This window comes from Neolamprologus brichardi, chromosome 10, assembly GCF_056152115.1.
Source record: "Neolamprologus brichardi isolate AB-2024 chromosome 10, ASM5615211v1, whole genome shotgun sequence".
Taxonomy (NCBI): domain Eukaryota; kingdom Metazoa; phylum Chordata; class Actinopteri; order Cichliformes; family Cichlidae; genus Neolamprologus; species Neolamprologus brichardi.
Window position 1 is genome coordinate 3,320,428 of NC_142113.1, and position 68,545 is coordinate 3,388,972.

Here is a 68,545-nt window from a genome sequence, read left to right on the forward strand (position 1 = left end):
TTAGCTAGTAAAACAGCTCTACAGCCAGTGAGTGTCTCAGTGACACCGAGTGCAAACATGTGATGGCATATTTGAGCCAATCGAGGTCAAAAAGGTCAACTCTTTAAAATAAATGTGCAAGTGCACGCTCACACACACACACACACACTTGTTTCCCTAGCCGCTTACCCTAACCATCAAAAATGAATGCCTAACCCTAACCCTAACCTAAATGTAACCCTGACACTAAAACCACATTTTGAGCCTCAAAAATGCCTCCAAAGCCGTGGGGACGCCATAAGTGACTGTTGGTCCCCACAAGTATAGTAGCATGCCAATTTTCTGTCCTCACAAAGATGTCTAAACATGTATACACACACACCAAATAAAATTAGAACGGACCACACTGCTTTGTCAGCTTGAATGAACTTTGTGACACCACGTGTGTGAAGTGATGACCTAATCAAACTTTGTTATCAGCTATATCAGTAAAGAAGGTCTTGTGATTTTGTTTTACTTTTCATTCATTGCCAAGAATTTAAAAGGAACCCCGGCTATTCAAACATGTTTGCGCTAAAATATGCACGGTGCTTTCAGTAATATATATGTGGTATTAAAATACGCCAAATTTTTTCCTTTTAAGCACTTTTTTGTTTTTACTTCTCAATGCACTCTGGGTAGTGACGTCATACGGTTGCACCGCATCTGTCATGATCCTTTTGACCCAGCGTTTTGTGTTTTCTATTATTGTGATTTTGGTTTTGTTCTTCCTCTGTTTAGTGTTTATTCGGTTCTGCCCATGTATTCCTGTGTTAAGTCCGCGTTTCTCAGTCTGTGTCCTTGCATGTGTAAGTTCCTGTTTTATTGTGAAAGTCTGTGTCTTATGTCAGTGTGTTCTGTTTACGTTTTCCCTGCCTCGTCAGCTGTGATGTCTTCCAGGTGTGTTCCCCTCTTGTTTCCCATCGCCTGATTCCTGCCGTGTGTATCTATAGTGTGTGTTACCTCGTCCTCGTGCTGGTTCGTCTGTGTTGTTTCCCCTCGGTCTCCCTGCGTCTCTCCGTATGTATTTCCCCGTACCTCCCTGCATCTTTGTTTCTGGTTTGTTTTGTTAGTTTTACCCAGTTTAGGTTTTCCAGTTTCATGTTCACCCACCATTGCTGTTTGTACCCACTCCTGTAAATAAATACTCACCTGCACCAGAGCTGCCGTCTTTTAGGTCCTTTCTACAAACTCCACACGTCTGCCACACCGGACGTGACAGCATCGAGTCCACAGTTGGCTTCTGTTGAACCGTTCCAGTTTGAACCAGAGCAAATCTGAGGGAACGGATGAAAATAGTCAACCAGTACTTAGTTTAGATAAAGATGAAAACAATCCATCACACGAGGACGCGAGAGTGACGGAAAACTACTGGTGTCTACGCAGCCACTGAGAGCATTTATTGTAAAGAGCTCAATTTTATAGCAGCAGCTATCCATGGTATCCCATAACTGCATGATAAAAACATTAATAGAATTCTAATTTTTATTATACAGTGAAATTACAATATTGTTATTTTTACAGATTCTCCATGCAACACCAAAACTTTGAAGTCGTATGTCTTAATCCAGATGTTCTTCGGGCGGCCCTTGTTAGCCTCCATGACCGGCATAGTGCTGGTCTACCAAGTTGTAACCAGGTCACTAATAGTCAAGTTAATTAATACCGTTGCTACACTATAAAAAACAAAACAGGTTAGCTGAACGAAAGCACCTATACTGCTGACAACAAATACATGTCGTCGTCCCAGAATGCATTGTGTGCAAATTAGTTTTAAACAACAAAGATTTATTGAATAACCAAAAAATTGAAGTTATTCTCAAGTATGTTTTTATGTAGTGGAGATAATTTGTTACATATTTAGTGTAACTTGTCATAATAGTAATAGGGTTCCTTTTAAAAAAAATTGGATGAGGTAATTGGCGTCTCTGGGGTTTTTTAAAATTAGTTTTTCATCAATAATTTCACTTTCTGCTTTGTGCTTGTGTTGATTCAACTATTTAAAGTGAAGTGATGTGGTTCACAGAAACCAAAACGACAGTGGCATAGTAACTCACCATTAATCACACTCCGCAGGTTAGTGTAGTGTGTAAAGTACAGAAGGAAAGTGACTCAGCGGTTGGCTGTATTCCACGAACCAAATCCCAATGAGGAGTCAAGCAGGCTCACAAACAGTCATATTCAGGGCAAATTAATCAACAGCATGTGAAGGTATTTAAGTTTAGGAGTAGTATGATCACATGGACAGTAGTACCCATGAATAAAAATGGCATATTTGAACATGTCAGGGTGACACAGCGTATTACTGATATTAAAATAATGGTGATAGGAGGCCCTAATTACACCTTTGTAATGTGGGAGGCAGACAGCACAATCTCTGCCTCCAGGATCATGACCATTTAATCATTTATCACCATGTAACAGGATATAAGTGGTATGCAACATGTTTGCCAGAGCGATAGCTTTTAAATTTTTCCACATTTAAGGAAGATTTTTCTTTTGTGTCATTTTGTGCATACAAAATGTATCACTATGAAGAATGTTAGGTTAGCCACTAAATTCATAAAAGTGACTTTGACCTTGATCTTGAGCACATTTTGGATGAAGGCTCATTAGGTGATCAGTGTTTTTAAGACTGGTTAAATTCTGAGTAATGATTCTGGTGAACCAGGCTGGACGAACCAACACCTTACAACAGCATGAGCTCATTGGTCCTTTCATTAGGAGGTAAAAACAATTTTACAAAATAAGTTACATTTGTATCAGTGCTCCCTCAGAGTGCTTGTGATGCACTAGTAAGCATAAAATACAATTAATTCTTATTCTTAATGTGGATCAAAGAGTCTACAGCTGTGTACTCAGACATTTTTAAAGCTAGATGTCAAGCAAAGTGCTTACAATACCGCTAACATGCTAATGCTTAGCATCTTTATTCAGTGTGATTTGCTTCTATGTAAATGCAAACATATATTTATTTATTTGACTAATTATATGAAACATGTCTGCTTAAAATGATAGCTCAGTTCACGCAGTGGTTGCTGAGACATTTTTAGGCTGATTGCACATTTTGACAGATAAAGAAATCAGAAGATCAAAGTAAAAATGCATCACAGGAATATTTTAATGTCTCAACAACTGCAGGTCTTTAAATCAGGAAGTGCCTTTTATGACAGGAGGCGTAATTTTTTTGTTCTAGTCCTAATGGCAATGCTATTAAACTTCAAATACCCTTTTGCCATTGTTGTCATATACTTTCTAAATATTACTCCCCTGTTCGGTTTTAAAGAGATCTACAATGTGACATGCTCTGTGCTGTTAGGAGTAACTGTTAATACAAATACAACCGACTGTCATCGGTATCTTCCTAAGGAAAACGGTAAATAGAGATTATCTACCTTTGAAAAAGTGTACAGTACTGTATCTTTTTATCTAATAGGCTTTATAACAAGATACCGATAAGCTATAAGTAAGGTATGCTAATAGGCCTTAGAGATCTGGGGATTAACCTCTCACTGCTTTATTCACCCCAGTTAACCTCAGATGCTGTGATAAATCTTGCACCGTATATCCTGTTATTTATTCAGCAGCTCAGAGAAAAATAACTGTTGCACAGCTGCTGATTGGCTTGCAAATCTTTACATTCAGTTTTACGGCCCTGACAAATGTTAAAAGTGTGAAAATATCCAAATTCACCATCAAGAATCCCTCGTTGGGTTTTTGCAGTTCCAGAACATAATCGGTAAAATGTGCGCTTTACTTTTAGAGTGAACGAAGCCGTGGGCTGAGACAATGACTTCCACATTCTCGTGAATCCAATGTGTATTTGTAGCAGATTTAAAATGCAAAAGAGACCAACAGAATTCAAAAGGGTACCCTGTCTATTTGAAATGCAAACTTCAGTGACCCGCCATTTAAAGGAGCACATGTGCACTCGCGAGCACGCGCATCATCTAGGTAACGCTCGCTGTAATTAAACATCATTGCATAACTGACATCTGGAACTTGCTGACACAGTTGCAATTTCCAGTGACTGCAGCAACGAGCGAAGCATCCTATATAAGAAACGGGAGGGGCCGTGGATAGGGATGAGAGAGGGGGTTGCCAGCTCTCACCTGGCAACCTGCTTTGGCTGCTCTCTTAAAGCGTCAAACATTTCACAGCTCAAAGAGTTTGCGGGGGAAGTCTTTAATATGGCTGGTAGTATCTGCCGCTGCCGCCTTTGCGTCTTGCTCGTCTGCCTTTGAGGCGTAGCGGCGGATCAGACGCATCAGTGCCATCGTTGCTTGTCATGAGGAACAATCACGTCTTGAAAAAACACAAACAGCCATGTTCAAAGAGCAGACATGAAAAGATGACATGCATATCAAGAGTTCTGAATGCCTTTGTGTGTGTGTGTGTGTGTGTGTGTGTGTGTGTGTGTGTGTGTGTGTGTGTGTGTGTGTGTCACATTAAGACGAGCAGATGTGCAGGCACAGACAATATAGGAGAATAAGTTCTGCATAAGGTGCAGAAAATAAGGGATTTAATGTGAATACAAGTGTTGTAGAAGAAAGGGAAAGAAAGAGAGGGAGAGAGGAAGGAAAGAGTGAGGCAGGCAGGTGGGAGTGAGGGAGGAAGGGAGGGAGGGAGGGAGGGGATGAGAAGGATAGACTTTAACTGTCTGAAGGACAAAGCTACTGACCCGCGGATCATTCAGAGGATTGCCTTTCAGTTTCAGAGCAAGGTCAGGCTGCTTATTTTACCTCAGTGTTTTCACTAATCTGTTTTTTGTGTGACACAAACAAACACTGAGCCCGTGTGCACGCACATAGACACACGCACACACACATGCATGCATGCAGACACCGACACTAAGCCTTCCCATACTTGCCTTGAAATAATAACAGCCTATGTAGGCTTTGCTATCAATAAACATGTGCAGGCTTTGTGCCTACATGAGTATCACACTACCTCGGACCTGTCATGAATTTCAATTGCTGGAAGGGGGGCCGTCACAGACTCCACACGACCACGCTGCATTCTAATGCCTTTAAGATGGTTTCCTAGCTAATGATGTGGCCTTCAGATGAATACAATACTGTGAGCTTTAATCTATTGTTAGACATCCTTGTGTAATGAGCTAAAATCAGCCTCCGTTTCGTATTGACAGGTCTTAAGAAGCTGACAGTGGCTGCTGGTTTGCCAGCTCATTAGTAGCCGCGCTACATTTATGTCGGCACATTAACTGACAGTCAGCGTGGTGCGGAGGGAAACGGTGGCCATCCCACGGGGCCTGCCAGCATCTGTGGAGGAGACTTACCGGTGGGTGTTGAGCTCCTGGTGGATGAAACACAACAACAAGAAGGAACGATCACTGAAACCGGCTCAGGGTCCTGCTGCGGGCTCGACGATGGGGTTGCTGCGAAGCAGTGGGCCCAAATAACGTCGTGAGACCAGCGTGGAGTTCGAGGGTGTTTGCGTGCGCGCGTACGGGGCGGCTAAAGCGCCCCAGTGTGTTCCGTGCTGATCTGATAATGAGTGAGCAGGGTCAATAGGATGTTAACAGCCCCGTGGGAACAACTGGCTGGTGGTGGATGGGTGGAGCAAGGACGAGGGCCCAGGGACACAGAGCTGTTTTCACTGTCCTCACTCGCCACCATCTGTGTGTGTGCGTGCGCGCGTGAGAGTGCGGCGGGGACAGTAAGGTGCCTCTGTCCCTGATATCTGACTCTGTAGCTCTGCCCCCACTGTGCCTTCCCAGCAAAGCCTCATTCAAACAAAGCAGCTTGTCCAGCCCAAAACTAACATCATCGCAGCAGCTTTGACTAAGGATTAGTGGCAGCTCTGCTGCTACATTTGTCACACAAATGTTAGCAAACATGCACATACATACATACATATCATAAAACAGTGGCAGGAACTTTGTCCTGGCATTAAAATTTGGCCTTTTTTTTGGCACTTTCACTCCTGGCTTGAGATCATTCTGAAGGTGTGTGGATTGATAGCATATCTGTGACTCATTACTCTTGCAAATGGCCCATACTGAGTGAATGAGTGTGTGAGAAGAGCCAAAGAGTAATTGGATCCCCCACATATAGAAAAAGACAGCATGTCAGCTGCAGCATAACTCCTTTCGCACATGGCACATGGATGGCTACGTGATCAGGACTATAACCAGGGCCTTTAATTGTTCCGAAAACACACACACAAGCACAATGAGCATATCGGTGTCGCTTTGAATCAGTGGGTCAATATGGGCAGAAAATAGGACTGCCTTTCATGTCAGACAAGTGGATGAAAGAAGGAGACCTGTGATAGTACACAAGAGAGAGCAGGAGGAGGAGAAGGTGCAGGGAGCACTAAAAAAACATTCCATGTTGTGTTGGCAGGCGCTCCAGTCAAATCCCTTGGCAGTTTAGATTTTTTTTCCAGGCCCCGCCTTTGCCATCTGATATTCAAATGCAGAGGAAACTGGAGGAGAGCTCCTCCCAGACCACCCACAGTATCATCAGGGATTAGTCAAAGAGCACCAACTAGGTCAACAAGATGCAGGGCCGGTGCATGTTCAGGGGGACGCGATGCAATCCACACTGTGCTCCCGTCTCCCTCGCTCTCAAACGCACACACGTACACACAAACACGCAGAGGCAGCCACGCTTACGCAGTGACCTGTTTTCCCATACTTTGACAGTTATCCAAAAACAACTCCAAAATTCCTCTTGATTTTTGTGTTTCACAGCAAGTGGGTATGGGTTAAGCATTAGATATGAGGCCAGGCGTAGGGAGATGTAAACATTCCCAGTGCTGTCAGCAGCCCTACAATTGATTCCCTGGCAGAACATTTGCTTTGCTTGGTAAAAAGCAAAATGATAATATGACGAAACTGGTTCAAAGAGTGAGAACGTCCTTTATCGGAGCAGATTAGTTGCTTCAACTCTAGACTGTACACGCTCTGTGTCTTCGGGTCATGTAGACTGTTAAACAGCATCTCTATACTTTCACAGTCACACCTTAACAAAACAGCTCCAGGCGAATTGGCCTTGGAGATTTTTTTTTTGTTGGAACAACTATAGTTGTTTATGAAGCCTGTTCTGCTCTGCGCCACTAGTAGACTGAAGAAACTGTTGAATGGGAAAGCAGACACCATCCCTATTGTGAAGCCAACATAATGATATCCCTTCGGTAGGGCGCAGCACTCTATGCGGATCCTTTTAGTTAGATCTCTGGCCCCCTAGAGAAACTCAACACAGAGCTGTTGCAATAAATAACACTGACATAGCTGGACAGGGAACGTAGTCTCAACCGTCTGAGCCTCGGTACCCCAGGAGACATTTCTTTATATCCTATAGTGACCTTAGTCAAATGTAATGTTGCTTTATTCAAGGACCGGCAGCTCAAATTCAAATTACTCACTCATTGTGAGTCTGATGAGGAAAATAATGTGAAGCAGGAGAGATGGAGGTCATCACACTGAATCAGTAGCTTGGTGCACCTTTTCTGAATGTGGCAGCTGTGACTTTCATGCCTCTCCTCTGTTAGCGCGGTGCTACGTTGTACTGGAATTATCTGTCTTGTCTATCAGGCGCAGTTTCATCTCCCTGACACACTTCAAGGACAAAAGTGGAATATTTACTGAGATGGCTGTTTAGCATGTCTGCCATAATCCACTCATAATCACTCTTGTCTGTTTATTTTGAGCAGAGGTCATGCATTTCTTCTGCATCCGTAGTTTGTTGGGCCAATAAAGACAGTTTCACTTGTTAATGAATAATCCACTCATCTCAAGGCTCGAGTTGAGTCTGTAAAAGAGGATGGCAGTTTCACAGCGTAGTTACGACGCTGACCTTGTCATTATTGTTTGTGAATGTAGATTTGGTTCATTGGTTTATAGCTGTATGAATTGGGTTCATACATATAGATACATGGAAGGAAGCAAACAAGTGGAAATGGAACAAAATAACATATTTAATTATTAAAATAGAATAGAAATAGAAACATGGGGGAGAATAATAGTTTCTTCCTCATTGCACAGCTGTGTTGGTTGGTTTTTCCAGCAGCTCTGATATGTGGACGGCTAATTGTTGTAATAACAAATCTGCAAAGTTGGCTTCTTAAATAATCTGTTAGTAAAACTAGAGGGATTCAGTTCAGTGTGTCAAATTAATTGACAAATTCTGTCAGTCAAAGAATCCACAGCGGTAATAAGTTTCAGACTTCTAATTTTAAAAGGTGCTTCCACTGTAATGTGTCAGAATGTAAACGCTGTTATAAACATGCAACTTCTGCACATCAGTGTTAATGTTAACAGAAAACTTGGATTTATTTATTATTTATTTTTAGTCATAATTTGGGCGTCTAAATTATTTTACTTTTAATCTAATTTTAGTCGACTAAAGATGATCAAATTAAATCTAAAGTTGGTTCAGTTGACCATAAGTGTAAAAGTTGTTTTTCCTTTGCTCCACGTAGTTTGCAGCGTCTTATTTTTATTGACATTTTATTGCAAAATGTCTCCACTTGTCTTCCTTCCAAGCGTTGGCATTTTGTTGCATTTTCATGAGAAAATGAGTTAGTTGTATCTTTTCCCAATTTTTATTCTATTTTTATTTTCTACGCTGTACCGTTTCCCAGTGAACGGATGCGTGCATCTATCTAAGTTTCGATACATTTTATCATCGTTTTTGTCCTTGTGTATTAGTTTTTATGTAGTCATCTTCTTAGAGAATAAACGGTACAAAAAAAAATATCAGTCAATGAAATTAACGCAGGATTTTATGGGGAATTGACTTTTTGCCTCTAGTGGCCATTTCAGGAACTGCAGTTGTGGTATCACACCTGAACCCTCAGTTTCCTGCTTGTTCCAAACCTACAGTGATATCAGTGATAGAGGTTTGGAGCATGACTGTATCTGATCACCGCTCTGTTATACTTTATTGTTTAATAAGTGAAAAGTGCATTTCACATATACAGTAATGAAAGGTTATGTGCTTTTTTGTCCTCCATAATTTGTGATGTTGTTGTTGTTGTTGTTGTTGTTGTTCAATTCTATATCTATTAGTTGAAACCAGCTAGTGTTGTATTATGCCACATTCATAACCAGAGATGGGGAGTAACGCGTTACTTGTAACTTGTAACGCGTTACTTGTAACACGTTACTGTAATCCGATTACTTTTTTCAAGTAACGAGTAAAGTAAGAGATTACTTTGCAAAAACGGTAATTAGATTACCGTTACTTTCCCGTAGGAACGCTGCGTTACTGCGTTACTGAAATCGTGATTTGTGCAGATCAACAATGGATCATATATCGAGTGCAGAGAGAGTATGAGCGTGCAGCGTTTAAAGCGTGGAAGTACTGACCTTACTTTGAGTTTGATTCCATAAAAAGTGACAAAAACATTAGTGTCCGTTGTGCGTGGGAAGAAAACTTCTTTTTACAGTGAAAAAAAACCCTAAACAAGCACCGAGTAGCTACGACGTAATGGGAAATTCACAGAGAAACTTGCAGATTCTTCCACTGACCGCTGCACACCTGCACCAGGGTAAACCTCCGCCTACCCCACTCCTGCTTTACAGGTGAAAATAGAGCAAAAGGACTGCTAGTCTTTGACTTTATTTATTTTCTGCTGTGTTTTACTTGCATCTATTTGAAAGACTGAGTGTAAACACACAAAATATTTTATTTTATGTGCTGGAATGTGCAGAAAATAGGTTTAAATATTAAACTAATTTCTTCAAGTCAGAGAATGTTGCATGTGGCAGCTGTGGCCACAACTGTAGCTTGCCTCCACCAGTGTGTGAATGTGAGAGTGAATGAATAGTGGTATTGTAAAGCGCTTTGGGTGCCTTGAAAAGCGCTATATAAATCCAATCCATTATATAATTAAATTTTTACTTGATGCATAAAGTTAAAAGATTAAAACTAATAAAACAAGTTTTAAAAAGAGACTTTTCCATTTGATTACATTTTGTATGATGGATTATGCAGAAAAAGTAGAATTGGGCTGAAAGATCTATCACTTTATTACCTATTCAGTTTGTAAATCGTGTTTTTAAAAAGTAACTAAGTAACTAAGTAATTAATTACTTTTGAAAATAAGTAATCAGTAAAGTAAAGGGATTACTTTTGGGGGGAAGTAATCAGTAATTAGTCACTGATTACTTTTTTCAAGTAACTTGACCAACACTGTTCATAACATCTCATTCCCTTGTAAATTGCAGGCTGTGGCACATAACGCTTTAATATTTTCTTTGTTTGTTTTGTTGACCTCAATCATTCAAGCAGAACAGTTAAGCAATCCAAACACGCCTCATGTGTCTGTGTGCAGGCAGGTTTTGCTGTCTCATATGGTTTTAGTAAAACCTCCCCTGCAGCTGTATACGTGGGGAATGTCACAACCATTTCGTACGCATTCCAGTTCAAAGGTTACAGTATGGTGTGACTTCCAGCAGGCCCTCCCACCGCAGCTCGCACCTGCCTCCTCCCCGAGAGGGCTTTAGCTCACTCCAAACCTTAGGAGATACTGCAGCTGAAATTGGGGAGTAGAGGTCAAAGGTGGAGGGTTAATGTCTGCTGACTCTCCACCTCCTTCCTTCTGAGACAATCGGGCGTCTGATTCTAAACTCTCCTCTGATTGTACCGCAGGGCCGCGAGGACGCCGGTGCAGAGCTGACCCTTGGCCGCGGATTCATATGTTTTCCATCTCTGTTTTTCCTTTACCTTGAAATATGCACTGGGATACAGTTTAAATGTATGGGAAACCAATTCCAAAGGGTCCTGCGGGGTCAGATTACTTCATTTCTGAAGAGATGAACAAATCAAATCTGCATATCCCATCCAAAGATTTGAATGAAAATCTGCCCCAGTGACCACTCAGTGAACTCATGCAGACCGACAAAAGATGAGTCACAGATGAACCGTCTACACTACCGGATTTTACACTAAGAACATAGTGCAAACTTTGGAATATATGTTTGCCAATGAGATCTTCTTTTTCACTTATTACTGCCAAGTATTTGCTGGTTTAATTAGAGAAACAACCTTCTAGAAGAGGCCGAAGTTATGGCACAAAAAAAGTCTGAAATCGGAAAAACTTTTATTGCTTCCTACAGTTGTTGAATATTTAATTTAATATTTAAATAATATTTCAAAATGACAGCTCAGCACTTTTGAACACACTAAAGAAGACACCACGTTAACGAGACAATAAAGTCAGTCTTGTAAAACAGCAACTTCCATTTCCTAATGTCTTTCAAACACTTGGTGAGCTTCCTCTTTTTTTTAAAGCTTTTGTCATTTTCGGCACTTCTATTTTCCTCGCACAGCTGCAACCAGCCCGTGAGCATCTGTAACCAACCTTCACCACACAATGCGTTAAATCCCATACATAAATAACATCAAGACAAACTGTTTTCACATGAGGACCTCAGACTTTTTTCTTTTTTCTTCTTCGTCAGTCACAATCTGTCCCTGTAATTCAGGGTCAAAGGACAGAGTTTCCTGAAACCCATTTCTGTGAAAAGCTTCGGGGGCAAAGTTCAGCGGGTGGAGGGGGGAGGGGGAGGGAATGAAAGGGAGAATATTGTATCTCCATTTATGTGGCGTTCGGGGTCAGAGTTCAAAGATGAAAGGTCACTCCAGTTCAGAGGTTACAAGGTACAAGATACCGTCCAGATTGCCGAGCGGAGCCTGCTCGTCCAACTTTTGACGTCTCAAACAAAATCGCGATCCTGAGCGGCACTCGTGGTGCAATCAGACGGCAACAATAAAAACAGCAGCAAACATCAACTTTTTATGAATAGCACTTTGGCGAGGACTTTGCTCAGACTTTTAACTGCTGCTACACTCAAAATGCAAATTGCAGGTAACACCTATGGTGAACAACAGCCTTGTAAAAGAAAACTATCCAATTTACCTGACTGACATGTTGAGTGCCGCCTCTGTTTATACTACTGGCAATGAACTGAATTACTGTTTAAACACCACAGTGGGGTCACCGCAGGTTAGAAGGCACAGTATCCAGCTGGCTGAATACAAGTGGCCAATAACACAGCATGATGTGATAACACAGCAGTGGGAGGAGGAGGAGGAGCTACCCCCCCTCCCTCCCACACACACACACACATCCCTCTGTCTCGCTCACATTCTCACCCACACAAACACACACTGCCCCCCTGCCCCCCCGATCCTGGATTTGAAAAGTGGAAATAGAGACAGGAATGGCTGGAAGTAGGTTATGTTGTTGTGTTCTCGTTCACCAGAACACTGATGTTCCCCAGGTCCTTAGAGACATTTTGTTCAAGGCCATGTTGAGTTGACAGACTGCAGGCCAGTGGACCAGATAGCACAGATTAGCACAAGATGACACAAAGAAAAGAGGGGGTTATTTGGAAGCATAACGTGCGTAATCATTGGTTTAGATTTACAATGTTTACAATAATGACGAGCGAGAAACATTTTAAAAGTTTCCATGAGCGCATCTTCTGCTCGGCTCCCTGCTTCACAGTCAAGTGACACACCTGGGAGACGTCTCAGCAGTATCCAAAGGTGCTTTGATGCCATTTATGTTGTTCTTTCCCCCCACTTGGTCACTGTGAGGCAGAGAGCTCCAGCACTATGGAGCAACCTAATGATTTGTTTAGGAATGCTCACAACAAGGTTATTTAGGGTACTTCTTACTTAATCCTCCATCCAACTGAAGGGCTATAATTGAACCTGCTTTAGATGGCTAGATTAAGAAATGTTAGTCTTTTAGATTTACTTTAGTCTGCCTGTGACTGTTTCTGTTAACTCATCTAAGGGGGAGAGCAATTTTTATTCCAAAGCAAAATGTGAATCGTGGATTATCTTTTACTACAATGCTATTTTTAAGGAGAATTTAAAAGCACTTCCTTGAAGGGAAAATTCACCAATTTAGTATTGCAATTTGACAAAGTAAGGAGACTTGAAGTTCTTGCTTTCAGGCTCATACATTTCCTGTGATGCTAATTTCTCTCAATACATTTTAACCAGACTTCTTTGGCCACCTAAGTGCTCCAGGCATGAGCATCCAGGCTTTATATTCTAGTCTTTCTCATTTCCCCCCTTTTTTTTTCTCTTCTTCCCCTGCATGTCAATTCTGGCATTGCCATATTACACATGCACTTCTGTGAATAACAATAGAAAATAATAAATAAGAAAATAAAATAAAATGTGGCACTCATGGTGACAAATAAACCAGTTTTTGTACAGTAAAGTCCCTCTTTAAGAATTGTTGTTGTTGTTGTTTTTAATTATTATTATCATCATTTTAAAGGACCTTCTGGAGATTATTACATCCATTATATCCAGCTGCTGTTACATTTACAACTGCAACTGTTACTACTATGGTTGATGTTAATGTAGCATTTGTTACTACAAGCATGATTCTGTCAAACCCTTTGGAACAAATTATATTGATAGTATTAAATAATTAGATTACAAATTATACATCCAAATACAGTTAAATAAAACAAAGACTTTAAGAAGGTAACACAGGCTTATGCTAAATACTGAACAAGTGGCAACCCTGAGGGCTGCAAAGTGGGGTGTAGCGCAGGTGGTAGAGCAGGTCATCTACTGATCGTAAGATTGGTGGTTCGATTCCTGGCTTTCCCTAGTCTACGTGCCAAATATCCTTGGGCAAGATTGCTCTCCAATGCATCCATCGGAGTATGAATGTGTGTGAATGCTACTTAGAAAGCACTTAGAACAATGTGAATGGGTGAATGCACAAGTTGTGTAAAGCGCTTTGAGTGCTCAGAAGAGTAGAAAAGCGCTATATAAGAACCAGTCCATTTACCAAAGTGAATGGAAGTGGCTCCAATAGTGAATTGGTCAACTCCATTAAGAAAGCATTTTTAAACATTATAATGTGTTTAAAATAGCAGGTTTAGGTTCTGGGATGTGTCACGATAAGCAGCTGTTACCGTCACTTATGTGAAACATTCAACTCGACCTCTCAGCCATATTTGCACCATGTTGGTGCCTTATGGAACTTTTTTAATTGAACTACCAGGCAAATAATATGTTGTGATGCGTGGTACTGGCCGTCCACAAAGTTATTGTTATTGAAATTCTAGTGTAGTAGTCTGAAACCATCAACCACCAATAGAGATTGAAAATGTGACGTCATTCAAGGGTAAAACCGCAAAGAATTCTGGGAACTCGTGGCAAGAAGTACTAGCGCACGCAGGCTTTCAATTGAAATCAGTCACACAGCGATAAAAAGAAACACAAAAAACTGTCAAGAAGCTGTTGTATTATTAACTGCAATAGCCGGTCGCATGACAGCCACGGGAAGCCGACGGGTAAAGAGATCTTTTTTTTTTTTTATCGGATTACGTCGCTGAAGAGAAATTGTTCGAGCCATGTTTCTGAAGTAAAAAGAGGCGACGGATGGCCTGGATTGCAGCCATTCAAAGACCAAATATAACGTCCCAGAACATCCAGCTCACAGGTTAGTCTGCTCCAAGCATTTCCACAAAGGTCAGTGTTTTGTAGTAGTTAATACGTCATTTTTCATAACATAATTGGTGATATAGGTTACAAGCAAGTCTGGCGCTGAACAGAAATTGTGGCGCTATGCTTCTTTGTTTATTGTGCATAAATAGTGAATTGTCCTGACACAATATTGCGTTTCGCTTCTGTTATTACCATGGTACATTGACAAAAACATACTTTTATTCACAGCGTAAAACAGTTTTTTGTATCACTAATTGCCCAGTACGATTACAGCATACAATATTAATGTCACTGCTACATTTCTGTAACGCGTACCAGAAATTATTTCCACTGCTAATTAATTACCGTTGAGCTCAAAGGTCCTATTAATAAACGGTTAACGAATGTGTATTTATGAAGACGATTTGTGAGACTGGTAAACTTATGATACGTACGATGGTCTTTCGTTCTACACGGTGCATTTCAAGGTCCTGTACCCATCCGTCGGTAACTGTACCTGGGCTTGTTGCAGTGACCTGAAGTCACTAAACTTCATGAGTGTATGCACTCACTCCAAGAACCGTATAATTTTAAATATGAGCGTGGTGAAAGTTGGGCAGCACGCTGACGTATTTTGTCCACTCTGTGTGCTCGTAAGGGTATAACCCTTTCACTCGTTTGATTTTTTCCTCGTATCTTTTCTTTGACTTTTCATCAAGTCTGTCTTTGTACAGACCGGCATTGTTATCCTTCGTTTTGTACATAACTTTTTTGGGGGGCAAAGAAAAAGCAAGAAGGTATTGGAACCGGAGAATGAACGTTTTGCGGTGCTGCAAATGCTTGCGTTTGATGTGGTACTTGGATTGTTTTGCCACGAGTTACCGGCATGCAATGCGCGAAAGTCACGTGGTCTGTCAATCTCTATTTAAAACTCAAGTTTGCGAGCTAGCTAATAGCATATCACTCCACTGCTTTGTCCAAGAAGGGTCACTTCAAAATGGTCATGGCTGAAATGCTAACACTGAGGGTTCAATATGTAGAATCCAGTTAATATACTTGGACTAGAGTAAGGCTAGCAAGCAGCATTCATAAATTGTATGGGTGCACGAACACATAGGGATATGTGCTTATTAGTCCTAAGTCACAGGCTAATAAAAAGCACCAATGGACTTGAGATGTCGGGTGACTTCAGTTAGTGAAGGTGAGGCCTTGCAGAAAGGTCACACCTGTTAAACAAAGCACCCTTATGTAAAGCTACAGAAAAAAAGATGAAAAAAATCACCCAGCATGATAGTTACGATCAGACACGTTACTGTAATCCGATTACTTTTTTCAAGTAACGAGTAAAGTAAGGGATTACTATTGCAAAAACGGTAAATTAATTACCGTTACTTTCCCGTAGGAACGCTGCGTTACTGCGTTACTAAAACCGTGATTTTTTTGCGAGAATGTCTCATGACAGTGATGTAAGCGAGGGCTGAAAGATCTATCGCTTTATCACCTATTCAGGTTGTAAATCGTGTTTTTAAAAAGTAACTAAGTAACTAAGTAATTAATTACTTTTGAAAATAAGTAATCAGTAAAGTAACAGGATTTTTCAAGTAACTTCACCAACACTGGTTACGATGGTGAAAGCTATCCACAGCCTGTAAAAATGGTGATTTTTATTGTAAAGTCAGCCATTTTTAATAAGGATGTTAAACTGGGACTTGACTGTCTTCTGAGGCAGCCTCAAGTGGCCATTTGAGGAATTACACTCTCTATTTACATAGACATGCTTTTATTTAAAAAAAGAAGAAGAAGCAAAAATAATAATAAAAAGAATGAATCTGAGAATGATCACTCACTCTGTGGGCAGTATTTACTTTTAAGAGAAAAGTGCTGTATTTTGTATGTAAGCATTATGTAGCATTAGGTAATGGATAACAGGTATTGATTATTATATAACATTATAGTACAGTATGTATCTAACTCACCAGGCAGCTCATTCTCCTTCTCTGGACAGTTCTTTAAAGATAGAACACACTTTGGTCCAGCTTGAAGAAAAGCAGGTGTGAAATGTAAAAATGAGATCAGAGGTCAAACGTGACATGATATTTGGATGCAAGCTATAATGTGATATTCAGAATCTGCATATAATTTCTTAGTTGTTGACAATACAAACACGGGCAGTAGGTTTTAAAGAAAACAGATATTTTATGAAAGTTTGACCTTGTTTGACATTGAAGAAGAGGTCAGAGGTCAGAGGTCCAACGTAACGTGATATTTAGAATCTCCATATATCACTGCCTTTTTGCCTATGTGTGGTCAATACAAACGCTGACAGTAAGAAATATAGTTTTTAGTAGGTCTGAATACGATTATTAGTACTTTTCAGATCAATCTATTGACCCAGAGAGGTCAGAGGTCAAATGAGATACGATATGACATATAAGATATTTTAAATCTTTACATGTTAATACACACCACACTTGTAAGAATCATAGTTTCTAAGTTATAAGACTTTTTTTTCCCGTTTTCAACCAACAAATCGGTAACTTGACCTCGAAGACCTTTGTGGATGTTGGTGGAAATTTTGGATTATTACCATGACCCATAACTTTTTGAACTTTCCTTTTTAAAGTAAGACAGAATGAGACGTAACCAAAAAGATCCCCTCCTTGGTAGGTTATTTTAGCCCAGCTCATTCTTAATAATTTAAATGATTAAATAATAATCTGATAATTAAGCATTTCCATTGTATGTCCCTTGGTGTGAGACAAACCATACGCGGTGTATATTATTTAGTTTAAAATGGGAAAAAACAGCGTTAAGACCATTTGCTGTACATCTAATGTTAAAAAGTGCTTCCTTGTTGGCAGAGGGAGAATGTGGGCAGCGGTGAAGGCTTGTTCCTTTAAGGGTGGTGTCAGCGGCAGGCGGAGGAGGAGGAGTGTAGCTGTCTGCGCTCACTTCTCCACAGCGAGGGGACTCCGAGAATAAACAATTTCCACAGACTACGCGCTCCACACCTCGGCTCGCTCACAGGCGCAGCATTCATTCGTAGAATTAAAAAATCAAATCAAATCAAAACGAGGCTTTTTAGAAATTATTTCGGACTTGATTTTTTCCTCCCTCGAAGCCTGCCTCGCCATTTCTGCTTCCTGCCAAAAGTGTCGCGACCGTTTTCATTGGATTTGCCTCCTCCTGTCGAATGATAACGATGCGCCTCTGTGGGGTGGACGAACGCAGGTAAGGGGATCTGTAAGCGAGCGCACTGTTACGTCTGGACAATGTTATTCTTATACTGCTGCGGGTGGAAACGTACACGGGTGCGCGTATGTCGGGCAGTGGTTAGATCGTGCGCTTTTTTTCCTCTGTGTGTGTGTGTGTATGTGTGCGTTTGTGTCGGGGATCGGTAACGCTGTTTGTGTGTCGCACGGCGGCCAGGGGCGCTTATGGATGTGTCGCTGAAATCGCTGCATAAAGAAGCGGGGAATAAACCTGCCCGTGTGGCTTTCCATTTAGCCGCACAGCCGCTCAGTGACGGCAGCCAGTGCCCGTATCCTTCGGATCAGTGGCTCAAATTAGGCCCACGATAGAGGCATTTCTCTATAAATGTTTCTCCCCATACACGCACACACCGCCTCTGAATCTCTTGAAAGCCTCCTGCTAATTTTCACAGTGTATTCTGGGCTGTCAGGCTGCTTGGCAGCACGAACACCGAATGACTAATGTCACCCGTTGGCTTAATTTAATAACAGTGCGCACCGTCTTCTGCTTGGAGCGCGGCAGCTGTAATGTAACGTTAGTACAGTTAATGTAGTTCATCACGTCGGGTCAAAACACTGCACAGCCCCCCATCTTGTAGTTTTAGCACCACCAAAGGGAAACGCTTCACAGTTGCACCGGTGTGTAGATTACAGTTGGCAAGTCTGACGGGCTTTTTAATGGCCCTCCGAGCGTAAAGGGTCTTATACGTTGACTCGTATGTGATTGTTTCAAGGTGCTAAAAGCCACCTGGGCCCACTGGGTGTAAAAATGAGTTTGGGTTGAATATTCATTGAGCAAGACTTTGCATGTGTCACTGCAGTAGCACTCAGGGGGAAGCAGGGACAGTGACACTAACCCCTGAGCATGTACAGTAAACACAGTGTAGGCGAAGGTTGTTAAAAATGTTGCAAAGCAGTGTTGCTACAACAACTTTATTACACAGTCAGGAGCTTTTTTAATGCACTCAAAAAGATGTGCACTTGATGTGTGGCTTAGTTGGTGATTCCCATTAATACTCTTTGTTTTTTTACTTGTTTTCTACACCACCTCTGAAAATGTCTGAATGTCTCTACCCTCCCCAGGGTCCTCTGATAGAGATTAGTCTAGTCTGCAGACTAAAACACCCATCATTTCGAGTTGGCCTGTTGCAGCCTGTCACATCACCCGGCCGTCATGTCAGATGTGTTTTGATAGATCTCAAAGGCTTGGATGTTTTCTCGGCGAGACTTTCTGAGTGGCCTTTACGTAGGTGTTCCTTTTTTTCACAAATATCTTATTGCTTCATTGGACTTTGGATCCGCGTGGAGGCAAAAGGTCAGGGGCTGAAGTTTTCTGAGACTTACCGGAAAGAGGGCAGAGAACAAGCTGCAGTTCAGCTTCTGAAATAACCTGTTTGGATGTTGGAATATGAGGCTTTTTAAAAAAGGTTCAGTTAATTTCCTGCCTTGCACATAACTACTCGGGCTACCAATCTAAAGTAACGCAGAGACAAGTCAAACTTTTTTAAAGCCTTCTAAATACCGCCTGTGTCTGGGGGTCTGCCTCTTAGCCTCTCTTTTGTTGAACATTTAAGCTGCTTAATTATTTGACCTGAACTTACACAAGATGTTCAAGGTAGTTCGGCGTGTCCTCTGTTGCCACAGATAACGTAAAACCTCCACGTTTGTAGCCCAACTTTTTAAGTTGTGCATTATGAGTGTTTGAATGGTCTGGCCTGCGTGCTGTAATTCATAGGATCCTCTGCGTTGGACGGGGCTTGATTTGACTCTGCCATCTGCTATTGTCCCGGGAGCTGCTGTTGAGTGATGTGCAGTAGCCTGCAACAGAACCAGAGGACATTCAAATGGCCAAATGCAAATGATGCCGAGGCTGCTCAACAGTCACAAGACTGGACTCTGAACTCTCTCCTCTTGTCCACTGGCTGCCTTTCATTACTGCAGAATCTTATCTGCCATCAAAACACTGCTGCCGCTGCTGCTGCGTATGAAAGTGGCAAGTTTTGACATGAGTGTTTATGTGTGTGTGTGTGTGCTCTTGCAGGTGTGTTCTGCACATCTCTTTTGCACATCGTGGAAAACACAGAGTAATTTCAGAATCCACCTGCTTGTTGCTACTTTGTCACTTTGAATTATGTAAAGGAGAAATCGCTGTAAAAAAATGTATTTTTTTTCCACACAATGACTCCACAGAGTACTTGCCCAGCCACTTACCTCCACTAACAGCTTCTCTAACTACTGCCACTGTGCCAGCTCAAACCCTTAATGTTTGTAAATCTGTCATAGACCACAGCACGAGCACAGGGCGGACAGAAATTGAGAGTGGCGTCCCGCTTTTTGATTGCTCAGATACTCGGCAGCAAGAAAAAAAAAAGGAAAAACTAATGTGCAATCTACCAGAACAAGTGTCACGCATTTACTGCAGAGTTTTTGATTTATTATAGACCTGGGAGATGCCCAGCACTTGTGTTGTTGGCCACCGAACATTGTTCAAGGGCACTTTGACAGTAGATGTGAGGAGCAGAAGTGCATTTCTCATCTACTTACAGGCCCGCGCTCTTGTCGGCCCGCTGAGGATTCAAAACCAGACACCTTTGGGCCACAAACTCATTTCTCTAATTGTTTGGGCTCCATAATGCCAGCGCGGGGCGTGCATTAAACCAAATCATTTTATTGTTCCATTTATCGTTTGTTTGTTCAGCAGACACTCTTCTAATAACAATGGTCAGAAGTGCTGCTGTAACGGGAAAAAGATTTACACCGTGACAGTTGTGCTGTAAATTTCACCGTCAGAATGAAACATTTATCTCTAATTAACAAGACAGAAGTCAGTGTTGTGTTCAATCAACAAACTGAAATGATCACTTTTCTCTGATTTACTATTAAGTAGTTTTAATCTTCTGTCCCCTCTTCCATACAAATTCTTGCCCAGTGCCTGTGTCACAAATAAAGCTTTGCCTGATCCTCCATATTTATACTTTTTCAGTCCTATTTTGTTATGTTTACCATTTTTTAGAGAAATGCACCAACCTCACCCACACGCCAAACCCCAACTTTTAATCTGTAATGACATTTCTCCTTCTCCCCTTTTTTTTCCTGTCTTGTAATTAGAGGTGGGAATCACCATACATCCCACGATACGATATTATTGCAAATTTTTAAAAATATTTTGCGATATTTTGCAAAAGTTAAACACATTTGGACAGTGAAGGAATGTCAGGATTCTTGCTCAGAAAAAGGATCAACATGCTCTGAAGTCAGAGCACAAAAACCTTTTTGTAACAAAATATCGATTTCTGCTGTCCCTGTATCGATACATTATTAGCAAACAAAATATCACCATACTACACAGTATCCATTTTTCCCCCACCCCTAATGGATATCACAGTGCGGGAAAACAGTTTTGCTACAACTACAACATCACTGAGTTTTGCACTGTGGTTTCAGAGCTATTCCAACCCTGCTAAGTACAACTGGACACTCTGTAGCTGCGGGAGAAGCTACATTAGCTGCAGACTACTCGCAAATTAGGATTCGGAGTTGTATGTTTTTCAAGCTAACCTTAATATTAAACAAAGATAAGCCAAAATGGTAAAAACAGAAAAAAAACAACGACGTTCTGGTTTTTAATTGATACATTTTATTTATTAAGGGAAAAGGCCGATCCAAAGTGACTTGAACCAAACTGGGGGATATGGACTTTTTTTTTTACCAGAGGCCACTTGATCACGATTAGAGTCCATGAGTTATTACAAGTTCAGCCTGAAGAGCTTCAAACATCAAGGCTAGCATGCTTTAACATTAATAGCCCTACATGGATATTAGAGGTGGGAATCACCATACATCCCACGATACGATATTATTGCAATTTTTTTAAATATTTTGCGATATTCAGATTCTGTACATAAAGATAAACTTTATCAATATTCATTTTATCTAATATCAAAGTCTCACACTCAGTCTTTCTCTCATTTCAGTTTGATTGTTGACAAACTGAACGGTTTGTATTACAGTCTAGTCCAACTTAACTGAATCAACCATCTGGTACAATTATAGCTATTCTGAACTATGCAGTTTATGAAAACTATGCAGCCCCTTCAGCAACTGAAGAATTTGAAAGTAAATTAAAACAAAATATAATTTTACATGAAATAAAAAAGTTTTAAACTTAATTAAAATAAAACATGTCTTAAATTAAAATAAGTAAACTGTCACATTTGGACAGTGAAGGAATGTCAGGATTCTTGCTCAGAAAAAGGATCAACATGCTCTGAAGTCAGAGCACAAAAACTTTTTTGTAACAAAATATCGATTTCTGCTGTCCCTGTATCCATACATTATTAGCAAACAAAATATCACCATGCTACACAGTATCCATTTTTCCCCAACCCCTACTTGTAATGTGATTATTTTTCATACTAAATTCAAAATCTGAGTAACTACAGCCTGAAAACTCCCCAAAATTAAGCTCAAACTGATATCAGTAAATGCAGACTTATCTGCTGATATCTTATCGGCCGATATTCAGCTGATCTGTCAGTGCATCCCTAGCACCGATCGTCTGTCAGTGGCGTTTACATAAGCAAATTTCTTGAAAATGATGGTAGTGAGCACTAGGCTAAAATATCAGGGCTTGAGTGACTAAAGCATAAATGCAGACTGATGGAGGCCGACAGTGCTGAATTAAAATAGACATTCAAATGACTCCTGGAACACCGCTATTCTAAACCAAGCAGAAATGGGGCACGCAGATAAGCACACATAAAGATGCATGTGCACCGTTTACTGATCGGGGAGTGTTTTCAGTGCGTTTTCTCTGAATTTTCTCCCCCTAGAATGCCTACACAGTCAGGAAGTGATGTGGAAATACAGAAGTTTGCTGTTGCTTTTGGAAATGACATCACCGTGGGGGCAGTTGTGGTGCCTTCCCACTTAAAAGATTTCTGCTCTCAGTCATAGCGAGCCGCTGTGTCTCATTCAGAGACATAGCGAGCCGCTGTGTCTCATTCAGAGACGGCGCTCCTGCTTCTGCTTCTGTCACGAGCAGAAGGCAGCCAAAGTCAATGAGACTTATTTTGATGACGAAGCAGTAACTGCTAAACGCTGCTTTACAGCCACGGCTCCTGGATGCAGGCTGGAATGACCAAATGTGAGGAAGAAAGATGGACTCCTTCTCTGCAATCCCTGAAAGCTATACTAGCCAGAACTCAGCTGTTGAATGATTCGCGCGCCCCCCCTGCACCCACCACCGTCTCCTCCTCCCGTTTGACTTTCGCCTTCACCTCCAACTCTCCGCCCCTCTGCCTTCACACCTCACCTTGGCCTTGGCTGCAATGACAGGCCCTTCAATTATCTCCCCCGATTGATCGCTGCTGATTGCAGTTGCCGTGAATTATTTAGACTTTGCTGAAATTACTCGCTAAACGGGGACGGAAGGCTGAAAGAGCGAGATACCACGGGTCAAATAAATTACCCACACGAAGCGTCGGCCCCTTTCGAAAACAACCGCCGCCGAGGCCCAGCGTGCAGATCAATGAAGCGGAGGAGGGAAACGGCATCAAGCTAGCCTGTAGTGTGGTAACACCAAGTCTCCACTGTGCCGCTCCTCTGGTACGTTAAGTAAAGACCGAGGAGATGTAGCGTGGAGCAGCAGACCTCCTGGGTGATGTGAGAGGAGCTGACTCTTTTCCTGGCCAGGCTGGTGCGGTCACAGCGGCGGAGCGGAGTGGAACTGACTTCCCCCTCCCTCCATCTCTCCCTCCATCTCTGGCTCTCTTTGCCTCTCTTGCACCTATAGCAGAGCTGCCACCCCGGGGGCTGTAGAGGTGCAGTAGGGAGGTTTTCTCTACTCTTGTGGCGAGCGTGCAGCCAGGATGCTGCTGCAGTCAGACGAGGGGGGGAAAGTGCTTCGCCACAGGCGGGCCAGTGTCACAGGCGTGTCAGAGTGGGCAGGCTGCAAAAGGGAATGAGGACAGATGCTCATAGACGGCAGGCATGCCCGGCCTGTTTGCGTGCACGTGATGGAGGATGTCTGTCGTGTTGTCCTGCAGTGGCATAAACAGCCTAACGCCAGTAGATGCTTGTGTGCATGTTTGTAGTTTTTGTTTAGCTGCAACAGTTGGAGGAACGGTTGTAATTAAGTCTGCGATAATCCCGAGCATCACAGCTAACGTGGATTCACTCGAGTGTACCGTGACTCAAACGAAACACTTTCTGACAGGCATCAGGACAGGCTGCTGCACCTTGTGCACTAAATGCTATTTGTGTTGTAGCGAAGCCCCCCACCCCCTGCCCGGTGGAAGAAACCTGAGGGTTGAGCAGTAGAACGATGGGTCACAGAGTCCAGTGGCTGAGGTCAACTGTTCTTCAACTGTGTCTTATTTTAAGCAGGTTATGTGGCAGGACTACAGGGGAGAGCTGGGGCTAAGTGAAAATGCCACTCATTCCTGAAGAGTCCCTGGCCTCGTCAAGGTTAGTGCCTTGTCTTTGTAAGTTGAGGGATTGATGCATGAGCCTGTCTGGCGCTGAATTCAAAGTCCAAGGCTGTCACAAGCAGCAACCCGCCCTCCCGCCTACCCTCTCTGTTTTTTTGCAGGCTATCACAGGGCCCTGTCCTTCCTAACTTCTTAGCAGCCTGTCCTTTTGGGAACCTTGAGCAGCCCAGGCAAGGACACAGCGTCTGGTGCAGTAAGCCTGTGCAGAGGGGGAGGCTTTACGTAACGTTCTGCTTCAAACATGGGTGCATGACTTCCCTGACACGGAGCAGTGCGGTGCAGAGCTCCACAGCTCACAGCACACGTCCCCTTGGCACCCCTGGACGGGGGGGAGGGGTGGGGTGGGGGGGCAGGCAGAGAGATCCCTGCAACTTAATTATATCTTTCTCTTTTAAAAGCTTTCGTTTGAAATTAAATTTTCCCTGGCAATTAACTAAAGAGGAGTTTTCAGAATTTATGAATGAATGATGGATATATTGCACAGCACAGTGGAGGGGTGGGGCGGGGGGGTGAGTGGCGGTGGTGGAGGAGAGGGAGCAGGGCGTACATATATATATACTATAAGCTATGAGCTTCTGTTTCAAGACCAGATTGAGACTTTGTTCAACTTTTGTTGTACCCGGGAGCAGCGGCTGGATGCCGTCAGCCCAACGACACGTCTCCTGCAGGGCGGCGTCGTCACCCAGCGAGCGTTCACACACTTCCACGTTCCCCATCACCTGGGGTTTCCCCGCTTCCTCATTCACTCAGACCCACACCTTATGAAAGACGGCTATATCTCGCTTAATAACGTTCCGCGCTGCACACCTCTAACCCTCGTTTGACTTGAACTGTAATTGTGTAACTTTTTGGCTGCTAGTGACGAGCTGAATTGTTGCTGAGCAACAAGAGACCTGTGCGGGTGGCCGTGGAGAGTCGAGCTGTGCGAGTTCAGATAGATCCGCAGCACATTATCTTTTTTTTTTTTCTTTTTTAAATAGAGGAATGTCAAAAAAATTTCCCTTGAAACACTCAGTGTCTTGCATGCAATTCCAAGGTAGATATTTGTCATTCATCCAAGAGAATATTCCATTAGAGCTTCGTGGAGAGCAGCCTTCTAATGGCTTGGACGTTACAGGTTCCCTTCGGTCCATTTAAAAATGGTCAGCAAAGAGAAATGATTCATTGCACTTTCAATAAATAGCTTTTTAACAGAACGTGGCTAAATGAGAAACGAATGCATGCCCGTGCTGCAAAGAAAGGACCGGGGACATTTGGCATAACCCCAGCCTCCCTCCTTCACTCACAGTTGTCTCTCGAATTTCTGAAACATGCCGTGCTTTTGTGAACCTTCAGCCCACTTGTAAATCCATTAGCGAGGTGACGTTATTCACTGTAGTCCTCACTACAGCCGGGTAAACAGACCGAAAGACTGGGATTCAGCAGCACAGCTTTCTCATAACTGTGTTAGAAGGCTTCCAGTGGTAGAGAGGCCATTTGAGAGGAGATGGAAAGCACTGGGCTGATGACTTGAGGCAGCCGTATGACCTATTACTTAGGGAAAATGGACTGGTGACCAGAAGATTGCTGGCTCATACACTGCTCATCCTCTGCCCTTGAGCAAAGGTAATTAACCTGGATTCCTCCAGTAAATATCCAGCAGTAGAAATGGGAAGAGATGTGCAAGAGTGATAATCGTGTAAGTGACTTTGAATAAAAGTGTCCACTAAGCAGGAAGATTAATACAGCTAATAGAATTATAACTTGTGTTTTCGAGTTGTCAAGGACCCAGGACTGCTGAACATGTAGTCATTCCTCCTCCCCTCTCTATTTATGCACTCTTCCATAACACACACACACTCGCGCGCACACACACACACACACGTACGCACATTCACAGTCTTCTCTCTTTTCCTTTGGCATTAGGGCTAGAACGTGACCTTGACCTGATTGCTGAGGAGGCTCTTTAAGTAACTCTCCAGAAGGAGATCCAATCATGTGACACCCTTCACCCAGCCTCACCCCCCGTCCTCTCTCCCAACCTTGTATGTCTACCAGGATGAGGGGGCGGAGACGCTCGCCGCAGGCCTGTGTGTCGCCGCGGGGGCCGTCGTTCAGTTTGGTAATCGCTCCCAAGGTCAAACGGGGTCGAGGTTGTGTCAGAGGCAGCGGTGCGGCTGCAGCGAGCCTTTATCTGAATTTGAGAATGGCTGCTACAAGTTTCCACTCTGACTGTGCTGACGAAAGGAGCGGGTTTAGTCATCTGCTCGATTCTCAATCACTGATACCAGCATATGTCAGGGAAAGGTCGTTTCATGTCCAGAGTGATTCATGTCCAGAGCGAGCTGGCTGCTAGGATGTGTGTTATTGCAGTTGCCTTCCCTCACTCCCCACAGCTGCCCCGCTGTTTTAAACCACGCTGGCTCACTGGCTCACTTTAGAGCAAGCTCCTGTCTCTGCTTCAGAGTATTTTTATGCTCAAATGTTAACATATCTGGCCCCTGGATACGTTTACCATATGGCTGTGTAAATAGGGATCCCAGCCCACTTTGTTAAAGCTGCTTTAATAAACCTTAGGCAAATGACATGGGCCCCCCCCCAGAAACTTGTCTTGATATTATGTAGGGGTGGGGGGAAAAATCGATACTGTGTAGTATCGTAATATTTTGTTTGCTAATAATGCATCGATACAGGGACAGCAGAAATCGATATTTTGTTACAAAAAAGGTTTTTGTGCTCTGACTTCAGAGCATGTTGATCCTTTTTCTGAGCAAGAATCCTGACATTCCTTCACTGTCCAAATGTGTTTCACTTGTTTTTATGGCAGCAATAAACATGACAGTTTACTTATTTTAATTTAAGACATGTTTTATTTTAATTAAGTTTAAAACTTTTTTATTTAATGTAAAATTATATTTTGTTTTAATTTACTTTCAAATTCTTCAGTTGCTGAAGGGGCTGCATAGTTTTCATAAACTGCATAGTTCAGAATAGCTATAATTGTACCAGATGGTTGATTCAGTTAAGTTGGACTAGACTGTAATACAAACCGTTCAGTTTGTCAACAATAAAACTGAAATGAGAGAAAGACTGAGTGTGAGACTTTGATATTAGAGAAAATGAATATTGATAAAGTTTACCTTTATGTACAGAATCTGAATATCGCAAAATATTTTTAAAAATTGCAATAATATCGTATCGTGAGTTAAGTATTGTGATAATATCGTATCGTGGGATGTATGGTGATTCCCACCTTTAATATTACGCTGGGAGAACTGGACAGTCAACGAGGGCCACTGTTTCTCAGCTCGTTTGAGGCTAATTGGGACCTGTCACGATGCTTCAGTGTTGTGTGTGTGGTGAAAGACAATGGGACTCTTTTATTTATTCCTTAAATTCCAGGATGCTTTGATATCAGGAGCAACTTGGTTCTTTCAGAGAAAATGAAATATCGTGTCGCATCAGTTAAATGAGTCCTACATTTAGCATCAAAATGCAAAAATAATGAATCCGGGCAGCATCTACCTTTATATGATTATTTGTTTACCTGTCTATCCACGAGAGGAGCATGAATGCTGCTTCAGTGGCAGCTTTACGAAGAGCCAACGACTAATTTTCCTGTCTTGTTTTCATGACAACTTCTCTGTGGAGCTCATTCTCATGTGTTTGCGCCTCTCATCTCACTCATTATTAGAAAGCAGATTGTGGCATACCATATTCTAACTGATTCAGGAGGGAGTTGGGTGTTATACAAGACTGTGTTCATTAGCTCTTTATGGCTGCATATAGTTCTGTTTACTGTCACAGTGGTGGGTGTTCATATTAAACATGCTTTCATGGCATATGTGATCCCTGTGAGCCAAAGGTTTGGGATTCACACTGCTCTAATTGTTCTGTTTCAAACCTTTTTTTCTACTCTTGGCTCTGTTTGATGTCACAATATGGTTTACGAGGGGCAGCCAATCAGAAGAAAGTTCACCTAAAGTGTGCCTGATCGTAAAAAGAGCCGAAGCGGCTTGTTGAGTCAGCAGATGAAAGAGATGAATTGAGCGGCTGCACCGAGGCCAAGAAATAAGGATTATTTTAAACTGTAAATCATGCAAATCTACTCAAGTGAAGTCCACAAATAAACTTTGAATTTGGAAATTAGCCAAGTTAGTCCCCTTTAAGTGGACCATCGGCAAATAGTTTATGTTACTGGAAGAAAAGTGAGAATGTTTATCCAGAACAACCAAAAACTATGAATAGGTTTAATTTTCATACATGGTGTTGTAATCTCTACTACAAGTAAATATTTGTTGTCAGAACCATTTTTCTTTGTTCCTGCATCAGGGTCTTCCACCTTTATAAGGGCCAAACAGTCTGTGCAGCAACAGCCAATATGTCGACTGATATCTGCACAGCAAATGAGATAATGCTGATATTTATTAGAGGTGGGAATCACCATACATCCCACGATACGATATTATTGCAATTTTTTAAAAATATTTTGCGATATTCAGATTCTGTACATAAAGGTAAACTTTATCAATATTCATTTTATCTAATATCAAAGTCTCACACTCAGTCTTTCTCTCATTTCAGTTTTATTGTTGACAAACTGAACGGTTTGTATTACAGTCTAGTCCAACTTAACTGAATCAACCATCTGGTACAATTATAGCTATTCTGAACTATGCAGTTTATGAAAACTATGCAGCCCCTTCAGCAACTGAAGAATTTGAAAGTAAATTAAAACAAAATATAATTTTACATTAAATAAAAAAGTTTTAAACTTAATTAAAATAAAACATGTCTTAAATTAAAATAAGTAAACGGTCACATTTGGACAGTGAAGGAATGTCAGGATTCTTGCTCAGAAAAAGGATCAACATGCTCTGAAGTCAGAGCACAAAAACCTTGTTTGTAACAAAGTATCGATTTCTGCTGTCCCTGTATCGATACATTATTAGCAAACAAAATATCACCATACTACACAGTATCCATTTTCCCCCCACCCCTAATATTTATCTGTTGGCAGTAATTTTGAAATCAAGATTTTGAAATAAAGGAAGAGTAGATAAAATGAAAACATCAAAATTAATAGAAAAAAATAGCGTATATTGTGGTATTGATGTTGGCTATTGGCCAAATCGTGATTGTAAACGTCACCATCTGCGTGTCCTCTGTATTTTGAGATGCATAATTTCTTCTTTTAAAGTTAACTTTAGTGTATGAATAATACTTTTTAAAAAATTTGGATAAAAAGTGAAAATCAGAAAATCAGCACTTGTTTGTATTTTTTAATCACAGATAACCCCCGGCCCCCACCACCCAGCGGGCCTCCCCTGCAGTCCCAACTGCTCAGAAGCTTTCTTGATTAAGTGCAGGGAGTTCGCTTGTTAGGAGCAACTTAAATTAAGGTGATCACCCGCCAGGATGTGACATTTTAAAATCAGCCGCCGCCCGCCTGACACGCTTTTAGCTCGCGTACACACAAGATGAACTTATAGGTTGTATAATTTGGTTGATTGTTTACAGCGTCAGCCAATCGGAGGTGTTCTTCACCTATAACTGTGTTATGTAGATTAAAACAAGTGTCACCAACTCATGTGCCATTAAACAGGGAGCGTTTGGACTGTTAAAGCAACAGTCGAGCTTTTGTAACGTGTGTGATGTTTTTTTTTCACACTCACACACACACACACACACACACACACACACACCTAGCGTTATCACTGAGGACCTGTGTGCTTGTGTAACTTTGTTTACACGTCTAGGGCCAGCGCTGGCACAAGAGCCAGACGAATGTGGTTTATCCAGGGCCTCTTTCTGTCTAAGCCACCTTCCCCTTCCATTCAGCGTTGACCTCATGAAGAGGCAGGGCTTGACCTACATCCACCCACTTAGCTAGAACCTCCACCAACCCCCGTTGAATAAAGAGACCTGACACCCTATTCTGCTTTTTTTCTCCTTTTTTTTTTGCTCTCTGGTCATATTTGGTGCACTTAGAGGGATACAGCACAGCTCTGCTGCTTTTGCAGCACGTCTGGCAGCATGGGAAAGTGGAGCAGCGTTCTTCATGGCTCGTCTCTGAGGCACCAACATGTCTGTGTGCACTAGGTCACCATTAGCACGCAGGGGCTTAGCACCAAGCTGGTGAGAGTTTAGTGGCAGGTCAACCCTCCTCTGGTTTTTAAAAGTGTCAAACTGTGGCTGATGCAAATGAGTACACGCGAAACACATGTCGTCACTAGCATCTGGCGGGACTAATATTCTAGCTTGGGCACGCTGTGACGCCGGGGCGCCAGCATAAGGCACGCTAATGTCAGGAGAGCTATTCGACAGTCTACTTGTAAGAGATTTGTGTAACCAAATGCTCTGCAAGTCATCCTGTGGTTTTAAAAGGCCTAACTTGTAAAATGCGAGGTAACAAGTGGCTCGCTGCAGCAATAAAAACGAAGTGGAACACTATCATTCAAGCTGAACTGTCCAGTAAGACGCTTTAAAGGTTTTAAAGGTAACTGTACAAGTATAGGTCTTGAGGAGAAGCTAAGCTAAAAGGCTGCTAAGCTACAGCAAGCAGTGACTGATGATTGGTGATTTATTTGTTTATTTTTTGACAGATACATTCATATTTAAATCAGCAAAAAACCGTGTGCTTTGGCGAGATATTTCACTGTGGCTTCAAGCAGGAATCCAACAATGAGAACACAGCGAGTCCCACAACAAACGTTTCTAAACAAATGAAACTCTCAGCTGTTCTTGACTAACCTCAGAGAGAGGGAGAGGGTGCAGCTTACTGAGGATTGCATGAGAGGACCATGCATGCGATCTCAGACATGTCATGAGCTGGGCTAACCGTGGCGAAGACATTCAGAGAGCGCTAGTGTCATGCTACCAAGCATTAAGGCAGCTCCTGGCTTCAGCTAGCCTTCTAGTAAAGCCACCCGCCACCCCGGGAAATTTTTTTTTAGGCTGCATGACAGGTCATCCTTTCATGGGTGTCAAATGACTGCAAAGTAGCTCGTGTGCGTCTGCGTTTAAATAAGGCAAAGGGTTCCTATTTAGTATTCTGAGTAAGACGGGAGATAATGGCCACCTGGAAGAGGAGAGGTAGAAGTGGGAAGGGGGAATGGTAGAGGCCTGTAGATGTGTTTAACCTCAGGAGCAGTTGTTGTTTCAAGGCGTGGGAGGGTTTTTTTGCCAAACATGCAGCAGGCCAGCTGATAAGGGTCGGCTGTAATCCAAAGGCCGCCAGAATGTGGGGAAGGATCAGAGAGAAGTCTGAGCCTGTCTTTTTAACTTCTTTTATTCCTTTGTTTCCCTCTCTCTCTCTCTATCTCTCGCCCTCACCCTTTCACTGTCTCCCTCGATCACGCTCTGCAGAACTCCTTGCAACGGCATTAGGGAGGGGAGAGAAAGGAGAAGGAAAAAAAAAGAAAGAAGAAAAGTGGGTCAGGGCGACCTATTTTTTTTTCCCACAGTTCACGAAGGCAGAGGGTGGCGGTGTTATCGTCAGTTAGACGAGGAGCAGGGCCTGATGGGGAGGCAGGGCCTTGTCGCGAGACGCAGCCACTCAGAACTGGGTCAGCAGCAGAGGCTATGTCTTGTAAACGGCTTGTCATACCGGGGAGAAAAGCTGCAAATGAACCATAGATTATACGCCCCAAGCTGAGCGCTGAGGTCTCTCCTCGCTCCCCAGACCCACACTTCAAAAAACACACACACTCGCGCATATAGTATAAGTCTCACAGTGGTCCACGAGTCTCTAAAGTACTGCCACCTCCTATAAGTTCCTCCCTTCCCCTCTCAGTCTCCAGTAATAGCGTTTGATTTCTGCAGTCAGACCTGTCAAAGCCCGAGCCACACATGCTTTTAAGCAAAGGCTCTTTTCCGGTTCTGTTTCTCTGACATACGCGCTGCTGTTTGCTAAATATAGCCTGCCTTCTCCAGGATTTTCTTGACTTTATTTGGGTCAGGTTATTTACTGTACCAAGTTCAACTGTGGTTTAGAGGAGCAGCGCTCATGCTTGTTCAGCTGACATGGTTTTAAAGCATGGCTGCAATTTCCTCCAACTACAGGTTAATTTTTAAGACACTCGAATTAGGATTCGATCATTTTTGCTCGCGCTGATTCTTGGCAAAAGGAGCCAGTGTGGCAGAGAAAGGGACTCGCCGCAGCAGCCGTGTGTTTTTGATATCGATCCTACACGTTGCTTGTTATTTCATAGCCTTTGTGTCTTCCCGCTGCGCCTCAGACAGACAAAGCGGGATAAACACCGGGCTTGATCTCCTCCTCGCAAATAATTGCCGCGGTTGTCATACTGAGCTGAGACCTTCAGGACTGAAAATCGGGGTTTCGTTTTGGCGTCGGGGCCTGCTTATGGAGCAATGCAATTTTCAGGCAGTGGAGCTCACTCATATTTCACTATGTGGAACAAATCTGCCTGTAATGAATCTCTCAGGACACTGTGGTGCCTCCACAAACGAGTCTGTTTTTTTGGCTCTTCTGGAGTTAGGGGGGGAGGGAGGGGTGCAGGGGGAATCTATAGTGGGCCTTTTAATATTTCAGCACATCCATCTCCCTGATATGGAAAAAAGAAATCTGTTTTCTTTGCCTGTATCAGTCCTGGCTAATGTTAATCTTATTGGTTTCGCTCTCTGTAAAAACAGCCTTATTAGCAGAGGTGTCCCACTAACAAACATAACATAATATCCCGAGGTGGGGCTAAACATGGCGGGGGATTGGATTAGCAGGAAAGACTGCGTGTTAGTCCGCACACGCAGCTCCCCTCTGTGGCTCCCGAGCTCGTTCTGCCGCTGCCTAATGTTATTCTTAGCCCCAGAACTTCGTGTCTCTGCGCGAAAGCCCCCGAACAGTAATCGAGGAGAGCGCTCGTGGCTCGCGTCGCTCAACAACAGCCTCCGAGGGCGCGTGTGCGTGGCCCCGTCTGTTTTTCTACGTGTGCGTTTGTGTGTGTGAAGGTGAGACACGCTGAGCAGTAAACCAGTCGGAACCAGCGCTCGGCCAATCTAGCCGGTGTTTCCTTTTTTTTTCCTTTGCTTTTTGGTGATAGGGAGCCACCGCGTTGCCTTTAGCAGATGGTTTCCAGCAGGCCTGCGTATGACATGTGATAATATTACAGTTTTGAAAGGTCAGGCATGAAGAGAAGCAGTAGGAGGGCTAGAAGGAGGGCCTGTCCTCTGTGCACACACTGTTCTGCAGCGTATTAGTGTTACATTCAAGAGAAATGTCCTTTTATGAATTTCCAGCTCGGTGTTGAACATACTGCCTGTAACGGGGCGATGCAAATATTTACAGTGTCACTTGAACCTTGGTTGCAGGGAGCGTGTCCCGGTGTTTACTGCTGATTTACAAAAAAACAAAAATCTCCTTTGTGCTCTCGGGCGATAGCGAGATTTGGGCAGCGCAGAGTCAGACTTTGGACTTTGGTGTTTACTTTGGAGAATCAGAGGTCCTCACTGGGACACAGCAGGTCATCATCAACCTGTCAAAACACTGGTTCTGATTCACCGCCCCCTTTCTCGAGGCCGAGATCCTTGATTGGTCATTAAGCTGCCACTTGTTCCCGAAACAGAGGCTGGGATATTTGTTTTGAAGCTATGGGTCACCGTGTGTGCTAAAGGCTGAGAGCAGAGCCAGGAGGGAAGCGGTCTGGGGTTTCCATACACGTAAACAAGTAAACAACACCTCTGGAGTGGATGTGTCTCATCACACAGGTGTATTCCATAAAGCATAGGTGTCAAACTCTGGCCCGCGGGCCAAATTTGGCCCGCAGCCTAATTACATTTGGCCCGCGAAGCCACACCAAATTACTATCAGAGCTGACCTACTGGTATTAAACAGCTAATATATATATTGTTTAGTATTAAGCTTTGCTTGTTCCATATTCAGTTTTCCAGCAAAACGTGTTTGAGTCCATAAGAAAAGATTCCTTCTTATATCTGGAGGAATAAATATATTTCAATAAATATTAACGTTAGCCCGCGACTTTGTTCCCGTTTTGAATTTTGGCCCACTGTGCGTTTGAGTTTGACACCCCTGCCATAAAGCAACCCTTCACCCACACAGACGCACACACACCCTTCTCCAAACCCCTTTCCTGAAATGGCACGGGGCTTGTGCACGGAGGAGGAGGAGGAGGTTTAAAAATAAATCTGCGCAGGGCCGGTCAGACATTTTGAAATTCTGTTTCTATCTCCGTCTGATAGAGAGGTTAAAGATACAGCATCCTGATAAATCTCTTCCCACCAGGGGGAACAGATAAGGAGTGGCGTAGATTGAATAAAAGAGCTGAGGAGAAAGGGGGAGGATAGGTGCAGGGGGGGGGGTTTGGGGAGGAGGAGGAGGAGGGCTGAGATGTCTATCAGGCCGCATGAAGGGTTTTTTTTCTCCCCCCGTTTTTTTTTTTTTTTGTCTTGCAGATCCAGTTCAAGGGCGCCCGCAGGCGAGGCAGCTCTCGCTCTTGCCGTGCCAACGCTGCTGCTCAAGGTCATATGAGCCAGCCCTGTGACATTAAAGAGGAACAGGAAAGGGGGCTGGAAGGAGGGGGGGCGGGTGCAAAAACCATCCTCCACAGACAAGCACACACAGTCGCATGTGACTTGAGTTGTAAGAGGGGTGAAAAAGTAGCCTTTATTAACTCTTTTCAGTCTTTCCTGCGACTTTCTGTGCCGGCGTCTGGGTCTACAGTGGATTTTGTGAGGGCAAGAGCTTTTTAAGGGCAGTAATGAGAGTGTCTTATTCTCTCTGCACAGAGCCAAGAGATGCTTGGCTAACTGCTTTGTAGTTGCCAGCCACACATACAGGCAGGGCTTGTGTGTGTGCGTGAAAGAGAGGAGGGGGAGAGAGAGGAGAAGATGGAAGAGAGAAGAGTCACTGTGATAAACCTCAGGGGAGGGAGGTAGAGAAGAGGAAAGGGGTCTCAAAGTTATTTAAAGGGACAGGGAACCAATGGCAAGTGCCCTTCAGTTCTGAGTTTGAGCTGAAAGGTAGTCCTCGCGTTTGTGAATCTAACCTGCAAAGAGCGCACGCCGCCGTTCGGGCTAAGTATAGTGCACCGGCAGGTGGTTTCAGATGGGAAGTAGAGTTGCGGTGGCACATCCAGGAGTGTCGTGCTTTTAACTGTTGCTCTTATTCCGCATTAAACTGTTTTCCAGCTGCAGCTAAGCACCTGCAATCTGAATAATTACTCAGCAGTTTCATGTCAAAAAAACGACGCTGTCCTTCAGAATCCGGCAGGTTGCTAAAGTGCTCCTTTCAGCATCAGTGTTTGGAGTTTTGAGTGTCACGAGTTTGAAATATAGGTGCAGTCGGGTCAAGGGAAAAGGTGACAACAGGCCGTGGCGGTTTGGCTCTATGGTGTCAGAGACAGAGGTGTCAGGAAAATGAATGGTGGCTGATTCGGCTTCTTTCAGTGGGAATGTTATCATAACACAAATGACATGAAACTGTTAGCGTGATACAGGAAAAGTGTAGCTCTCTCTTGTTTATGTTTAATGTAGTTGAGCCTGGAAGTTCTATTACTCCTTAAATATTACCAGTAAATAGTCTGCTGAAGACATGTAATCATCTACGCGTCCATTATGCACTTGGATATGAAATTTTCTTCTTCACATACTGTGGTGCAACAGTTCTTAGCTAATTCATGCTAACTGATGCTTCCAGCCAATATTTGCTCTTAAAAAATACCATCAGAAGTTGCATTTTTGGGCCTGTCGTGATTTAACATAATCTACTTTATGGAATTTATTTATTATCTGTTTGTTTTTTGCTTCACGTCCACATTACCATCGTTGAAAAATGCACAATATCGTCTCAATATCTCTTGATATTATTGCATGATATCGAAAATTAGCAATAATGCTGTCATTTTTTTATAACTCTGTGTTCTGTGTTACCTTTCATGGCAAATTAATTAAAGTTAAAATGCATGTGCATGCAGGTGGAGGGGATCTTCACTGTAAAAACATGCAAAAAGAGCAGCTACATTATCATATCTGCATTACAATATCAGTCTTTGATTTTAAAATGACACAGTTACAGTTATCCTGACAGCTCTATCCTGGGCAGATCCTTGGTTTCTGTTTGCAATATTAAACTCGGTCTTCCTTTGGTACACGTCATAATCATAATAATAAGTCATAATAAGCAAAGAGAACATTAGTGAGTGTCATTAATAGTGTGTGTGTGTGTGGGCGGGGTATTGTAGTATCTACAGGCTCACCATCTCGTGTGCTGCTTGTTTACACTGTCATCATGTGTCCGCTGGTCAATCAGGTATCAGTTTGCGGCGCCAATTACGCTGCGTGAGAATATGGCCTTGTCCTACAACAGCACACAGCTGTACATATCAGGATTGCGCTTAGGGCGGCAGGCTCGCGGTTGCCTTAAGCCTGAGGATGTGGGTCCTTGTTTTTGGCACGATGCTACGCTGATTTGTCCTGGGGCCCTATTACGTAGCTGACCTCTGACCTCCCTGTGACAGGAAAATGTGGGGAGGATTTCGCTCGTTAAAGACTCGCATGATGAACAGAATCCATTTAGCGTATTATTCTATGCAATCTAGCTTCAAGAGAGTATATTTTGCTCCCGAGCTAGCCCATCTATCGCCTCCTCATGTATCATTTTACACCAATATACAACTATTGGAAAAGAAGTACAAGGTGAATGTAATGGAGAATGGTTTTTGGACGGAGATAAGGCTATGTTTTCTGGAACAGAACTAATAGCCCCACTATCATCTAAATTCCCTTGTAGATGTAAAAGTACAGGCAGACATTGTATGAGTCCACAAAGTCAGTCTCCCGGGCCGCTAATGGAGCTGCTTCAGGCTATGCATCAATATGACATCACAGATTACAATCTTTAGACTTTGGGAGCACTTTAGGTACTTTCAGTGCTGGAAGAACGCAGGAAGAACTGGCCGACAAAACACTGAGTCATTGTAATAACAATCACAGAGATGGGTGGAGCTGCGCAGTGATACGGCCTGACAGAAATTACTAAAGTATACCTACGAGGACTTGTAGTGAGTCTGCTGGGCTTCATAGAGATTTTGCAGGGACGTTTTAGTCTCATTTGGTACCACTGTGTTGTTTTTGGAGTGATTCAGGCAAACAAATCTTTTTCATTATTACAAAATGCAGAATGTAAGGAGGTCTGGAGTCGGTGTGTGTTACGCTGTAAAGCTATTTCTGTCACACAAATATCTTTTGGGGTTACGTCGGGAAAACTCACATCAAACATGTAGATCGTTTGTCACAAGGGAGCAGCGGAAAGTAACTTTTAATACCACATACCAGGTTTGTTTTGCTTCTTTAGAATGGTTACTTAATTGCTTCTGATTATTTAGAAGCAAAAGTCATGAAAAACATACAACTCCGAATCCTAATTTACGAGTAGTCTGCAGCTAATGTAGCTTCTCCCGCGGCTACAAAGTGTCCAGTTGTACTTAGCAGGGTTGGAATAGCTCTGAAGCCACAGTGCAAAACTCAGTGATGTTGTAGTTGTAGCAAAACTGTTTTCCCGCACTGTGATATCCATTAGGGGTGGGGAAAAATGGATACTGTGTAGTATGGTGATATTTTGTTTGCTAATAATGTATCGATGCAGGGACAGCAGAAATCGATATTTTGTTACAAAAAAGGTTTTTGTGCTCTGACTTCAGAGCATGTTGATCCTTTTTCTGAGCAAGAATCCTGACATTCCTTCACTGTCCAAATGTGTTTAACTTGTTTTATGGCAGCAATAAACATGAAAGTTTACTTATTTTAATTTAAGACATGTTTTATTTTATTTTATTCTAATTAAAACTTTTTTATTTAATGTAAAATTATATTTTGTTTTAATTTACTTTCAAATTCTTCAGTTGCTGAAGGGGCTGCATAGTTTTCATAAACTGCATAGTTCAGAATAGCTATAATTGTACCAGATGGTTGCGTTCAGTTAAGTTGGACTAGACTGTAATACAAACCGTTCAGTTTGTCAACAATAAAACTGAAATGAGAGAAAGACTGAGTGTGAGACTTTGATATTAGAGAAAATGAATATTGATAAAGTTTACCTTTATGTACAGAATCTGAATATCGCAAAATATTTTAAAAAATTGCAATAATATCGTATCGTGCGTTAAGTATCGTGATAATATCGTATTGAGGGATGTATGGTGATTCCCACCTCTAATATCCATGTAGCGCTATTAATGTTAAAGCATGCTAGCCTTGATGTTTGAAGCGCTTCAGGCTGAACTTGTAATAACTCCTGGACTCTAATCGTGATCAAGTGGCCTCTGGTAAAAAAAAGTCCATATCCCCCAGTTTGGTTCAAGTCACTTTGGATCGGCCTTTTCCCTTAATAAATAAAATGTATCAATTAAAAACTAGAAAGTCGGGTTTTTTTCTTTTTTTTCAACTCTAATATTAAGGTTAGCTTGATGATCTGAATCATTTAAGTGTGATAAAAATGCAAGACAATAAGAAATCAGGAAGGGGCAAATACTTCACAGCATTGTCTGACATCTAGCTTAAGTCCCCGTGACCTGTACTCTCTACTCAGACAGGATTTACTGGATAAGTGTCCCTCACACTTGTGACGCAATCCTTTCGAACCACTCAAAGCTGGATTTGAAGCTCTACTGAACCCTACTGAACTTTGACATTTTAAGGTATTACTAAGGAAGACACAAGTGCGGAAAGAGCCTCCTCTCACCAACTAAGAATCCCTCCGCGGCCTAGACCCGAGGCTCGATCACACCTGTTCGTCACCCAGCTGGCATAGTACCATTTTGACTCTTTCTTTTGATTAAACGAAAAAGCATTTAGACTAAACAATCAATAGGTACGGGCTTGAGTCTGGAATCGCTCTGGCATAAATCTTCCCGCTGCCTGGCGTGGAGTCGTCTCTGTATCATTTTTGCTGATTAGTTTTCCCATTACTCAAAACAGACGCGTTTGCTGGTGATGAATGATCCAATTATGGGATATTTGTCACCCATTTGATATCTGCTGCTAGTCTGTGACTGTAAAGAATTTCAGTGTAACTCTACCTGCTCAAACCTACAGTCCACTGTGGGGTTAGCGTCCACCGGCCTTTGGATTTTTTTTTTTTTTACAGCCATTAGGCGATGATTATCTCTTGGGGGGTTTTTTTTTTTTAATTTCCCAAGGAGCATCTAACCACTTCTCCCCGATCATCTCATTAATTTTGAGCGTTTTCAGCACTTTTGTCATTTTAAGACTACTTGCCCTAAAATTTTCTAGCATCTCTTCTAAAGTCTGCACCCCCCCCCCCTCCATCGCCACTGACATACTTCAGACAGCAGTCCTATATGTCTAAACTGAAGTTGACCTCATCCAACTGCTACACACACACACACGCACACCCACCCAAACAATACACAGACACTCACAGCTGAAAGGATTCATGTACACTCCCCCACCACACCCCTGTGTCTGTGGACAGTAGGCTGATTCTGCAGCCTCCCTCCCTCTCCGGCTCGCTCTCTCTGCTCTGCTGTGTTGAGCTGTGTGTGTGTGTGTGTGTGTGTGTGTGTGTGTGTGTGTGTGTGACAGCTGCTTAATTGGGCATTCTCCCCTCGTCGGAGAGCCTCCTCTCTCTCTCTCTCTCTCTCCTCCAGCTTGGGCCGGGGCTGCTGACGAATGGCAGCGGATTACAGATGAGGACACGGTGACCCACCTGACCTTGCTGCACAGCCGCGGGGGTGGGGTAGTGGTGGTGATGGGGAAGGGAGGGAAGGGGAGCACTGAGAGCTGGCGATGGGGCTGACAGGGTACTGCAGAGAGGCAGAGGTGGTGGCAGTGGGCATGGGTGCTGTAGTGGGGGAGGGGGAGGGCGGGGCGTACCCGTGCCAGGTCAGGGAGGATGAGGTCGCACGAAGGTGGGGGATATATCGGCACAAAGGGGGCGGGGGCGGGTGCATTTGCCAGGTGGCCAGGAGGGCAGGCGGGGGATCAGGTGAATGACAGGAGTGTCACATGACACCCTCCCTCCTCCACCCGTGTCAGTATGTCAAGGGCACGAGCCCCTGCTGGCAACCGCCACTGCGACATTTTCCCAACACTTCTTCTCTTCTTTTTAACTTCTTTTCTTTTTTATGTGTTTTTATGCGTCTATCAGGCGAGCGGCTCCTATATGACTGCTGGCTCGCCTCCACGCAGCCTCGGGCCGCGATGTGGTCGGTCAAAAGGAGGCGGCGGGTCCTTGAGTGTGGTGAATTTTAATTTCGGTGCTATAGATATTTTCATCTCCCCCACCCCCACCTTCCCGCTGTGCGTGTGAGACTGCCAAGGTGAGGTTGTGTCCTCTTGTTAAGAGCGATTAATGGCACTCGTTATGTACATAATGAAATCTCCCTGCTGATGCATAGGGTGGCGTTGTCTCCTCTTTTTCTGAAACGCACACCCACCCACTCACAAACCTACATATATATACATAATATACTTCTGTGGGTGTGTGTGTAGCACAACACTGAGGATGCTTTGTTACAGCCTCCAGGCAACTCCAGCATGTGTTTGATATGGTGTAGAGACCCCTCCCCTCCCCTCTTGTTGTAAGCCATCTCCCCAAATGAAAAACGAACTGGAATTAAGGCCCTGTCAATTCGCAGTCGAGTTTGTTCCTCTTTCGCTTTAGATGCGCGCAACACTGCGGCTCCCTGCGTGACATGTGTTCTGAGAGATAGAGATGGGTGGCTCGCCACCGAGTCCCGTTTCGACTGGCGGAGCAAATTAGATCTAATCTTCTCGCGTGTGTTCTTTTATAGCCCGAGAATGTTCACCTAACATCAGCTTTTAAGTTGACCTTGTTGTGTTTGTTTGCTCGTCTGAGGCTCCCGTGTGCATGTGTGTTTCTAGGACAAGACACTGCTGCACTGCTGCCTTCTTTTTTTTTTTTTTTCTTTAAATTTTTTGATCTCGTGCAAGTGTACGCGCACGCACTAGCACCATTCAGCGCCTGAGTCAAGCTGTGCAAGCTCTTTTAATCCCACGCCCCGGTGCACGTAGGCTTGATTAGTGGCAGCAGTTATCTGTGCAGAAGACAGCCCGCCCTCCTTTAGCATTTGGTCAGGTCTGGGGCACCAGGGGGGTTGGGGGTGTCAAGTCATGAGAAAGGTGAACGAGAAAGGAGAAAGGCAGAGGGGGCAGCAGTGGAGGAATGGCTAGAATGAGGGAAGAGGGGAGGGAAGAAGGCTGATTAGTATTCTAAAGGAGCACTCCTGCCAGTGGAGCAAATTGATTACTGCACTTTACCTGTATCAGCCTCCACAGCTAAGGATGACAAGGTACGGGAGCATGATGTGTGTCTGCATTCGCCTCACAGCCACGGCACAATAGCGCTGTTAAACCCACACTAGGCAAAATGCTTTTTTGCTACCCTCTTTTTTACTTTATACCACCACCGGATCGTCTTTTCTCAGTCACATTCAATACAGGAAACGATATGCCCGCTGCGGTTGGGTGCGAGCCTCGCCAGTCTCTCGGTCTGATTTAACAGTCAGTGATTGACTGAGGGAAGGGCATGCTTGTTTCCTGCAGGTCTTGGCCCTTTTAGGCTGCATCCAGGCTGATAATTAGCAGGTTACAGTAAACTCAATTACAAAAAAAAGAGATTATTTTTCTTTCTACTGCACAATTTCCATCAACGCAGTGTTAATGATGGGTATGGTTCTGCTTTAGAGCCCTGCTGGGTTTCATTCTGGCTACTCAATGGAGCGCTGATTACACCTGGGCTGCCAGGTGAAGGCAATTAATTGCAATTAACCTCTGCTTAGACGGAAAAGCAGCAGCAGTTTGAGGAATGACGACCAGGAAGAAAGCTTGGAGGCTTCGTTCAGGCTGCGGGGAAATCAAATTTGTTTCTCAAATCACATCTGTAGAGACAGATCGTGCAGACTGCTATTTGCAAGTGATCAGATCAGATTTGTGTGTGGTCATCACTAGCCCATTGGGATAGGTTGCTGCAGTAACAGCCGAGGGGTCAGTAACTACAAAGCAAAGGTCGGCTGTACACAAACCCCAGCAGATATACTCCTGGTGCTCTAACAGCAGCCTGAGCTCTGCGTCTGTCACTCCTGGTATGATGTGTGTTGCAAATGACAAAAGTATTAAGTACAAATTTGTGGGTTGACCCAGCAGCGTCTAAAAGGAACAAGATTTGTTGTATATTTTTCTTTTTTTTTTTTTATGTATTGTTGAAGTGCACAATGTCTTTTCAGTTAGTTTGCCTCTTTTTAGTCCAGTTTTCCATTTTTAGTTCTAAAATGGTTTTTCTCACATTTAGTTGAGGTTAACTGTAATATTCTTGATCCACAGCTGTAGAAATGCAACTGGAGTTGCATTTCAAACCAAACTTTCTTTTTTGTTCACGTGCTCTAAAATCAGTCTGAATGTGCACCGAAACAGATTTGTGTTGGCGGCCTGATTAAAGCTGAATAGTTTGTCTAATTAAAGCAGATATGTATAATTTCCCCCCTCCCTTAGCCCAGTGCATGCATTCCACTATGAAATTTAAATTCCAAGCCAATGACACCAATCTGTTCAGCCTGTCAGTGGCATTCACTGTGCTGTCAATACTGAGCAGGCATTGCAAGTATGTTTATATTCTCCATGTGTAATAGGCACGGCCCAAATCATGAACTCTCCAATCACTGTGACCAATAACAGTTGATTAAGTCAAATTGACCTGATGCATGTATTTAAGAGGATCCAGTATAAAAGCAGGAAAGCACTGCCTTCATTCATTTGGGCAATATCGCTAAAATTAGAGATGTCCCGTCTAAAATTGTTGTTGCATTTATTACTTCTATTTTAAGTCATTATTATGAGGTTGCTCTGAAAAGCCTTCAGTTGAACCTGAATTCTGCAGTGAGAGTCTACAGGGACTACAAAGGATTGCTGTATTTCTCCCTTATTAGCTTAATTTCACTGGTTCAATTCGGAACTGAATTCAAAAATCTTCTCGCATACAAAATCTTGAATAATTGGGCCCTGACATATCTTGCAGACCTCATAGAACCGTATTATCCTGACAGAGCACTTTGCTTTCAAATTGCCTGCTTGCTTTTGGTTTCTAGCATTTTCAAAAGTAGAATGTGATGTAGAGTTTTTCAGACCCCTCTACTGTGGGTTTGGTTTTGAGTGACAGACGCTCTCTCCACTTTTTTGATGGAGCTTATAGTCACTGCTGGATCGGGTGATCCTGGGCCATTAGTTATGCTGCAATAGGCCTGGGCTGCTGGGGGCTTCCCATGATGCACTGAGGGTTTTATCTTCACTCCCTGTTAGTTTTTTCAACAGTACTGTATGTAGTCATTAGCAAATATTCAAATCTGGTTCTTTCTCCCATAGTATGTTTTTTTTTTTCCGTCTCCCTCCCTTTACCCTCAAGCTTCATGGCAGATGGCCCCGCCCCTCCCTGAGCCTGGTTCTGCTTGAAGCTTCTTCCTGTTAAAAGGGAGTTTTTCCTTCACACTGTTGCAAGGTGCTTGCTCATAGGTAGTCATGTGACTGAGAGTCGTTAGCGTACAATATAAAGCACTTTGGGGCACACGTTGTTGTGCATTGGCACCATATAAATAACACTGAATTGATTTAGGCAGTTCTATTAATAAATCTGGTTATTTCACTATGGGTAGTTTATTTTCCAAACACTCTAGTCAATAAACATGGCTTTTGTTAACTCTGTTGTGGGATATTTATGTAAATATAAGCCTGGCAAATATTTTTTACTCCAACATTGGAAATTAGTTCCTAACTAGGGCAGCTCACAAGTCCTGGACAGGCAGAGGGCAGCTCGGGCAGGGCCTCACTGCTTCTTTATTCTAGCACTCAAGTGACCCTGCTGTAGTTAGTAAGTAGTGCAGCCCACTGCTTAGACTCACCGGTGAGGGGAAGGCTTAAATATAAGGAGAAGGTCAAGCTAAATAAAGTTTGTTTTGCCCTTGTGTCTATAGGATATGGATTTATCTACAGCTCAGCAGAGATCATGAAGATCTTGGCACACATCTAGAAAAAGGTCTTATAGCAGGGAGTTTGTTGCACAGTTTAACACTAGCTTGCTGCTACATTTAATTCCCGTAAAAGACTGCATTTTATCTAATGTGTTTATTTTGTAGTAAAACCATATGGGCCTTTTCATTATTGATGAAACGCTAAGTGGGAAAGATTGTTAAAAATAAGAAATTTCCTTTTTAGTTAAGAAAAAAATCTTTAAAATAATTTCTCACTTAGTTAACCTGATGGTGCATGTATGAAATTGGATTGATCATTTATCTGATTTGAACCAGACAAAGTTCAGGTGACTGTGCATAGTTAAGTCTCCTGTTTAAAGGTTTTAAAAGTGAGAGTGAGCCGCAGGTGTGCTGCACACCATCCATCTCCAGTAGTGCAAACACATTTTTCCTGCTGTGTGTTAAATATGAAAAATATCCCAGTAGGGCTGGGCCATATCATACTGTTCACGGTAATACCGGTGTAATGTCGGGCAACGATAAGAAAATGAAATATCGCGATAGAATATGGGTAAAACGCGCATGCGCAGTGCCTTTGTTTACATACATACATGGCGGAAAAAGCATGGCGGCGACGGAGAATAAGAAGGGCGAAAGTGGATCGTTGAATGAAACGGATGAACCTGAACTGGATTGTTAAAATGCTGCAACTTCACTGATGTGGAACTGGTTTAGCTTTCGTCCGTCAGATACACAACAAAGCACTATTTTTGGTAGAGCATGCTAGCGGGCCGTTGTTATTACCGTGTTGTTTGGAAAATACGGCACACTTAAAATCAATCCTTTGATTTTTCTGAAAGTCGACAGAGCCCCTTATAATCCCGTGTGCCTTATGTATGAACTCTGGTTGTGTTTACTGACCTCGAAACGATTTTATGTACACGGCGCTCGAAAATCTGTCAAATGTTTCAGTACGACTTTGCTAAGCTACGAAGCCGCACCGCTTGATGGATTGTCGGAGCATTACGGCTATCGTAGGCGGAGCCTCGCGGAGTGATACGTACTGTGCTTCACATAATATTACCGTATTGTGTGTGTTTAACCTCTTTTTAAGTTTTGTGGATATTTTACATGGTTATGCTGAGGATATGTCGGCCAGTTTCCACTGGAAATGTCTTTTGGTTAAACTGTCAGCAAGAAATTTGCATTTGCACTGTTACATTTTTATATAACTTTAATGCACAGAAAAAACAGCTGCTTGTTTAAGTGAAAATACATTGATGGGGTTTTTTTTGGAGTTGTAAAGTATTTTGTCTAGTGTCATTTATATCGTTATCGCAAATTTTCAAATGTGTATCGTGATAAATATTTTTGGTCATATCGTCCTGCTCTATATCCCAGCTGAGTTCATGTCTAAGCATTTTAAAGAAAAGCTTTAACCTCCTAGGACCTGGCGTCCACATATGTGGACATCACATTTTGGGTTGTCTAGACCAAAATACTTAATTTTTCTCTACAGGGGCCTGATGTCCACTTACGAGGACATTATACATATAAATGTCCTCATATGTGGATCTGATTTTCCCCTGAAACAAAAATGAGGTTAAAAGAAATCTGGATGTTTTTACATTCATCAGGTCTCAATCAGCCCAAATATCAAAGAGAAGTTACAAATGCATGCCCTGAGTTCAGGTCTTAGGAGGTTTATGCAACAGATGCAACAAGTCCCCAAAGATATTTTGCTCGTTTTATATAAATTATTTATTTCAGGGATGTAAACCTTTCAAATGAGGCAATCTGATTCTCTTTGTGTGTTAGCTGTAAAGCTGTATGTGTCCTAAAAGTCAGAGCAGATGGGCATGTATGGGCTGTCAGCTTGCAGCAGTCACTCCTCTCCTCTGTGATATTTAGTTTTCCAACCATCTTTGTCGTCTTTTCTTCAATATTAGTTCATCTCACAACTGCAAAGCAGCGCTCTGCCACTACGTTATTGTCATCATCCTTCAGCCATGTTGTTGCCTGTGCCTACAAACAGGTAGTGATCGTGTCATTTAGAGCTCAGTGTTTTCTTTTTCCAGCAAATTATGGTGATATCAACACATTTTACCAGTATATCAATTATTCAGTATGAAATGTGCTTTATTTTGGCTCAGTGGAACATTTAACGTTATCTAGGACACCTGATTTTTTTTTTAAACAGCTTTTTAGAATTTCCGAATGAAACTGCAGCCTTTGCCCATAGGGCAGTGTTGGCAAGTATGCCTTTATAATCTCCAGTGTAATTGATCGGGGTTATCTCGGCTTAGAAATTGGTTAAAATCCGTTCTCTCTGTGTTTTGCTTGAAAAAAAAACATCACACGAGGACTGTAACACAAGTTTAAATAGCTGAGGTTGTGTGTCCGCAGCTTATAATTGAGGTTTCTCCAGGTTGTGTAACAAAAGATTGCATAGTGGCACAAGGTCCTTTGAGGTTGCAGGACGGCAAGCATACAGCAGCTTGTTTGCATCGGTGTTATCTAAAGCTCTTGCCTGGTATATTTAAAGTATAGTTACCCTTTTTAAGTCTTCGACGCCTTACCGTCCCTTTGTAATTTCAGCAACAACGACGTATACACAAACCGATTATCACGTTACAAAGTTGCACATAAACGTGGTAATTTGTTTATGTTAAAGTTGGATGTTGCTCCCGAGTGTGAAAAATGAAACCCTTGTCAGCGTCTGAAGCCTACACTTTTCTCTAGTGGCCAGCAGGAATGCAACTTTTTATATTTGCGAAAACAGTTTGCTTCAGTGCTGTGGAGTGCTGTGGAGTGGATCTGTTTTTGTGGTTGCCTCAGCTCTAGCCGTGCGAGCACCGGTCAGGCTTTAAGGCCAGGTGTAGGACTAATCTTATTGAAATCTCTTGCGCTCAGCTCTGCCCTGCCAAGTGGATTGGTGCTGCTTGAGAGGTTTTTCTCAGAAAAAAGGTTTCACATAATTGTTTTATACTTTATTGGGTTAAAAGTGTCTAATTGATTTAAAAGATACCCTTAATTGTGGAACTTTGAATAGCCGTGCATTCTTGCTGATCTGGAGGAAAAACAAAAAAAGAAGTTGTGTTTTTGATGATTCTAATGGAACGTCCCTTCACAGGCCATTATGCCCCGCGATGCCATTCTCCGGCTTCACTCGGAGCAAGCATTAGGATGATTTAAAAACTAAAAAGTAGGTCAATGGGAGCATTATGAAAGGCGGAATGATAGTAGAGATGTGTCCTCTTCTTTTTCTGTCACTTAGACCTCTGTCACACACTATAATACTCCAACCATCCTATATCACTTACAGTAAAAGAAAAAAAGAAGCGGGGCTCTTTTTTAACCCAATAAAACCAGACATCTTGCTGACTCATAGCACCAGCCTTCTTAGGGATGTGCCAAGGATATTATGGAAATGATCCATTAAAGGCCAAGGTTTTTTAGCTGGTTTTATCCAGCTTTCAGGGCAGTCTGACAGTGGGACATTTGATCTCAATTGCAAAGTGACTGCAGTCTGTTTCAAGGGCCCAGCTCTGCCTTTTGGTGAGCTGGCCGTGGGGCAATCAGCTGTTCCTATTTCCAGCGACAGTGTTTACAAATGGAAAATGTGTGTTGTTTCGGGAGGGAAATGAGCGCCATTTCAGACAGGCGATGTAAGCGGAAGATTACCTCGGAGCCCAATAGAAACGAATCAGGTATAGATTGATGGCAGCCACGGCTCATTAACAAGGAATGTGTGTGTGTGTGTTTAATTGATGCGCTAATTCTCAGCCACTCAGGAAATGGCCCTTGGGTGGGTCTTCCAAATGGCACACAAATATTTACTATGGACGCAAACACTTTGGTGAGCGCATCCACGCGAGCCTGGGCATGTAAGGTAAAGAGTGTCCGATGCTGTGATACAGTGCAGGGATGCACAGGCTAGTTTGGCTAGCTGCTCAGCTGGGCTATGAAGTGCTTGGATGACTCATCAGCATGCATGAATTCCTCTATCCTGTCTCTCTCGCAACCCTAAGAACTCTTTGTACCGATGAAGTTAAATTCCGCCCCCGCTCCTCATCCGAGGCCAGATGCAGCCTGAGAAGTTTAGCACTCTGGTCCCATTTTCTGAAATGTCCCCAGCACACTGTGAGTAGGATGTTCCAGCAGGCAACCTGTGCCGCTTAAGTCAAGAAATCTGACTTTCCTGCACTCACATATCGCATTTCCTCTACGTGGGGTGCATCCATGGGTTTGAGCGCGCTCACACGGGGGTGTGTGCGGGCTATGCATGACTTGTTTGGTCAATGCATCCTAAGAAGTGGGTCAGTGTGCCCTAGTTCTCACTGTGTGGGCGTGCGTGTTTCTGTGTATTGCGTTTCGGTGTTATTTTGTCCCGATTGACTTATCTGCAAAAGCATTTCTTGCTCGGGCTCTCCCGCTGTTCACTAGCATGTTTATCCTCTTCTTTACCTTTCTCAAGGTGAACACGAGCTTTTTAATTCAACTTTCCTCTCGCGGACTCGTTCGCTCGCCGAAGGCTCGGAGCAACTGCATTTGGTCAGGTAGCTTATGTTTTGTCTTATTTAATCATGTCAGGCCATATTGAATTTACAAATAGCGGTCACGCTGCATGTGTAAGTGAGCTACCCTGTTGAGTATGTGCAGCAGGGCTGGGCTGCAGATTACATGATATAATAGTGTTTAGGCATTGCCTCTCCTTTTAAATTCCTTTAACCTTGACTCCCCTTTAATGCAGGGAGAACACATCTGCCAGGCTGGTGTCAGACATTAGTAATACACACCGCTCAGGCAGCATTGTCACTTTTTATTAACGCCCAGAGCTTTGCATGGACACCAGCTGTTGCATCAAGTGGAAAAGCCTTGGCGGCATGGATGACCTTGACTTTAACTGCCGCTCCTTTGGCTCTTACCCCCGTTTTAATTCTTTTGTTTGGTCTCATACATTTTAAATGGCTTAAGTGGATTACCATTGCTGACGATGAAGGTCGTTTAGAAACTCGCTTTTTTTTTTAAAGATTGGGAAAAGGGGAAAAACACTGGATTACCAAGAAGTGTGTTTGTTTGTTCCTGGCGGCGGCGGCGGTGGAGGAAGTGTAATCTGGGGGTTAGGGGAGGAGAGCGAAGCTCGCGTTTTTAAAACTTAATCCGAGACATCTGCATCGACACGTTTGGTCGACCTTGTGGTGCGACCGAGAGTGCAGCGACCTCTCCTGCTCAGAGTGTCTTTTAAGTACCAGAGGAGTGAAACGGAAAGAGAAATAGATGAAGAGTCAACCAGCCAAGGGATGATGAAGCCTCGCCCCCATCATTTGCCCTCCCCCGCGCATGTACGCGGCTGACTGTAGGGGTAAAAATCATTTTAGACTGGTGCCTGCTCTGTCATTGGCTGACATTGTCAAGGATAATGGATAATCACCACAGAAACCATACAGCAGCTCATTGGTGTTGTGGGAGGAGGGGGTGGAGGTCAGGCATTTTGGGTGCCACCACCAATGAGATGACATGTTAACAGATGTGTAAGGTCATTTTCAATGTATACACCAGGGGAGAGCATGTAAAAGTAATGCACGCATCGTGAAAGTGGCGAGGAAGAGGGCCGCGTGCTTTAGGGGCTCAGGATGGAGGACGGCGTTCTCTATATTAAGGTCATTTATTTGTTAACGGAGCTGTGTCACTGAACGCATTTTCCCGTGCCCTTGCCGTGGCAGGGCTTTTTGACACTGGCTCTGTCATTAAATGCATCTCGAGAGCCTGAAGGGCCTCGCTTTTGTTTCAAGTAATTTGTGCTTCGTGTGATGCAGTGAATGCAGCAGCGTTGGACCTCTTGTATATATACTGATATAGTGCAGTGTCAGTGTGTCCCCATGCTACCTTGTCTGCTCTGTATAGAAGTGTCTTTGGGCAAAAACATAGACAAGGTCAACTGTAATTCCGAAGGTTCGTTGCCAGCAGCAGATTAACAGAATTCCCTGTGTTAAAACCGTCAGTGCTCTTTTTTTGTTTCCTTTCTCTCACTAACTGTGGGGCTGACTCCCAGCGTGTTAGTGATGCTGCCAGGCTGTGTGGAAGGTAAACATGCCGACATGTTTACTGTGCCCGTCAAACGTGTCTTTACAGGCCGTTCTATTGTGATTGTGCTAAGCAGGCTGGCGGGAAAATAGTCTAATCCCGAGCATCTAAGATTAGCATGACAACAGACGTCAGATGGCCCAGTGTGACCAGGTTGGCTTTTGTTGTTGTCAGATTTAGGTCACCAGCTTAAAGATGGCCTTGAACTGTAACTGACGCTGATGGGCCAGTCTCAGTTAAGTTATTCACTTCGAGGGAGTGCGCCGCAAAGAGTCCAATCAACCTATTCTAGACCTTTGGTATGAAAAGGTCTTTTTAAATTGCCAAGCTGATTGTTTTCCTGCTGCTGCTCAGACTTACTTGCTCACTGATCATCTTAAATCCAGCGTCTAATCCCAGCTCACTTCCAAGGTGGCATTAAAAGTGCCACCTTGTTGCCCTTACTGTCATGACAACCTGTGGACCTTGGCCCCGAGGATGGATTTCAGGCTGATTAGAAGCCTGCCACCTTGTTGTTTCTGGCCCTCGCTGTTGCCCTCTATGTGAAATATTCAGCCCGGTGACTGTGTGGTGGGTTGCCGTGGCCTTTCGTCATAATCACTGGCTGCTGTCCTGTCGTGTGACCCGCTATGTCGGTCCGCTCGGCGGACACCAAAGGTGAGGACGGCATCGGGAAAGGACACGGACAGCAGCTGAGGCGAGGTGGAAACTCTGTATTAATTAACCTTTACGGGATGCGGCCAGGACTGTCGGCGGTGCCCTGTATCCACGGAAACCACGCTGACAGGGTTCAGAGCAGAGGTCTCCCAGAGCAGCACTGCTGACACTGTCATGGCAACTGGCACAATGTTCACCCCAGTGTCACTGGTTCTGCCCTCCTGACAGTGGTGCGGTGTGACAGGTGCACCTGAACCTTAAGCCACCCCCACCCAATAATATAGACGTGCTCGACAGTTAAGTGCACCTTGTCTGTTATAGCCTTGATGCAGCTCTGCTCCGTTTATGTGCGGTGCACTGTAAACCTCCCAAAATGTGCAGAATAGTAAGAGTTGAGCTTACTATTATAACGCTGAATTTTATAAGTGGAAATGTTTTCAGAATGTAAATGTTGTCTCATAGTTCATGTGACTTATTTGGTCTCTTTTTATTCGTTTAATTGTTAAAAAGTAGTGTAGCACTGTAATTCTGTTACTTTAGGTAATGTAACAATGTAACTCATTACATGCTACAATCAAAGGTAATTAAATGACAATTACTTTGCAGAACAAGAATGATTGTCCGCTCTTGTTCTGCATGTAAAAGATACTGAAATTCACTACAAATATTTTTTTTTCACACTGAAAAGAGTGAACAATTGTTAGCAATGACGGGAAGTGACGCTGCAAACGGCTTCACTCGTGGCTCCACAGCTAAAACACAACCTGAGCAATTTACAGTAGATTTAAAAGAAAAAAACTAAATGCACAAAATTAATAAAGACGTACAACTATAAAATGTGCTATAGGGAGAAAATGTCGCACAATACCGAAGGAAGGAGAATTTTCAGTTCACAGTGCTCAGTGTGTGAAGCTTTGAGTTTATTTGGGTAACACTGTGGCGTGGTGGTTAGCACTGTTGCCTCCCAGCAAAACGGTTCCAAGGTTTCCTGCCTTTCTGTGCATGTTCTCCCCGTGTTTGCGCAGGTTCTCTTCGGGCGCTCGGGCTTCCTCCCACTGTCCAAAGACATGCAGTTAGTGGGGTTAGATCAACTGGTGATTCTAAATTGCCCCTACGTGTGAACGTGAGTGTGAATGGTTGTCTGTCTTTCTGCTAGCCCTGTGGCAGACCTGCCTGTACCCTGCCTCTTGCCCCCTGGCAGCTGGGACCCTGATTTGGAGAAGTAAATAGATGGATTATTTGTAACTCAAAGCACTCCTCCCATAAATCAAGTTACTTCTGGTTTTGCACTTCTGATTAAAGGAAAAAGAATCGGGGTCAAAAGCGCTAAGCCCAGCTGGCCAGGTGTTAATAAAGATAACGCAGCAGTAAGATTATACATGCGTCTATATGTGCCTCCGTGCACACGTTCGCTCCTGTGTCTAGGCACGAACGCTTAAAGGCTTACTAGTGTGCATGTGACACGGGGAGCGGGTGGGTGGCTCATGCTTTATGTAGTCCAAGGTTTGTGTCGTGTGCGATGCTGCTCAAGTGCATAAGGAGCAGGGGGGCGGCGGGGGTGGCGGCGGTGGGGATAATCCACTGAAATGACAAGCTGCATAAGGAATTATTCACAGCTCTCACAAGGCCCTTTGCTTTTGAAAGACATTGCTGCGAGGGGCTTACTGCTCGAGACCTGAATGTTTTCAAGGTAGTGGGCCTGCATTTTCAATTTGGATCCAATCAGGCCTAATCTACATTTGTCGTCTGCTCGGTGGCGGTGAGGGGAGAGTGCAGAGAGGAGAAGGAGCCGTGTGCAGTCAATCTGAAATGTTGCTAAGTAACAGAGACGGCAGACAAGGTGGTGAAATGAATGTGATATAGTGCTGTGTAAATCCCTGCTTCTCACACAGTTTCTCCCCCTTTTCTCTTTTTTCTCTCCCCCACTCTACCCAACTCCCTCTTTTCTGTCTCTCGCTCACTGCCATAGGTCCCCCCCATGTGAGATCTGCGAAGCTGAAAGGCGCCACTGACAGAACCACAGCCAGGCCATAGGACAGACATCCCAAACATCCACAGCCACGGAATGTGTCAACATCTTTGTGGTGAAATCCCGCTGACTCCTCAGTTGCTTTTCACATAAGCCTCGAGCTGGGCCTTCTGGGATCCTGCGGCGTTTAAAGGCATACAACAATGCCTGGGAGGCCTACCTGCCCCGGATTGTCTCCACCCACGGTTGCTGTTTCAACACAGTGGTGACTGTGCCCACTACAGAGAGGATCACATCCATCTAGTGCATCCAGCCCTCCCCCTCTGCTGTACACTGACTCGGTGAAATACCCTGCCCGCTTTTTGGTATTTAGGAAGTACATGCCGCTGTCAACCAGATGACCTAGTGGACATATTTCCCAGTAAGAAGTGCTGAGCCATACGAGGGGATCCTAGTATTGAACATGACTCATGGGGAGGAGCCTGGCCCTGAGACACACAAGGATTCAGCTGTTCTAACTTATCTGGAAGGTTTACTGATGCATCCAGTGGTGGCCGGGCCTGGGGCCACGGCAAGTGGGAGGTCTGAGGCTGCCCACAGCAATCAGGAGCAGGGCGATAAGGTGGGTGGGCCCTTCCAACTGCCCAACCATGGACCCACAGCTCCCAAGGGTGGAACCAATGGGCCCACTCTGGGTTCTTCTCAGCACCTCAAGAAAGCCCGCTTACTGCGCTCGGGAGCTTGGAATGATCCAGGGAACCAGCGAATGAGCTCGCCCCCAGCGGAGCTGAATGGCCAAGTGGGAGGGATGCAGAATGGAGCACTAGAGGGATCTCCTCATGCTGGAGAGAGCACCCTGCTGGCGTCACTGCTTCAGTCATTTAGCTCGCGACTTCAGAGCGTGGCGATGTCTCAGCACTCTAACAAACCCCCGAGCGAGTGTTCGTCTCCATCCAAGGCGCCACCTGCAGACAAAGAGCCGCTACCTGTGTACGGGACAGCCTCGAGCCGCTTAAAGGGCCTGATGAGAAAGAGCAAGCTTCAGAATCATAGCAACACACCTTACAGTCGTCGCGGACACAGCCAGGACAGACCCCCGGAATCGCCTCGCTCAGCACACAGCGCCACGCCTCCCGCTGCTGCTACAGCTGCAGATTCAGTTTCCTGCGCAGAGCGACTGAAGGCCGTGGCTAACATCGTGAAAATCCGCTCTAGTCCGGCGCCTTCGCCTAAGCCCAGTGTCGCCTGCAGTCAGCTGGCCCTGCTGCTGTCCAGCGAAGCCCATCTCCAGCAGTATTCCAGGGAGCACGCGCTCAAAGCACAGCTCTCTGGAAGATCAGCCAGCGAAAGACTAGCTGCCATGGCAAACCAGCAGCACAACCAGGACAAAAGGCCACCCAGTCTGCCCGGAGCTCCAGACACGCTAAGCTCCTTAACAACCCAAAATGGAATGACAACAACCACCACAGTAACGACAACACTCCCTCGAATGGCCCTGTCAAATCCACAGAGCCCCTCTTTGCTGCGTGGCCACAGCCAAAGCTCCCCGCCCACTCCCCCACGTGCTCCAAGCCACACTCACAGCCAGCCACCTCGGGAGAAACGAGGCTTTGACTCGCGTCCAACCCGCCCACCCCAGACATGCAGTAGCTTGCTGCTGCTGCTGCTCAACAATCACAACAACCAGAAGCAGCTGACCAAGAATGGGCATTTGGAGGACAGCTGTGGCATCCTGCCACCAAGTGGCTCCTCTTCAGTCACCTCAGACAGCGAATGCTCCACCCAGGAGCGCAGCCTGACCAAGGACAGCAGCGATGCCGAGAGCTCCTACTCGAGTTGCTCTCCTATTGACCTCTCCATGAGAAGCCGTGTCAATATGCAAGATGGAGGGCTCAAAACGACAGTTCCCTCTTCCTGCGCCTCTTTCACCTCTACCCTCTCTACTTCCACCCCAGGTGCATTCTCTCCTCAAGCTTCTGCTCAGCCCCCCACCACAACTTTATCTCCATCTTCTACTGTTGTCTCCTCTGTTTCCACCTCTATTTCTTCCTCTTCCTGTATCTCTACCTCTTCCCTGGACAAACTAACAGAATCTTTAATAAACAAGTGGAAGCCAGAGCCATCAGGATCAAAGGTGTCCAAGGGCAAGGACCCTGAAATGAGCCCAGACCTAAAGTCCCACCCTAAAGTCACACTCATGCAGCTTCTTCTCGAGCGCAGAAATAATGAGATGGTTAAGAAAAATGTAGGTAACCAAGATTCACCTCTTGATGTAACTGTAGCCACCATGTCTCGAAACCAGCCAAAAGGACTGGTATCTTGGGAAGAGGCGAGGACAAAAAGCCCCATAGATAGGTCTGTAGCTCCAGCTCAGCCCCTCTACTCACTTGGCCGTGACCCAAGCGGTGCTCTGTCCCCATATTCCTACCCTTCCCCCAACGTCCAATCCAGCCCACTGGATTTGTGTAAATCTAAAACCTTCCCTGCTGAGAAGGCCTCAGAGCCCGCCTTCAGTGCTAGTAAACTGTTACAGAATCTGGCTCAGTGTGGGACAGCTTCCTCCCCACCCACCCCCTCTGGTAAAGGGCTGGGCCAGGAGCACGATGCCAGCAGGCCCCTTGCCCTTTTGGAAAGACTCAATGCTCCAATCGGCAGGACCACCACCACCACTCCACTCTCTGATGGAGCCTCAGGTAGTGGCACGCCCTTCAGCAGGAAGGAAGCTTCTCCTCCTTCATCACAGATTGAGAACCTTCTGGAAAGGCGCACCGTGCTGCAGCTCCTTCTAGGAACAAGCTCAGCTACAGCGACTGTGAGCCGCAAAGACCGGCCTAGTGGCAGTGGCAGGAGGAGTGTGGAGGCAGCGGGGGGATGCAGTGAGAAGAACCCTGGTGCTCACGTCACCTGCGACAGCTCCAACGGCCCCCCTCTGGATGTAAAGGTCAAATCGGAGCTCATGGAGGACGTGGGACCATCCTCTGCCATGTCTGAGGACGTGATTGGCAGAAAGAGGCTGAGTTGCTATGAGAAGAATAGCCTCGTCTCAGATTCCCAGCAGGACTTAAAGGCTGAACCCCGGCCTGCAGAGGTCATAGCAAAATATGGCCTCCTCAGCCAGTTGCTTAAACAACAGACTGCTACCTACTATACCAGTGCTGCTATGCAGGCTGACACACAGCTCAGACAGGTTAAAGAGGAACAGAGGGAGTATCCGAGCCCGAGCCCTAAGAAGAGGCGGCTCTGTTCAGATCGGACTGATAATTTGAGTAACATCAGCTCTCCGAGAGCAGTGGACAGCGGTGACACAAACATGTTTGCCTCCTCTGTTGTTCCGGTAGAGCCTGAGCAGCAGAGGACTCTAAAGGAAGAAGAGGTTCCTCCAAAGAGCCCACCGAGTGAAACCCTTACACGAGAGAGCCGGGGCTTCAATGTGCTCAAACAGCTGCTGCTCTCCGACAACTGCCTAAAGGAGCTGTCCCAGCAGCCCCGGGGGGCGCCCAGTCCGTGCGTCCTCCAGACCAACGGCAAGGCCAACGGTAGCATTCTCACTCAGCCTGCCCAAAATCACAGCTTCCTCCAACTGCCCAGCTGGCATCCCCACGGTTCCCTCAACTCAGGGTTTCCAAGTAATCTCAGACCGCTACCCACCCCTCCTCCAGGCGACAGTTCTCTGCGCTCCCCTTGGAGTCGCCACCCGTCCCCGTGGCCCATCACTCAAAAACGGGAGACGCCTACTTTAGTCAAACAGGAGCCCGAGAGCCCCGTGCGGTGGAGTAGTCAAGAGAACGAAGAGGAGGACGAGGGTTGCGACTCAAACCCAGACTCGCCACGGCTCTCGCGGTCCAACCCCATCCTGTATTACATGCTGCAGAAGGGCAGCATCCAGCTAAGGAAGGAGGGGCGAGATCAGGCAGAGGGAGCCCATTCTGTGGTCAGAGTTAAAGAAGAGCCTATCAGTGACATGCATGCCTATGAACGCAGCCTGAGCTCTACCCCTCAATCGCCCGCCCACAATGACAAGCACAGCCACGAGAGCCAGGGGCTGAGCCAGTCGTCCGAGTAGAATTTGTATCAACTGCAGAAAAATAGAAATGGAAAGAAATTCACTGACTCTGTTTGTTTTTCTTTTTTTTTGAATGACTTGCCAAATTGGTCTGATGAGACAAATGACAAAGAATGCAAATTGAATGATTTTTTTTTTTCAGGTGGCATAGAGCAAATTCAGATGCACTTCTGCGTCGCTTTTTAAATAGTGAGGTCGTGGAACGGTACAAAACAGCTGTATCTTAGCAGAATGCCACAAAAGCCAAAACTGTGCATCAGTCACAGATCAAACCTTCCCATCACTGATTGTCATGCACTACATTTTGTACTACAATGTTAATTACAGAGCCCTCCTTTATTATTATTGTTATTTTTCTTTTTTTTACACTTTCTTACTATTTGAACTGTACACATATCACTACTCCAAGTCCTCCTGTTGCCTGCCATAAAACATTTAGAAAGAACATTTCAAGCAACATCCATTATTGATGACTCTAAAAATGTTAGTGCTCAGTTCAGTGGACATTTATTTATTTTCTCCATCAGAACATTTCCAGATAGACAGAGACCCATCAATTTTAGATAAGATTCCAAATAGTCACGGCGGTCTATTACAACAGTGTCCGTGCTGAAGTCATTCAGAGGACCTTAAAAACGGCATTCGGCGAAGATCCCGCCGCGACGGTGTGGCACAATTACCAGTGGAGAAGGAATATATATCGTTGGCGCTTTAAACGGTCACGACTCATTGTTTTCGCTTTTATTTGAAGTGCGTGTTTCGAGGCCGATGTTCGACAGTGCAGATTCAGGGCACTGTGTTTGCAGATTGAGCCGTTTGGAGCAGATGGGTCAACAGAGCGAGCGCGGCGCTTACAGTTGAGCAACTGCGTGTAAGCAGGTTTCTAGAGCAACAGTTAAAAGGCAGTGTGTGAGGAACTTATCTCGCGACCCTGGTTAAACCCAAGGCACTTTTCTTCACAGAAACTTTCGAGTGTGACGCACATCACGGCTTTTTCCTTTTCATTTCACTTAAAAGGAGCACCCAGACTTTGCACTATCGAGTCCTTGGAGTCCTTTTCAGAATCATTTAACGGCATGTGATAATAAAAAAGAAAAAACAGTCAGTATTGTTATCTGTTGAGAATTTGACAGTTTGTGATTTTTTTTTTCCCTTTATTTCTTCACTATTGTGGTTTATAGATTTTTTTTTATTGTTATTATTATTTGTTTGTGGCAGTCTCTTATCTCATAAAATGTCAAAAGAATTGCATGATAATAAAGAGAAGACCACAGGTACATCTTTGTTTTGAAAGCAGCTGGATGTGTGTACCTGCCCCCAGCAATCACCAAGACCTTTCGGTGTCTTGAGGGATCTCTGGTTGATCTAGCTCCTTATTTTTGGATCGTACTGTACTCTTCAGTTGATCTCACATACTGCTTTATCGATTTTAGTCTCGTGATCTTTTTACTACATATGAAGTACGTCTCTTCAATTATTAATACATTTTCACAATGGTTAAATATATTTGTGTAAATAGTACTTTCAGTATGAAAGATGACTATTTTGTAATGTTTAAGAAAAGATATTACCCTAGTTTTTAATGCCCTGATATGTAAATATGAATTATATGCGTACAAGTGTACATACAAAGGCCGAGGATGCTATGCCCATCGTTTTCCTTTTTTCTTTTTTTCTTTTGGTTGGTTTGTTCTCTGCATGTGTCTCTATGTGGTAAATGATAATCTATCCTGCGCTGTGTTGTGTAATAATGTCTGACTTTCCTCACTGCTGCCTGTTGCATGCAGACGCATGGGAACTACCTGTGTATCCCTACTGGTGATGGGGGAAAATGTCAAGTCTTAAAATAGGTCTTTTATATCACAGAGAGAGAGAGAGGCTGGTTTAGAATATGAACAGTCCCTAAATAACCACAGACTGTTGAGCAAGTTGATTTTAAAACAAAAAAAATGTGTGGAAAAATAAATGTGCATTGAATATTTTTGTGATTATTCTTTTCTGTTACTGGTTAACAAAGCTCTGTGGAAGAGTTTGGGGGGATGTTAGGTGGGGGATTGACGTACAATCATAGATCTGCATTGTGCATCTAAGAAATACATTTGTAGCAGCAAATATATATATAAATATATATATTAAAAAAAAGGATGTTTCATTTTTTTCATGTGAAGACCTGAAACATTATTTCATTTTTTTATGTTTTCATTTTTGGTGTTCATTTGCACTGATATCTGAAAAATAAAGGACTAAAATGCATGACCTAGTATGAATGTGTTCCTCTCTTTCCAGTTTAGCAGCCAGCAGTGTGCTGGGACAAATGTCGGGACCGTGTTTGCTCTTTTGTAGCGCCCCTCTTCTTTTAACAGTCAAATAGTGAATATGTAGAAGTTGAACTTTAGATGGAGGCGTGCTGTCCTATACTGTTCCAGACCATCAACAGTGCTGTGTCTTTTTTGTCTTAGGTTGTTTTTTTTTTCCATGATGCACAAAATGTTTTTAGTTTCAGGGCAGCCCAGTTCACCTGTAATCTTCTACTATGTTGCTGGTAGAATTGTGTATCTGAAAAATGCAAGGCCTTTTCATTGAGCCTCATTTACTAAGCTCACATTGTCATTTATTAATATTTTCATACCTGGATTTTTCGTACTTTAGAAACAACTTTAAAAATCTCTCTGTCCATGTATACAAACAAATGATAGTCTGGTTGCCTTTAAATTTGAATACTACTACTAATAATAATGGATTGGATTTATATAGCGCTTTTCAAGGCACCCAAAGCTTTTTACAATGCCACTATTCATTCACACACTGGTGGAGGCAGCTACGGTTGTAGCCACAGCTGCCCTGGGGCAGACTGACATATCGCGCCATCAGCCCCTCTGGCCAACACCAGTAGACGGTCAGTAGACGGTAGGGTAAAGTGTCTTGCCCAAGGACACAACGACCAGGACAGAGAGCCCGGGGATCAAACCGGCGACCTTCTGGTTACAGATATGCTTCCCAACCCCCTGAGCCACGGTTACCCCACGGTTACTACAGCTACTAATAATAACACTACAATGGAATAAAAGACTGTATGTAAATGACGTTTAGCATTAGCAGCTTCAAATAGCGCTCTTCTAGTGGGTTCTGCTGAAAAGCATTTTGAAACTACATGCTACGTTAGCTTAGCATACACAGACTGATACTACGAATGCATTGCAAACAGTTTAGTCTCCCTCACAGCCACAGTCAGTTGAGAATTAACATGCATGTTTGTACAGAGAGGGTCAGACCAGGCCACAGTACTAACCACTCCACGTGCCATGTTTGATTTAACCTACTAAACTTTCTCTCTTTAATTAATTTGTATTTAATAAGGCATTCCAGGATCATAAAAAGATGACATTTTAGCTAAAACCACATCTTTTTAAGGCTGCAACAGGCCGATTAGATTTAGCCCAGATGTTGCTTCATTGACATGATCAGCCTAGTTGCTGTGAGCAGTCACTTTAACACAACCAAAGCAACCAGCAGGGAAACTGAACAACTACTGCACCCCAATATCAGAGTAAGGTTTAACATTAAAGCACATTATTATTTAAAGAAAATGACATCAAAGCCAAACGGCGCTGCGTGCAATCAAAGAGTGCGGTCTATTAAAAGCGAGTGAGAGGATGTCCTGTATTTGCCCCTAAACCCCTGCTTCTGAGTTGGCTGCTGTTCACTGTGTTGCCGAGTCTTTAACAAAGGCAGGAAAGACACTGAAAGAAGGGAGGACACGTGAAGGTCACCAGATGCGCACCGAGTGCCCAAGGATGTGCCCTACACAAATGGAACGTATATCTTTGATTTAGAGCCTACAATAGACTTCTTTGTGCGCTCGTTACAAAACCTTAATTCTCGTGTCCCATCTGGAAAATTGTCCATTTAGCGACAGTTTTCTCGACTTGAGAAAAAACAGCCCGTAGCGTGAGATTTCCTAAAGGTGAGGACAAGTTCAAGCTAAACTTCCCCTGCACCGTCTGAATATGAAGTCCAGCGAGTGAACAGACAGCTTTTTGTCTGCAGTGCACTTTTGAAATTGCAGCACAGTTCCTCAGCCCTGACTTCCCTTTTATTTAATCCTCCCCATGACTGACTGCACTCTCTTTAAACTCCCAGTAACCTTTCCCCTCGGTGAACTTCTCCATTTCAAGATTCTTATCAAGGCTGAACTACCAGTAACCTCTCGATTTCCTCTGATTGCCGGAGCAGCGGCAAGCTTAAAGTAGGCGGCTGCGAGTTTAAGCTGAGGTCAAGGTGTAAAACTTGACAATCGACTGTTTGTCTGTGGCTTCGCTCTTTGATTTCCTGACCTCAGCGTGAGGCCAAAAGGATGTAAACGCTGCACATAAGACCGCCAGCGACTCAACTGCAGGCCGAGCACTCGGAAGTCCCACGACAGACGTTTTCATACTTACGAGATGTCCAGAAATGATTTCCTGGCATTACAGATGCTTAGTCTCTGACAAACAACTTAATGACTGCACTTAACGTGCTGGGCCAAGGGTTTATCTGCATAGGAACTTGTTCGAAACAGCAAGCCTGACGACTTTAGCGTAAATGAGATGCTTTCCTCTTTATGTGCTTTGTTTATTCACATGGAGGCCATACAGAGCTAACACTTGTCACCAGTCGTCTTAGTGACGGGTGTGATGAATCCGCTCCCAGATGTTTCATCGCCCTTTTCTTAGCGAAGCCTTTGAACTTTGAGCATGTGATTTGACCTCAAATGTTATGTAAACATACGCACGCACACTCTGTCACACATGCGATCTAATTAGCATTTTATGGGTCTCGTGTCCCATTTGGAGTGTCATTAAAGTAGAATATATAAATAAAAGGCTGATATGCCTCACAGATACCAGTCCAACTGTTTCTGTACTTTGCCTTGAGGTGATGCTTCTCCAGCGGCTGCATGAGCAGAGCCACGAGTCAGTATTCAAAAGGATTGAAGCGAAACACCTGGGGAAAGTCGTGCACTGAGGAAAAAAAGGTTTGATTTCACAACCTTATACTAGCCCTCCCTCCCCGAGGCGTTTGAAGATGTACCACTTTGTGAAGTCTTTCCCTTAACCCCCCTCCAGGGTCATGACCTCTTGCCTCACCTCCCTCGACCTGACCTGGCTGATCCTGTTTCCCGGGACAGGATCAACTGTTGGCCCCGCAGCTGTAGCTCCCCCTCCCCCCTCTTCCTACCCCCCCCCCCCCCCCCCCCGACACCTCCTCTGCACACATATGCACTCAAACCACAAACCACATCTCCCTGCTTCCGCTCCCCAGCAATACACTCAGGCCACTCTCGCAATCTCTCATGTAAATATGACAAGTGGCGGCATGGCTCGAGCCCTTTCTTTTCCTTTGGGCTCGATAGCCTCTTGACCCTCACTGTTTCCCATGGCCTCCCAGTCCTCATACATGATGTGGTAATTATTCACGAATGACTAATAGCCCAAATGTGCAGAGAGGCTGCAGAGGGGGTGAACACTGCAAGTGAAAATACAGTGCCGTTTTATAAAGCTTCCTTACTTCTGTCCATGTGCAGGCCTGTAAACAGGCCCGATGTAATATTCATGATGAGTGAGAGTCCCTGCAGTCCACAGAGCAGGCTGTCAGCTTGAGGGATCTTGGCTGACACTAAAAGAACATGGATGGTATTTGCCATGTCAGATAAGCACAAGGGTAAATGTTTTACAAACTGGCTAGGGAGAGCTAGCAGTGTCGGTCTCCTGTCTGCCGGCGTCTTGTATTGCTTTTGATCGTCTCAGAAAGTTTCTCCGTTCAAAGAAGTTCTCGCTGGCACATCCTGAGGTATTCGATTAGTAACGAGCGAGCATTCCTGTTTTCATAGGCGATTAAGCTCACGCTTGATCTGAATCTTAATTTTCTCAGTTCGAACTCGAGTGACAGCAAACAACGAACTGCCATCTCTTTATTTTCCACCTCTCTCGTGTGAACGATGTCATCTTCGAGAAACGTTTTTACCGCTAATTTCCTGTATGAATCGTGACACTGTGGTTGATCTGCGGGGTCATGAACTTTTCAAGTAAACATCTCTCAGCGAGAAAGGGCAGTTTAGTGTCAACCAGTCTGGCTAAGACCAGCTTGGGATGTGAACTTTGTGCAGAGTTAGGATGAAGCCTGCCAAAGTTAACTCTGTTGAATTAGCTTTCTAATATTCAACTCAGTGTGAAGTCATAAAGGGAAAAAAACAGAATGAAGCTGTATCTGGCAGTCAGAGGGGATTTGGTTGCATTTCAGAAAGCGAAGATGTTATGTTAAGAGCACTTATTAGTTTGACAGCATGATACAATATTTAGAAGGGAAGACGATCCGTAAGACACGGGGAGGAACACCAGTTTATCTTTATATGGGATAGCTCCAGATTATAAATGCTGCCCCTGTACTCGTGTGGCATGCCTCATATTTCAATTATTAGCTTGTTTGTTTAGTGTTGAGTTGAGTTTATGGACGACAAAGTCTTGATGTTGCTATGAAATTTTGCACAGATGTCTACGTTTCACAGGAGATTAATCTTATCGACTGTGAGGAACTTTAACTATAGGGCCACCAGCAGAAACTGAATTTTTTCTCTTTTGCATTTAAATATGACATTTTACGTCATGGTTACCAGGTTATATATGATCTTGACAACCCCACGACTCTTCATTCATCACTGTGGTTCTCAAACTGGGCCCCACAGCAACTGCAGACGGAGCATAGATGCCCATTTTTGTAGGACAAATTAATCTTGATTTTTCTTTATTGTTAATAACTTACTTTATTTAGGAAAATCTTGCTGTGTCGCTTCAAGCTGGGTGTTTTTGCCATGTTACTGTTTAAAGGCTGGATGAGTGAGGCGTAGAGCTAACAAAGGAAGTGGGGGACACAGTCTAGAAACTTGCAGTTACAAGGTAAGGCATACATGTTCAGTGTTGGGGAGTAACGGAATACATGTACCGCCGTTACGTATTTAAAATACAAAATATGAGTAACTGTATTCCGTTACAGTTACCGTTTAAAAAGGTGGTATTTAGAATACAGTTACTTTGTTGAAATAAATGGATTACACGGCGGTACTTCCCTGTTTCATATTGTGGCGGGTCAGGACTGTTTGGGTTTTGTTTGACAGCTACGTTCTGTTGTTCCAGGCGGCAGCGTTACGGTTGCCATGGTTACAGGGTGACACTCTCTCTCTGCGTGTTTCCTGGGTGAGAGAGCGCCTGTTGTTGTTGTTGTGCTAAGCTAATAGGCAGAAGAATGTAGCATCATGGGCAGTGTAGTCCGTGCTGCAGGGAGAATGGACTGACATACACGTTATGTGTCTGTGAGCGAGGGAGGGAGAAAAAGGAAAAGTACGAGCTGTCATCGAGCAAAAACGGGAGCTGGAAGCATGTAAATATAATAATAACCACTGCAGCCAAGAAGAGAGCCTGACGAGCCCAGTTGTAAGTAAGCTATTAAGACTCGACTGTACACCGTGTTCGTGTTTTCCTCCAAAAACAATAAGTTCCGTTGGAGCAGCCTTTCAACGCCTCTGTCTGTCTCTGCTAGCAAAGTTGACCCAGACAACAAAGTAAAGCTAGTTTTCGGCTACGAGCCCGACACGAACCCACCATATTAGCCAGAGGTCCCTTTACTACGGTCCGGAGCCGCGGACCTTCAGTAACAGTAATAAATCACAGCAATAGTACATTCATGTAGTTGTAAACAGCATGATAATATATTAAGTAATCCAAAGTATTCAGAATACGTTACTCTCATTGAGTAACGTAACGGAATACGTTACAGAATACATTTTGGGGCATGTATTCTGTAATCTGTAATGGGATACATTTTAAAAGTAACCTTCCCAACACTGTACATGTTCTTAATTTACCTTAATTTACAATATTAAGATCATGTTTTAAATAAAACTTGAAGCTAGTAAATGAAACTATAAACCCATTAGGAAAGCATTTACTGAAGAGGGAGCCCAAGGGTCACGTTCCAACAGACTCTCATTCACAAAAGTCATCCCTTTCTGGTCATTAGAAGTCAAGTTCAAGGCAGTGCCTCACTGGCATCACCTTTCAGACCCAGCAGGTATTTATCTTTTTTAACAGATCAGATGTGACTGATGAAATTTGGGGGACAGATTTACGAACACGTTACGCCAGCACACACTGGGTTTTGGTGTAAAAAAAACAAACAGAATATTTAAAGTGCACAAACTGATTTTCTAATGTTTTCTAATGTTTGCAAGATGCAATTTCCAGCCAGCTGGACTTTTTCTTTGTATGAAATAGAAATGAAATGACTGTGCTTCAGAAAATAGCACAACTTAAGTGAATCACCTCTAAAACTAACCACACCTATCAGCACTCGGACACTATGTTGCCACGTTTGTTCAATCTGGAGTTCTGAATTTCTGAAGCTGCATTTATGTGCTTTAGGTCAGCGGTCCCCGACCTTACGCCACGGACCGGTTTATGTCCGACAATATTTTCACAGCCTTTAAGGTGTCGTGGATAAATACAACAAAATAAAACCAGCACCGGTACCAAAAAGAGAAGATTTATTCATAACACGCGGGATATGACCCAGGGAAACTGAGCTAACGATAAAATGATAAAAATAATAACGTTAAAAACTGATAAAAACTCTTAGAACCATCAATTTCACACATGAGCCTCAACTCTCGCAGCCCGGTACCAAACGACTCACGGACCGGTAATGGTCCAGGGCCCGGGGGTTGGATACCACTGCTTTAGATGGAAAGAAAACGGGGTCATCATAACGAGTGTGATTCATTTTATTGTTCAGAACTGTTGTATGATTGTCTGCATTATGAACTGCCTTCATTCTGGATGTCATAGATTCAACAAGATGCAGGAAGCATCACTTACAGATATTGGTCCTTTTTAACATGTTAGTATTAACGCAGCTCAAGAAACCAGTTTGTGATTATTGAAATTTTGTAACCTGCTCAAAGCATGGTCAGCAACAACACTCAGGTACGTCCATCCATCCATCCATCTTCATCCGCTTTATCCGAGGCCGGGTCGCGGGGGCAGCAGCCTAAGCAGAGAGGCCCAGACCTCCCTCTCCCCAGCCACCTCCTCCAGCTTATCCGGGGGAACACCAAGGCGTTCCCAGGCCAGCCGAGAGATATAATCTCTCCAGCGTGTCCTGGGTCTGCCCTGGGGCCTCCTCCCGGTGGGACATGCCTGGAACACCTCACCCAGGAGGCATCCTTGTCAGATGCCCGAACCACCTCAGCTGGCTCCTTTCGATGTGGAGGAGCAGCGGCTCTACTCTGAGCCCCTCCCGGATGGCCGAACTTCTCCCCCTATCTCTAAGGGAGAGGCCAGCCACCCTTCGGAGGAAGCTCATTTCTGCCGCTTGTATCCGCGATCTCGTTCTTTCGGTCACTACCCACAGCTCGTGGCCATAGGTGAGGGTAGGGGCGTAGATCGACCGGTAAATTGAGAGCTTCGCTTTTACACTCAGCTCCCTCTTCACCACGACGGACCGGTGCAGCGGCTGCAGTAATGCAGCCGCTGCACCGGTCCGTCTGCACCAATCCGTCTGTCAATCTCCAGCTCCCTTCTCCCATCACTCGCGAACAAGACCCCGAGATACTTGAACTCCTCCACTTGGGGCAGGAACTCATCCCCGACCCGGAGTGGGCACTCCACCCTTTTCTGGCGGAGAACCATGGCCTCAGATTTGGAGGTGCTGATCCTCATTCCCGCTGCTTCACACTCGGCTGCGAACCGTTCCAGTGCGAGCTGGAGGCCCTCACCTGATGAAGCCAACGGGTACGTCGTGGTCAATAAATGATGCCGATAATTTCATGTTTCTATGATTTCTATGGTGAACAAATGTATTTTTTTGAGATGACGTGATGCAATCTAGCAACAGTGGTTAGTCGCCTGGACTCACAATATCATAAGATCACACAAAATTTATTCACTGAGCTTATAAGAGGTAGAAAATCATACACACACCATGTGTATGCTATTGCTATTTATTGTAGTTTAACCTGTCAAGGACAAAAACGTGAAGAAAATTCTGTATCAAGCCTTGTAATCATGGCTTCCCTACTTTTTTTTCAAGCTTTGAGCAACAGCTCTGTGGCGCAGTGGTTAGAAATGTTGCCTCACAGGAAGAAGATCCTGAGTTTGAATCCGCCATCTGGCCGAGGCCTTTCTGTGTGGAGCGTGCATGGGCTCTCTGGCTTCCTGCGACAGTCGAAAGACATGCAGTTAGTGGGATTAGGTTAACTGGTGATTCTAAATTACCCGTGAGTGTGAATCAAAATGGTTTAGCTCTTCATTAGACTGGCGACATGTCCAGGATGTACCCCGCCTCTCGCCCTGTGAGAGCTGGGATAGGCTCCAGTGCCCCCTGGCAACCCTGATAAGGACAACTATGTGAATTTGTTATAAATTGGAGGGAAAAAAGGTGTGCATGCAAATTTTATGTTAACACGCCTCGAAATACCTCCTTAAATGAACTTAAAATAAGATTTCTACATTAATAAATGACTTTCTATTAGCATTGAGTATTTTTGTTGGGCTAATGTAATGTAATGGGTTGGATCAGCTCAATGAAGTTGGACTCAACTACAGTAAATAAGTCAATTCATCATTAATTAATTAAGTTGGCTTAACTCAAGTAAATTAAGTTGAAATAACAGAATCAGTCCAGTGGAAATGCTTTCCATTTTTTATGTGAATCCAAATATTTTTTTAGTGCAGGGAGTGAGAGTTAATTGTGCACACAAAGAAGATGATACTAAACAATCCTCATGTAATTTCTGTTAACAAGGTCGAGATGAGCAGTAAAACACAGACTAATGCTGCTTTTGTTAAGCTTTATAAAAAATTTGACTAAATTTGAAACATAGTTTATTTGGGAAGTGGTGAATGTCCTGCCCATTATCTGGGAAAGACACCTTGAAAATGGCTGAAATCCTCAAAAATAATGATCTTGTCAGGATAGCCGACATCGAGCCACGACAGAGTTTAACTACTTCATTCTTTACGCTGTCATAAAATCAATGCTCCTGCTGCACTCTAAGCTTCAAAAAAGCAAAGAGGAAAAACACAATCAGTGTTATTTTAAAATGAAACAAGCTTTGTGTTATTGTTGGCACGACAGCACCCGAAAAATGCAGTGATATGTCTTCACTGCCTGCAGACGCTGCTGTGCTGCGACGGTTTAAGGATCATTTCCTTATCATTTAGGAACATCTATGGTAGTCCCATTGACTCTGTATTCTAATTTACTTAATAAGAAAATCAGATCCCGAGATGTCCACGGATCTTGCTTATTTCCAGATGAGGAAATATATTTAAACTTCTAATATATGTGAAAATGCAACAACACGATGAGCCGTGCGATATATATACACACACACACACACACATATATATATATATATATATATATATATATATATATATATATATTCCACACTAAAGCAGGACCAGAAAAATGCTTGCAGATGACCCATCAGTTTTTACAGCTTCATGTTTTATGACAGATAAATTTGCTGTTGGGGAACAATAAGTCAGTAGTGTTGAAAACAACCACTGAGGTTTGCTGCATGAA

At 43.8% G+C, this 68,545-nt stretch overlaps 1 protein-coding gene across 1 annotated transcript; it reads left to right on the forward strand.

Moving 5' to 3' along the window:
* The first annotated feature begins 17,391 nt into the window (after nt 1-17,391).
* Nucleotides 17,392-59,179, forward strand: nrip1b (nuclear receptor interacting protein 1b). The gene is made up of 2 exons (XM_006807236.3): nt 17,392-17,687; nt 52,864-59,179. The coding sequence occupies exon 2, from the start codon at nt 53,327-53,329 to the stop codon at nt 56,924-56,926; it is 3,600 nt and encodes a 1,199-aa protein (XP_006807299.2). The 5' UTR covers nt 17,392-17,687; nt 52,864-53,326; the 3' UTR covers nt 56,927-59,179.
* The last annotated feature ends 9,366 nt before the right edge of the window (nt 59,180-68,545 follow it).

Bases quoted from the DNA above. Each gene is read 5' to 3' on its own strand.
- nrip1b (XM_006807236.3), top strand. From the start codon at position 53,327: ATGACTCATGGGGAGGAGCCTGGCCCTGAGACACACAAGGATTCAGCT.